At 45.6% G+C, this 56,338-nt stretch overlaps 2 protein-coding genes across 3 annotated transcripts; one reads left to right on the top strand and one right to left on the bottom strand.

The window, feature by feature from the left end:
- Positions 1-2,807: 2,807 nt before the first annotated feature.
- On the bottom strand, positions 2,808-46,115 carry LOC144138741 (dermonecrotic toxin StSicTox-betaIC1-like). 2 transcript variants are annotated; one of them, XM_077671157.1, is made up of 6 exons: positions 45,930-46,115; positions 26,298-26,526; positions 19,881-20,009; positions 7,442-7,552; positions 3,952-4,195; positions 2,808-3,224 (listed from the first exon to the last, which is right to left on the bottom strand). In XM_077671157.1, exons 1-6 carry the CDS (start codon positions 46,008-46,010, stop codon positions 3,095-3,097), a joined length of 924 nt encoding a protein of 307 aa, XP_077527283.1. In that variant the 5' UTR covers positions 46,011-46,115; the 3' UTR covers positions 2,808-3,094. The 2 variants fall into 2 exon arrangements, with proteins under 2 accessions (XP_077527283.1, XP_077527282.1); XM_077671156.1 differs by lacking the exon at positions 45,930-46,115 and adding an exon at positions 37,880-38,069.
- LOC144138957 (uncharacterized) lies at positions 11,300-13,247 on the top strand. Its single transcript, XM_077671464.1, has 2 exons — positions 11,300-12,171; positions 13,190-13,247. The coding sequence occupies exons 1-2, from the start codon at positions 11,387-11,389 to the stop codon at positions 13,245-13,247; spliced, it is 843 nt and encodes a 280-aa protein (XP_077527590.1). The 5' UTR covers positions 11,300-11,386.
- Positions 46,116-56,338: the final 10,223 nt, after the last annotated feature.

The raw sequence follows: 56,338 nt of genomic DNA, 5'->3' as shown, positions 1-56,338 counted from the left end.
CATACAAAGCACCAAAGTGATAGAATAAAATGCTCTTTTAACCCGCCATTTAGGAACAGAATTAGGTGGGCAATAAACCAAAACGTACAAATAAGCAGTTAAAAGATAGTGCCAGGAAATAATTGGCGTCTTCCCATTCGACGTTAAAAACAGAGACGAAAAACTTTTTTTTCACTGTCTGGGTAATATTGCCAGTAAAATAAAAGGACAGCGTCATTTCACAACGTCTGAAATAATTTTGAGTGATATGCATTACAACGCTAAACGTCACTCCTCAGGAAAATATTTCGTAATATGAATACTACGCAATAACTTTCCCAAAGAGGGGGTTGGTTAGTTTAGTTAGGAGGTTAGTTCAGTTAAAAGGAGACAGCTTAATGGGGTTCGCTGTATGCTGGAGGGCGAAAATGACGCCGTTTTACCCCTCGAAATACACGACCAGCTCTTCCGCAGCAACACCCACCCTATCAGAATCTACGCTGAGCTCGCAGAACTCATACGATGAATGCAGAGCTAAAAGCTGTAGTTCTGCACATCGACCTGGTCATTCGGATGGTAGCCGCACTTCATTCTATGATGGACTTGCTGGAATCCCCTGTCAAACACTTCCTGCAAGGGCCAGTCGTAAGAATCCACCAATTAAATAAAAACAAGGCTAACGACCCGTGCGCCCAGCCCCCTTCAATCGCCGCCAAAAACGCTACCCATTTGCACTGGACTTCTGGAGGGACACGTTGAAGCCGACTCGCCAGCCAACGCCCCGTATTCGTCCACTTTTCTACGGGAAGCGCTGTGCAAAGACTAACGGATGACCGAAAATGGAAATATCACGAGCCAACTCCATAGGATTCGTCACTTTTGAGGGAACTGTTGAAAGTTTACGCAGCCCTCATACTTCAGAAAGATACTGTTCCATCATTAATCGAAGCGTCGTCACTGCTTGAGCGCCGATGGCGAGCACTGCTACAAGTGCACACTTCCAGCATGGACCCGTACACCAGGTCGCCGACGGACAAGACGCCTAATTTACCACTTCTTATGATCGTCGCTGAAGCGCTACCGTTTGCCAAGTCTTGGTAGGACTCAACTTTAATGCAAGAAATGATGCCCGTCAAGCCTAATGTGAACGAGCCACTTAAGACTACGCAGTCAGCAGCCGAAACGTACCGGCTCAGAAGGTCAAAACGTTCAAACAACCGACCAACGGCCCCGACGGAACAGCGCTGCAGCAAAGGAATGTCCAAGTTATCCTAATAAAGAACCGCCCTCCGCTCGTGAGCCCAACGTCCAAGCGGGTGCCCAATATGTGCCAGAAACAATGTCCTCTGCAAAACCTGAACTATAAAACATTTTTGGAAGCTGCAGGATCACGAGAAAATTATGTGAACTGACGCAACTACTAGCGTAAGACAGAGGAGGTGTCTTTGATAGGAGTAGAAGCAACTTGGACGTACCGCCGCGGTTTTCCCCCCTACTGAATGAGGCAGCTAACCTAACATCCTTCTCCTCCGAAGAAAAAATCTATCTAACAGTTGCGCCACAGCAAGGCCTTGGCAAAGAAAACGCGGGCTGCCAGTCCTCTACTACTAAGCCAAAATCACCCTGAAGGTTTTCTGTCCAGCCCGCGACCAGTTTAGGTGCCTGGAAGGAGCGGCACAAAATGCCTACTTGTTTGAAGGGCGAAACCTCTTTGAATCGCTCACAGCAGAATCAGCTTGCGAGTCATCGGAGGGACAAACAAAAGATATTGAAGACAACAAGACCAGATGCGCTTTCCAGACGCAACCATAAACAAAGGCGAGCACTTCAGTGGATTCGATGGACTTCATAATTAGTCCCACCACAAGCTCACGTATTCGGTACCTACTGGCAAGTCCAAAGCTCACAAGAAACAAAAAACGGAAAGAAGGCACGCAAACAAGAAGTTATTGGCTTTCCTTGTTTCCGTCTGCCTACCCTTATCGAGTTTGACTTTCAAGTTTATAGTTTGTACTAGACACTTTGTACTAAAAATAAACAATAAAATTACAGGGGATGTTTGTATAGTTCGGTATATTCATGAGCGGTAGTATATTGCACACACACACGCACACACACACACACACACACACACACACACACACACGCATACACACACACACACACACGCACACACACACACACGCACACACACACACACACACGCACACACACACACACACACACACACACACACACACACACACACACGCACGCACACGCATACAATTTCTGGTTGAATGTATGACCCATCGAGTGCCAAGAAGTGTTCGGAAACTCCAATTGCCGATTTTCAATACAACAGGATCCGTCCGCATTATCACGAAAGCAAGGGAGAAACTGAAAGGACTAGTCATGGTTTGTGAACACAATCCACCAGAATGGTTTTATATGCCGGAATGCAATTTTAACAGATGAACCTTTCAATCTAGACCTGACAAGCCTGCGATGTAATAGAAATGCTTTATATTTAAAGTTTCTTAAAATGCAGTACTACAAACAGTACCAAACAGAACAAAGAAAACATGCTTACACTAATCTCTGCATTAAATATTTCTCGCAGGAACCGAAAATCTGCTAAAAGAGAAGTATTACATTTGGCGCTGCTCTTTGAGACATCAATTACAAAATTTACAAAGATTTTATGCGTTTGTAGGTACATGCAAGTTTCGATTTAAATGAAGCTGGAGGTAAAGCAGAGCCTAACTCCTGAGGAGACCAGAGCTTTACCTGAATCAAGTTGGTGGTAGAGCAGTTACCTATGCAAAAAACACGGCAACAGGCATACGCACATATATGAATGCTGTTTATTTTTATTGGTGGCAACAGCAAGAAGGGCACATTTCCGGTCTGCGGTCGAATACTTCGGCTCAAATTGGCTGGCGATAAATCTTTCGTTCAGCCTCCATTGGTACTCGTCGAATTTAAATGGTGCTTTGCGCAGCCGAAATAAGCGTGAATGAGTAATTTTAAAGCTATTTGTTTGCAGCCTTTTGTATAAAAAACGGTATTTTGAAAATTACACTACTGGGAGTTGTAGAAAACTTCACACCCGCCAGTACTCGTGCTCTGGATTTCAATCTACAATCCGCTTCCAAGGACTGTCGTCTAGATCAGCCAGCCGCACTAGTCGGCTGATGTCCCCCTCTTTCAAGACCTCGAGGGCAGTGCTGGGGTAGTTCGTGATCACAGCATCCAGTCCAAGCCTGTAAAGTCGACAAAAAAAAAGATCGCACTGAGCATTGTGCACTGCCTTGCATTCTTCGTTCCACAGGGCTATCGGACGCAGAAAACATTGCTATTCATATCCTGTTTGAAGTGCCATTAAAATGCGATCCCTACGAGGGAATAATGTGTCTAGCTTGTGCTCGGAGCAAAAACACTTTGCGGTATGAAAGAACTTTCACTATCGTGCTTGAATCACTGGTGCTACGACACTGACGCTACGGCCACTTTCACAGGGGAGCGGAGGTTGCCTCAATTAAGGCACGTTCCCCGTACAGGAAGGCGCCTGCATCGAGGCGCCAACTGTTGGCGCTCATCAGCGTCATGGTATGATACTTCGCTTCGCCTCTTCTTGACGGCGCGCACCATCTTAATGAGTCATATGGGAGTTAATAAGGCGCGTTTTTAGCGTATGCTCACGTCGCGGTTCGTAGCGCAGTGGGAATATCGCCACGTACTTCCCGTTGCGGCCAGAGAGTCGTGGGATCGAAACCAGGCGCCGCCGCATTAATGGCACTTTTTCTGGCGACGTAACTTTTGTAGCGGATATCACGTCGCCAAAATATTTGTGTATGCGCGAATAAAACACTTTTGTGTTAGAATGTGCCGACATGACCATGGGAAAACAGTTATTTACTTCATCCTATTAGTCACTGTACCACCTGAAACTGTGGACTAGGGCAGCGGCATAAAAACGCATCCACTCACCTGATCTCTCTCCTGATAGAGCGCTGCGTGTCCAGGTTATACGCGTAGCCCTTGTCGACAAACTCGCATTCACCACTCTTCCCTTCGCGGCAGTGTACAATAGACTCCAGGCGCTCGTATCGGCCGGACTGGTACGGCAGGCAGTTGGTGTTTCCACTCCCCAGCCATCGACCCGAGGTTATGTTGAGCTCGGCGAAAGCCTCACCGATTTTGAAGAAAGGTTCCATTCCGCCGAAATCAAATCCTGCGGAAAATATTGCACAAATGAAACTTTTTCCAAGACACAAGGTAGATGTTGGTAATTCGATAAATTTAACCTCCGCTGCATTCAATCTGAACACTTAAACATGCAACACGCCAACAGATATCTATGGTTTTTACCCAAAATGCCCGTTATGCCACGAGAAATTGAGTCCCCGACTAACACGTCCAGCAAAACGTTTCATTGGTGGGCTCGAAGGTATATACCGCATTTTCGCGCGCAAAACCCGCCCATAAAATGCGAAAATTTGAAGGGTAAAGTTGAGGTACAGATTATAACCGACATACTATCCTGAAGTGCAGCTTCAGGGTAATACGTGTTGTGCCTTGATTCCCCTACAGCAGCAATCGCGACTATGCCACTCTTATCTCATTGGAAGTGCTCAGTTTGCACACACAGCTTAACACATAGCAACCTAAGAAAAAATATTTGGCAAGTCAGTTAGTTACCAATAGTCGTCGGCTAAGTTAGATTTTCGCATCAACAGATGCGCGATTTTGCTTGATTAGTAGCTTTGGTTAAGCATTTCGTGCATAAAATGTGCTGGCGATATGCCGGGATACATATTTCTTTATTTGTTTGCTGTGTAGTGGTTTAGCAGTTATTTGTAGTGCTTGTGCGGGTAATGTGCGGGGGCTGGTTATAGGCGCGAAAATGCGGTAATTCAAAAACGTTTGAAGACTTCCTTTGGAGACCCTATCTCCAAGATTTCGTCATTTGCAAGAAAAATTAATTCCTCATAGAAGGAAGCCATTATTCTGACCGGAATTACGTCAGTGTATGCTTAGAATCAAGTACAAACGGCACTAATGCGGCTTCATTGCCTCACAAATGAAAGCGCGTTCCTCACTGTTCATACAAAGTTGTCTTAAGCTTCGATGGGTTTTAGTGCTGCAAGTCTTCAGCTTTGCAGTTATCAAGGCGTTCTCGACATCACTACTGTGACCCTAGAATACACGAGGTGCCACGTGCGGGTACTTGAAAAGTTTATGTAAACAAGTACATTGTACGTCAGCGCAAGCTGTCACACAAAAAATAGGGAAGAAAAACGGGACTAGATGAGGTTACACTAAAAGGAAGCGAGGGAAACGCCGTAGTTATGTGATTCCAAAATGGTTTACAGTCAAAATATATTAGGTATCTTCAATCGCATGTCGTTACAGCCCGTACGATGATAACGACTGCACAATATTGTCTCCTAAGGAATAATATGGAACACTTCACTAACAGTTGATAGAGTACGCGGAGCCAGAACGTTCTTCAGATATTTTACGTTCAACCTGCCCTCATAAAAATTTTTACCAACATTGAATTCAATGTTTGTTGACAAAAGTCGACAAAAGCTACCAACATTGAGTAGACTGTCTACTTACTGTCTATAGACCTCCTAGCAACAGCCTACCAACTTTTTGTCAACCATTGGCCAACGTGTTTGAACTGAAACGTTTCTGTACACTTTCTACAGAAAGTTTTGTGTAGACTTTATACTCAATCGCTGTTGCTAACCTAAGCCTTTTTTGACAGAATATTCAAAATGTGATGCAGTAGGAAATTCCGACCATTCGTAGACCCTGCTGTCAATACCGCTTAATTGAAGGTCGTCATCATTTCTCTCTAAAAGATCCTGTAGTTGCAGCAAAAACAAAAGAAAAAAAAAACCAGCAACAGGTTAGGCTGATCGGGTTCTTCAAGGCCGTTCACATTTTTCGGAGGCATACATTCACACGCTCACTTTCTGAAATGTCATATAACAACACAACCCTAACTCAGAAACGTACTATAGCCGAAAAAGCACAAACGCAAAGAAGCACGACACTGCCACCGCACACTTTCTAGCAGTGCACTTCGTGTATATATCACCATCCGCGGGATGCCGATGCCGCAGTGAGGCGTGCCTCTCATTGCATGTTTACAAAACTGCGCGTTATTATTTCCAAAATACAATACCGGGAAACACTGGGACGTAAACGATTGCACATATCTTCTTGTTTACTTTATAGTTGTAAGCTGTAACCAAACAAAACGGAAAGCTGGAATGGGTTGCAAGAAAGCGCGCCCCGTGTTGGCTGCCTCCAGTGATTGACGCGTTTCTCCCGGAGGTACGCAAAGAGGGACGGGCGCCGGTAGCGGTTGGTCGAGAGCGGCCAAAGCATCTGCGCCAGCCGGATTAGGTTAGCATAGCGGGCGATTTTCGATTATCGGCGTTGTTAGAGAGGCGTCCAGCAGTCTGTCGCGAAATATGTACGCAAATAATTCGTTCCTTTCAACCATGTAGCACTTAGCTTGCGTAAATCAAAACACAGTGACGAGTGGTTGCGAGTGGTTGATGCCGCTGGCTGGCGCTTGTTCGGAACCGCTGATTAGCCCTGTTTATCACCGTGAAGAGTGAAAGCAAGCAAGTCGTGAAGGACCAACCCGTACGAACAGTGAAAGTTGCTCCCTTTTGCCACTTGTTTTTCTAGGAGTGCACAAGTGTGAAGATATATGCAGAGAGAGAGGGAGGGAGAAGGATACGTGCGTGTGCGTGTGCGTGCGTGTGTGCGTGCGCGCGTGTGTGTGTGTGTGTGTGTGTGTGTGTGCGTGTTTAAAACCTGATTCAAACAAAGCAACGTAATTTGGTTAAAGTCAAGTAAATAGTTTGTTCCCAAATATTGTAAACCTTTCCAGCTATTTAGAAAAAAAACAATATGAATTAATTCAAATCGGACTCCAGGACGAAGGAATCAGGTGTTTGCGTTCAATTCAACTTGCGACAAAGGGTCTCAAAAAATTTTCAGGTGTCTTCCTACAGAAGCCCGTCAACATAAATTTGACAGAGTTTCTATATACCACCGTCAACAGACAAATGTCAACATAAATTTGACAGACTTTCTATATACCACCGTCAACAGACAAATGTCAACGTAAATTAAGTAGACTTTCTATATACAACAGTCAATAGACAATTGTCAACATATATTCAATAGACTTTTTACAGACAACTGTCAATAGAATGTAAGAGTATGTAGGATAGCAATAAAGTTGGTAGGATGTCAACAAAACGTCTACAGAATGTAAAGAAGCATTTTTGTAAGGGTGGTAATAATAATTGTATAACCCCTCATTATTTTTACATCCTCCTGGCCATCGCAGTTACTTCATTTGCAGGGTTCGGCATTGGAGCGAAAACCACGACGTCCTCAGCTCAGGTAATTCGGACCGAAGGAAAGCTATGCGCCAGGTACTAACCTACGTGATCCCTCCAGGAATCGGAGATGGTGTCTAAGACGCCTTTGAAAACTTTCTTCTGATTGGTGCTGCTGACGTACAGCAGCACGGGAACTGCTTTCGATGGGGAAACTGCAACAGATGTACGAGAAATGTTTTCGTGTGACCACATGAGCACCAACAACAATAATACATTTCTAGGTTCAAAGGGTACTTCATTCTCGGGTACTTCATTCTGAAATGTCACGTATAGAATAAGATGAAATCTGCAACAACGGAACATACCCAACCGGAATACCCGTAGTTCAACCGGTTGCGTTAAGGTGATGCGGCCAGAACCTTATAAATTTAGCTTAATCTCCATAGTGACGCACCGGTTTATGCCACAAGTCAGTGAAGAGTGCTGGCACGAACACAGGGCGGCCGCATGTATTCAAATCCACAAAAATTGGAAGCGCGACGTCTACGATCCCCTTTCTCCTTAGAAAAGGTCGTTTTGTAATCGACTCGCAACAAAAGTAGCGAAACACTTTGGCGGTTTGTTAGCCTGTGCGCGCTGGTGTCGAAAAAGGAAATTTTAAATGTTTACAGTTCAAGTATTGTCATGTGGCTGCGAATTAACATACGCGTTGAGTGGATTTCAGGAACCGAAGGAATATTCGCGATTCATTTTATTTGAAATACATGTTGGTGAAGTTGTAATATTGTCAGCGACAATAACAAGGGGTGCGAGTGTACTCACATAAATCTTTGTTATTCAGTCACAAAAAACGCTTTACAGCAGCATGAAACCTGTTTCAGGGGCGATGCTCCTTAGGGGCTCGGGCTGTCTGCGTCTGATGTCGTCGTGGCCGTCGCAATCGGCGTCTTATGTAGTATTGTACCAAAACACCGAGACACTCGTTTACGCTTCGCACTATAACGCTTTGTAATGCGCACTAAAAAAACACCGGCACACTCGTTTACGCCCTGCGCTAGAACTCTTCTGGCTTCAGTCACGAGACATGTACAGCAAAGCTGTATACCTGTACCCCCCCCCCCCCCCCCATAGGTTCTCCTACGTTTCCAAAAACGCCAAAGCGCCAAGAAAACGTACACTTATACACTGCATACTTCGCCCCTCCCCAGGATTCACGTTTGTGGAGATGGCCTTGGATATGTTTTGTTTCTACCCAGACCCTCGCTTTTTATACCTGTGTCACTGGCGCACTTTTTTTTTCTTTTTCCTAATGCTCCCGCTTTGTGGTACACCAGGTACTTAAAGCGTCTCTCGAACAAGAAGAAACGCCTGCACCGTGTTGAAAACGTTCTTCTTGTGCTGCTAAATGTGATGCTTACAAGGCGGCTAACCTTGACAAATTATCAAAGGTCAAAGAAGTGAAATAACATTTCTTCCAAAAACCTTTACCTAACGTGTTTTGAACGGTTCGAAAAAGCTCTGGTGAGTCATTAACCCCAACACTATTGATTCAATCAACCTACTCGATGAGCATGGCTTGGTCATTCCCGATAGAGTATGCCTAGTGATTTTAAACAATGTTTTTGTAGTAGTGTTTTTACTTTTGGTCGCAGCATTGTGATTCCAATCATACCCACTAATGAATTCCTACAAATGAAATCAATACTTATCGAACCCAAAGGAATAGAAGAAATAATTCAAAAACTAAAGGTTTCCTTGAGTGCGGGTGTTGATTCAATTAACCCGATATTTTAAAAGGTACTAAATTATATTGTTCTCTTATTTTGTCAAAGATTTTCCAGGAATCTATTGACACCTGCACTCTTCCTGAAGACCGGAATGTCGAGAAGGTGGTGGCCATTCATAAGTAAGGTCGTAAAAATTCACCTTTCAACTTCCGTCCAATCTCTTGCAAACTCTACCATTCCTTGCAAAATACTCGAGCACATTCCTTACTCAAGCAGAGTAAAAGTTCTCGAATCTAACTCTTTTCTTACCAGCGCCCAGCATGGTTTCCGCAGAACCTTCTCTTGGGAAACCCAACTTATTTTCTTTGTATAAATTTAACAGCGTCCTTGATCGTTGTTCACTGGCACACTGCATTTTCTCATATTTTTCAAAGCCATTGAAAAGGTATGAGACAAGCTTTTCTTAAATTAAGCAAATTGAATATTGGTCGCGATCTTTTAACATGGCTGGAGCACTTTCTTTGCATCCGAACGCAGTTTGTCACTGCTAACAATTTCTACTCTACTCTCCCTTTAGTACGGTTCAATCCAGCGTCCCTAAGGGTTCAGTTTTAGGTCCGCTTTTGTTGTTAATATGTATTAACGACCTTCCTTCTTGCGTTTCTTCTAAGATACTTATTCGGGACGACTGGATAATGTTTCGCGAGATTAATGATATAAACTGCGTTCACATTCTGCACACTGATATGAACGCAATTTTAAACTGGTTTGACGCGTGGCTAGTGGTCCTTAGCAATACCGAATATAAAGAAATGCGAATTTCTCGTTCTATATCTAGTCCCATCAATACTTAATACATGTCCTCTCCAGTCAGTCCCTTCTTAGCGCTATCTTTGTGTTCACATTACTTGCTGTCTCACCTGGTCACTTCATATTAAATCGTTTATCAACTGTGCTAACAGAAGGTTAGGAAATTTTCGTCGAGATTTCTTTTCACAACCAATATCCTTAAAACTATCTGTATATGAAACATTATTCCGTAGTAACTTAGATTACGCCCCTTCCATATGGGATCCCAGTACTAATAACTTAATTAGCTCCTTTGAATTTGTACCGAATAACTCCTCTCGTTTCATACTGCATCACTACAACCATGCTGCTACATAACGTCCATGAAAAACACATTACAATATTCCTTTCCTTGCATCCAGTCTGCAGTTTTCTAGCATATGTCAATTTATTAAAATATTCAACCACAGTTCTCATTTGCGCATCGAACTCATTCTTCCACCAATCTACATTTCCCCACGAGTCGATGACGTTCACAAAGTTGGAATCCAGCCCTGCCGAAAAAGAGCTTGCCTTCAGTCTTACATACCACGCGCTTCAAAAGGATGGAACCCCCCTCCCGGACCAACAGCCACCATTGTCGACCACCAAATTTTCGTACCCCACTAGCTAATATTGTATACCCAGAAACCCAACAAGCCTGTGCCCATCTAAACAATTTTATATTTAACCTGTATCTTTGTATCTAATCCTTCTTTTAATTCCTGTGACCTTGAGGGTAAATGGGAATTAATACACAAAATAAAATAAAAGTGTGCTTCACATGAAAGACTCGGTCTCCTACTGCAGTAAGATACACCCCAATTCTGTTGCACCACAGTAAAGCAGTAAAGTACAATTGCAAAACTCAATCGACTTAAGGCAAGCTGTGAGAAACGTGCATTTTCTAGGGTCACTTTGTTGCGTCATTTTATCTGGTTCGTCTTATGGTTTCTTGCTGCGCACCATCACTTGACTGTTTAGGCACGCCTCACTCCGTCAAGCTGCCACTTCACTCACACTATGAGACGTATATAGCTGGGTGAATTCAGTCTGAAATGTTTCATGAAAGCAAGCTACCTTGGCGTAATATTATCAGCCAGGTCTGTCCTGGTTTACCGTATATATATAAATATATATATATATATATATTGTAACGAGGGTAATGAACATATGCAATAGACGCAACATGCCATCAAGACATCGGGGTATGTGCCTCACCAGCATAGCCCATATAGGATTACGACCAATTCACACACGGGGATATGCGCCAAAGAGGTGTCAAAGAAGACGATGAACCACAGGACGTGCATGCGCCAGACACGAGCTTGGTGAACGCAACGCTCAGACCTGCGTTATCCATCGGCTTCGCTCCTGCGATTAAACAACGTCAACCGGCTACCGGCGTGTCGGCTGTCTTCTTAACAAGTGGTGGAGGTCAGGAGTTTCGATCCCGCCCTGGAGCTTCGTTCCCGGACGCTACCACCCCCAATGTCCAGAGAAACCACTCAGCCTGTGATCTGCCGCGGCTCCATGCGCGAGCGGGAACCGGCCAAGTTCAGCGGTGCAGACGACAGCGACGCAGAGGACTGGCTTGCTTCCTTCGAACGCGTGAGTGCGTATAATAAGTGGGACGACAATGCCAAGCTTAGCAACGTCGCCTTCTCTCTAACGAAAGTCGCGGAAACATGGTACAACAATAACGAGTCCGATCTCCGGCCTTGGTCTCATTTCTGCAGTGAATTTATTAGAATTTTCGGCCGCCCTGCTGTACGAAAACTTCGCGCCGAACAGTGCTTACGTGCACGCGGACAGAAGGCTGGCGAGACGTTCACCAGCTATATCGAAGACGTCATTGATTTATGCAAACGCGTCGACCCCTCCATGACGGAAGCTGACAAGGTCCGGAACATTTTAAAAGGCGTTGACGACGACGCTTTCCAGATGCTCTTGGCTAGAGATCCCAAAACTGTTGCGGATGTCGTCCGCTTGTGTCAGAGTTTTGACGATCTACGCAAGCAGCGAGCTCTGACTCGACAAGCCTGTGCTCGCGGAGAGTCCGTGGCGAGCGTGGCGGCTACGTACGACGAGGATTCCGCTCTGTTTTCCCGCATCAAAGACTTTATACGAGAAGAGGTGGCCCGCCAAGTTTCCCTGCTCCCCTGCACCGTAGAGCCGCCTTCTCCACTAGCGCCTACACTCCGGAATATGATACGGGACCAGGTAGCTAACGCATTGCCACCAGCCGAACACACCGCACCAGTCGCTGCCCCTACGCCCCTCTCCCCTCTCACCTACGCCCCTCTCACCTACGCTGGAGCGACAGCCAGGCCGCCACCACCGCCTGCTCCATTCTTCCAGTCCCCAGCGCCGCAACCAGCCGTGTCGTTCCAGCCGGCGGTGCGCATTGCGCCGACTCACGTACCATCACGTCCACATCCAACCCCCATCACCAGTCCTTACGATGCGAATGCGTGGCGCACACCGGACAATCGGCCCATCTGTTTCCCGTGTCGGACACCCGGACATGTCGCCCGCTACTGTCGTCGTCGTGTGCTGCAGCCCGCCAACATTTTTCAAGCACCTTTTTACGCAAGCCCCCACACCCCGTCTTGTGTTCCGCCGCAAACTCCGCAGAATTTGCCCACCGAGTCTTCTGAACAGCCGCCGTTCGCCAGCCGCCGCTCGTCCTCCCCACGTCGCCGCTCAGTTTCCCCCATGCGTCGCCGCCCGACCAGTGACGGGGAGGAAAACTAACAGCCGCAGTTCCTGAGGCAAGAGCTGCGTCACCGTCGAACTGCACAAGTCCTCAATTTTCACCGAAAAATGTTATTGACGTGATTGTAGAAGGTGCCCCTACTGTTGCGCTAATCGATACAGGAGCCGCTGTTTCTGTTATCCATGCCCGTCTCTGCCGCTCTCTACGAAAAGTGATGACGCCACTTTCTGGACTTTCATTACGAGCCGCCAATTCGCAACCCATTAAGCCGCTTGCTGCCTGCACTGCACGGGTCGTCATCAAGAACATCTCTTACATCGTTGAGTTCATCGTCCTGCCATCCTGCTCCCATGACGTAATCCTGGGTTGGGACTTTCTTTCCCGCCACGACGCTATTATTGACTGTGCTCGGGCTGAAGTTGAATTTTCCACTGACGTCTTAGAGGATTCCGGTGATGCCCCTACTACCAAGGTACTAATTGCTGAAGACACTGACGTTCCGCCAGGCTCCTCTGTCCTCGTTCCATTATGTTGCACCACTGTCCCAGACGCAACTGTTCTCTTTACGCCCTCAGCCATTTTCCTACGTCGGAAATGTCTTCCTTTGCCCTGTGCCATTTTAACAACTCGTGATGGCGCAAGCACTATGTTAGTCACGAATCCGTCGGCGACTCCGTGTTCCCTTTTTAGTGGAGAAACACTTGGGTTTATCGAGATTGTGGATGCCCGGCTAGTCGTCGATGTACCTGACCATTTGAACCATGTTCAGATTGACGGACTGAGTGTTAGTTCCGGCGTACCAGACCAACTGCCATCTGCTGCTTTCCACCAGTGCATGGACGAAGACCTTGACGCAACCCAACGATCACGACTTGCTGCATTGCTTCGGAAGTTCTGTTCGTCGTTTGATCACGCGCAAAGCTCGCTGGGTCGCACGTCCGTTGTCACGCACTCCATTGATACTGGTTCGCACGCCCCGCTTCGACAGCGCCCCTATCGAGTGTCACCGACTGAGCGCCAAACTATTGAAGACAACGTGACGGATATGCTCAAGCGAGGTGTTATTCGCCCTTCCAAGAGTCCCTGGGCTTCGCCTGTGGTACTTGTTCGGAAGAAAGATGGCTCCATTAGGTTTTGCGTAGATTATCGCCGCTTGAACACCATTACACGCAAAGACGTATACCCGCTCCCTCGCATCGATGATGCGCTTGATTGTTTGCAAGGAGCCGAATTTTTCTCATCCCTCGACTTACGATCCGGGTACTGGCAGGTCCCAATGGCGGAGGCTGATCGCGCGAAGACGGCATTCGTCACCCCTGATGGCCTCTACGAATTTAACGTTATGCCGTTCGGGCTATGCAATGCCCCAGCCACGTTTGAAAGAATGATGGACAGTCTTTTGCGCGGCCTCAAATGGAAGACGTGCCTTTGCTACTTGGATGATGTAGTCGTTTTCGCTCCAGATTTTGAGACGCACCTGGTTCGCCTAGAGCAAGTTTTGACGTGTCTCGCCGCGGCGGGACTGCAGCTCAATCTGAAGAAGTGTCACTTTGCCGCGCGCAAACTGACCATCCTGGGTCATGTCGTTTGCAAGGAGGGCGTTCGTCCGGACGAGACCAAGCTTCGTGCCGTCGCGGAGTTCCCGAAACCGACCACCCTAAAGGCACTTAGGAGCTTTATCGGGCTGTGTTCATATTTTCGGCGGTTTATTCGCAACTTTGCGTCCATCATTTCACCACTAACAAAGCTTCTCAGCAGCGACAACGGCATTTCGGCTTGGTCAGCATCCTGTGACGAGGCGTTTGCGACACTCCGTCGTCTGCTCACATCGCCGCCTATACTTCGACATTTTGACCCGTCTTCTCCAACAGAAGTCCACACAGATGCTAGTGGTATTGGCCTTGGTGCCGTGCTGGCGCAGCGGAAATCTGGCTTTGCGGAGCACGTCGTTGCATACGCGAGCCGGACGCTGACAAAGGCTGAGTCCAACTACTCAGTCACTGAAAAAGAGTGTTTGGCCATAATATGGGCATTGGGGAAGTTTCGCCCATACTTGTATGGCCGCCGATTTGACGTCGTCACCGACCACCACGCACTGTGCTGGCTGGCCTCCCTCAGAGATCCTTGTGGTCGCCTTGGTCGATGGGCTCTTCGGCTCCAAGAGTACGATATCAACGTCGTCTACCGTTCAGGCCGGAAGCACTCAGACGCGGATGCCCTCTCGCGCTCTCCGCTGCCGGCTGACGTGTCTCACCTCGCCACTACCGACTGCAGCTTGTCGTCTCTCAGTGCTACTAACATGTGCGCTGAGCAGCAAAAGGACCCATGGATAGCTTCCATGATCAGCTTCCTTTCCGGTGCGTCACCTGCCCGTGTATCAAGGGCCCTGCGACGGCAAGCTTCTCACTTTCAACTGCGCGACGAGCTGCTTTACCGCCGAAATTATTTCTCGGACGGTCGCAAGTGGCTGCTGGTTATTCCACGCCATTTGCGCGCAGATATATGCGCTTCATTTCATGACGACCCGACCTGCGCCCATGCTGGCGTCATCAAGACATACGAGCGACTCCGGCTCCGTTATTATTGGCGTGGAATGTACAACTTCGTACAGAAGTACGTTCGCTCGTGCCCGGAATGCCAACGCCGCAAGTCGCCACCTGCTCGCTCGCCCGCTCCACTGCAACCACTACCCTGCCCGGAAAAACCCTTTGACCGCGTTGGGATCGACCTATACGGACCACTGCCTTCTACAGCTTCCGGTAACCGGTGGATAATTGTTGCCGTTGACCACCTGACGAGGTATGCTGAAACTGCTGCACTGCCCGCATCCACGGCTCGTGACGTCGCCACTTTCCTTCTACGTCATTTTATACTTCGCCACGGGGCGCCTCGGGAGCTCCTGAGTGATCAAGGACGGGTCTTCTTGTCGGAAGTCGTGAAAGCGCTACTCGCCGAATGTCACATAGTTCATCGGACAAGCTCATCATACCACCCACAGACGAATGGGCTCACAGAGCGATTCAACCGCACCCTGGGCGACATGCTTTCAATGTATTTGTCATCGGACCACTCCAATTGGGACCTCGTGCTCCCATTTATAACGTACGCCTACAACACGGCCACACAGGCGACGACGGGATTTTCCCCGTTTTTCTTGCTTTACGGACGTGAGCCGACATGCGCCCTGGATACCATACTCCCTTACAACCGCGATGCCACAGAATACACACCGGTATCACAAATGGCGCAGCACGCCGAAGAATGTCGACAACTAGCCCGTTCTTTTACAACTGCTGACCAACAGCGCCAGAAGCATCGTCGTGACGACTCCACCGGTCCTACGACGTTTGATCCTGGTTCGCATGTGTGGCTTTGGGTGCCCTGCCCAACACCCGGTCTCTCCCAAAAATTGGTGGCCAAATATCACGGTCCATACAAGGTCATTGCCCGCACTTCGCCAGTGAACTACCTTGTTGAGCCCGTTACTCCGTCCTCGGATCTTCGCCGCCGTGGCCGTGAAACAGTCCACGTTGATAGGCTCAAGCCTTACTACGACCCGCTCGTGTCGACATCACCCTAAGTCGCCAGGTTGGCTCCTTCTGCACCGGGGGGTGATTGTAACGAGGGTAATGAACATATGCAATAGACGCAACATGCCATCAAGACATCGGGGTATGTGCCTCACCAGCATAGCCCATATAGGATTACGACCAATTCACACACGGGGATATGCGCCAAAGAGGTGTCAAAGAAGACGATGAACCACAGGACGTGCATGCGCCAGACACGAGCTTGGTGAACGCAACGCTCAGACCTGCGTTATCCATCGGCTTCGCTCCTGCGATTAAACAACGTCAACCGGCTACCGGCGTGTCGGCTGTCTTCTTAACAATATATATATTATATATATATATATATATATATATATATATATATATATATATATATATATATATATATATATATATATATATATATATATATATATATATATATATATATATATATATATATATATCTATAGGCAGTAAAAGAAAACTTCTCGATGAGCCAGAAAAAATACTTGAGCAAATGGTAGATGCACGATTAAAAACAAAACCAGTGGTTTACTGACGTTTCGACTGCGGGACCAGTCTTCATCTTGAGTAAGTTGAGTTACAAGTCCCGCAGTCGAAACGTCAGTAAACCACTGTTTTTGTTTTTAATCGTGCGTCTACCATTTTCTCAAGTATATATATATATATATATATATATATATATATATATATATATATATATATATATATATATATATATATATATACGTACATGCATACATACATACATACAGTAGCCGACTGTATTTTTTTTTCAGCTTTCCAAATTTGTTACTTGCTGACTGGCTGGATATTCTACACTTTCCCGACGAACCGCAGGTTGTCCCACATTAGTAATGTATGTGCACAAAGAATATTTCAAATAAACTAAATCCAAAAGGTCGATTTTTCGGACAAAATATTCCGCGGCAGAGCCTCGGTGGACTCCAGGACGACCCAATTTCGAATCCTAAGAACCTGGTCAGCTGCGGATGGTATGGCGATTGGCTCGACTCGCGCCAGGGTAACCTTCTTGGATCTTACGCCATATTTCGAAAGTTTTCTGTAGTGGGCAGCGACATATTGTTGTGCTGGGAGCTAACGGACGACGAGATCATGCGCAAAAAGACCGCGGTGCCGCAAAGCGACTCTCACTCAGAGGAAGACACTCGCGACCGCCCGTAACCGTCAACGTAGACATAGCCAACGCTTTGTTCTCCAAAGTTTAGGAAGGAAACGTGCCGCTTGCAGAGGTGCAAGCATGTTTTCTGCACGCGGAAACGCTCCACGTGCACGCGGCACCTTCTCGCACGAATGGCCAACGAATCGGCCTGAAGCGGCGCGGATCGAGGCAGCAACAGCTTGTCGCCGCTATGTAAAATAGCACTGATCGCCAAAAATGAGTTCCACATTTGACAAAAGTAGGTGTTATTGTGGAGTAAAATTGTGCTAGAGATTGTCGTTAGGTGGTATTTTGAAAGCGACCATAAAATATCTGCTTCGATGCTAAGCCTACATTCCTTTGCTCCGACTGACCCCGGTGGATGGTGAACTACTGGGCACTGCGGCAACAAGCACCTGCCTATTTGTGCGCGGTGCGGCGAACGGACGAAGAATAACGCTACCTGCAAGCAAGAATCGACACATGATGCGGAAGATATCTTAATCGCTAATCGCTACAGGCAATTCCCGCGGAAATAGTTTCACTTGCGAAAAAGGTGATGATGCTGTGGTAAAAAATTGCGTTAGTGATGGCCATTCCGCACTGTAATACTAGGTGCGGTCTAATATTTTCTGTGACGCTAAGCCTAAAAAACTCAACATCCGAGATAACCAGGCCGGCGGCGACATTTTGTGGTAGACCCCCTTTTAAAACTAGTCGTGCGCTAGAATGTTGCGTTTGGGCTCCCCTAACTTTTTTGGGTCTACGTTTATGTTTGTGCTTCTAGAACAGCTGAATAAAGCAAGAAGAAACATTGGTGTGTGAAATTTGTGCGTAAGGATTTACTACGTACGACTTTATGGATTTACGGCTTTGTCTTTCTGTTCTTCCGCCGAAATACACGGATAAAAATATTGCCGCGTTTGATGTTCAGAAGGTACGCAGGAGGTATAAAGCGAACCATGCATTGCAGGATTGGAAAAAAATTAGGCCACCTGGAGATAACACTTGTCAAGAATTTACACTTCCATGTGTGCAGCTTTTATAAACCAGTTTCACAAAGCAAGACGAAAACATGTTGAGGCCTTCGCATTTCGCGGTGCAGCATTGGTGCAGCCTGAACACAGAGAGGGCAAAACAAAGTCCACGTTTCATATCGCGTGCAGAATGCAAAATGGGCGTCATTAATTTCTCTCCGCTTTGAAATTTGCGTGCGCCGCCAGCTGATCTATACCATTCCAACATTGGTGCACATCCATTTGTTCACAGCACGTAACGTGTGCAGATAGAGATGTGATTTGTCAGAAGGGGAAAATTGTGTGAGAGGTTATGAACTTCATCTTGCCTAAAAAAAGCCCCTAATGCCATTCAATGGCAATATAAACAAGGTGGCGTCGAGCCATTTCTGCGTGAACTGGTAACCGATATTTTTTTGGTTCAGTTCTTGCAAGATGAAGAAATAGGGGTTGAGGTCGGGGTTCGCCTTTTGGCCAATTGCAGGGGTTTGGGATTGACATCTTGATAATATTATATATATATATATATATATATATATATATATATATATATATATATATATATATATATATATATATATATATATATATATATATATGTAGCGTTGTGGTTATCGCACCAGACCGGTATTCTGGTGGTCGTGGGTTCGGATCTCAACTGGCGGGCATTTTTCCTCCACTTTCTTTTTTTCTTTCCAAATTCTTTATCTGTTTCAATGACCTACCACATCCTCCCCTTTTCTCTCCGAGGTTTCCTTGACTGCCAGTATTCTCTGGTTAACTCGACTTTGTACACTCGAAATAACGATTCAGTCGAAACTTTTTTTTTGCCAGGAATTTACCTCACATAGGCGCCTTGTATTTGCCCCCTTCCCCTTTACCTCGAAACGTTTTTGGTGAAGTCCGGGGATATTTCAAAATATGGGCAGACACAGCACAATGTAAGGTCCACTACAAGCAGCCGCTAAGGTCTTCGTTCTCATGCTTTGCTCCCAGAACGCGCCGAATGTGGTCGTGAACGGCAAATATACGATGTTCGAGGTGTATGTTCCTGTTACCGGGACACTGTTTTACATTGTTGAGAGAGCTGTGCACAATTTAGCTGATCATGATGACGAAGAGAAGCCTCTAGAAGTGCCACAACATCAGAAACAACAAAGATGCGACGCGTGCAGCTCGAGAACGCTTTTCTGGGAGCAGATTCGGACGCGAAACAGGCAATCATAGCAAAGTTTTTCCTTCCGGAATAATACAAATTCGTTTTTCCCGCGAACTTTTTGCCTTTATACAAAAGTTTTCTTGTGAAGTGGAGCTTTTCATACCAGCATTAGCTCTTATTTCGTTGTCCTGGCCGCAAATGTTCGGAATTTCGTTTAATTTAAAGCGCCACTGATCTGGAATTTTTCAGCGGATTTTATGACTTGAGTTAATGAGGGAATACTGTATATATACATTGAACACTTTGAGTGATTGGTAAACATTTTGTTTCGCTAGGAACAGTCCATATTCTTACCACCTCTCCAGAGAAATCTTTCCAGTATTTTGGCGATATCTGCGCCAGCCTGGTGATGGTATTCTTCAGGAACACTTGAGGGATACAGCGCCAGATACAGGAGTGCAACTTGGCCCTGAAACTTGCCTACTGTAGAAGTGGAGACAGGTAACACAACAATTCAGTTGGTAAAAACGAAATACGCTACGCTCTCAAAATACAATACTCTTACAGAAATACATGAGGAGAAGCCCTTGCTTACTACCTTTTTATCCAAAATCGTTTTGCATATAGCTGCGCAAAATATTCACGTGTCTCTTACGTTCTGCAGACCGCCCCAAGTGACCAACAAAAAGTATTTTGAAAAAGGTATTTCCGAAGAAGCCACTTGGTATTTTAATTAAGCTTCATCATCACCAGCCTATCTACGCCCACTGCAGGGCAAAGGCTTCTCCCATTATTCTCCAATTACCTCGGTCCTGAGCCAACTGTGACCAATTTATCCCCGCAAACTTCTTGATCTCATCTGCCCATCTAACTTTCTGCCGCCCCCTGCAACGCTTGCCTTCTCTAGGGATCCACTCTGTTGTCCTGGCCGCAAATGTTCGGAATTTCGTTTAATTTAAAGCGCCACTGATCTGGAATTTTTCAGAGGATTTTATGACTTGAGGTAATGAGCGACCCCTTAACGACCAGCGGTTATCTTGCCTTCGCAATACATGCTCTGCCCACGTCCATTTCTTCTTCCTAATTTCTACTAATATGTCTTTAACACCAGTTTGTTCCCTGACCCACTCCGCTCCCTTCTTGTCCCTTAATGTTACACCTATCATTTTCCACTCCATTGCCCGCTGAGTCGTTCTCAATTTAAGTTGAACCCTCTTAGTGAGCCTCCAAGTTTCTGCCCCGTAGGTGAATACCGGTAAGATGCAGCTGTCATACACTTTCTTCTTCAGCGACAATGGTAGGCTGCTATTCATCATCTGAGAATGTCTGCTATATGCACCCCACCCCATTCTCATCCTTCTAATTATCTCTGCCTCATGGTTGGGATCTGGGGTCACAACTTGGCCTAAGTAGATATATTCGCTTACCACTTCCACTGCCTCGCCACCTATCTCAAACCGCTGTGCTGTCCCGAGGTTATTGATTATTACTTTAGTTTTCTGCATATTAATTTTCTGGCCCACGGTTCTACTCTGTTCGCCCAGTGCGGAAAGCATGCTTTGCAATTCGTCCCCCGAGTTAATTAGCAGGGCAACGTCATCAGCGAATCTGAGGTTACTGAGGTCCATTAACCCTCACTCCCACCTGTTCGCAATCCAACCTTCAGAATACTTCTTGTAAACATGCTGTGAATAACATTGGAGAGATTGTGTCTCCTTGTCTGACACCCTTCCTTATAGGTATTTTACTGCTCTCCCTATGGAGGATGGTGGTAGCTGTGGACCCATTGTAGATATCCTCTAGTATTCTTACATAATGCTCATCTACCCCCTGGTTCCGTAATGCCTGAATGACTGCTAGGTTTTCGACCGAGTCAAATGCTTTCTCATAATCTATGAAGGCTATATATAGGGGTTCAGTATACTCAGCGCACTTCTCTATCACCTGATTGATCGTGTGGATATGGTCCATTGTTGAATAACCTTTACGGAACCCTGCTTGTTCTTTAGGTTGACTGAAATCTAAGGTTGCAGAAATTCTGTTAGCGATTACCTTGGTAAATACCTTGTAGACGACTGACAGTAAGCTGATCGGCCTGTAATTTTTCAAGTCCTTCATGTCGCCTTTCTTATGGATTAGGATGATGTTCGCGTTCTTCCAAGACTCCGGTACCATTGCGGTCATTAGGCATTGCGTATACAGGTTTGCCAGTTTTTCAAGTACAATTTCTCCGCCATCCTTCAGGAGGTCTGCTGTTATCTGATTCTAACCAGGTGCTTTGCCCCCTTTCATTTCTTTCAAAGCCTTCCTTACTTCTTCGGTCGTTACTGGTGGGATGTCTATCTGCTCTGAACTACTGTCTCGTTCGGCATTATTCTGTATGTCCCGGCTACTGTACCCTGTAGAACTCCTCGGCCACTGTGACTATTTTATCCCTATTTGTGATGACATTGCCTTGCTTATCCTTAAGTGCATACATCTGATTTTTCCCCACGCCAAGACGTCTCTTCACTGCTTTCAGGATACCTCCGTTCCTTGCAGCGTATTCGATCCTCTCCCTATTATACTTCCGTATGTCAGCTGTCTTACGCTTATTGATTAACTTCGAGAGTTCCAATAGTTCTATTCTGTCAGCTGCGGTAGAGATTCTCATGGTTTGCCGTTTCCTGATTACATCTTTCGTCGCCTGTGAAAGTTTACCAGTATCCTGTCTAGCCATAGTGCCCCCGACTTCTACTGCCCACTCCGTCATAATGCGTGTAAGGTTGCCGCTGGCTTCCTGTGTCGTAAGCTCGGCTTCCTCGTTAAGAGCAGAATATCGGTTCTGCAGCGTGATCCTGAATTCTTCTACTTTACGTCTTACTGTTATCTCTTGATGATGATGATGGTTGGATGTTTATGGCGCAAGGCCAACTGGGGCAACGAGCGCCAAAACAATTACTGGTTGCTCATTTATCGACTTATTTCGTACTTGCTTGCTGCGGTGCCTCCTCAATTGTAGCCTAATTTGAGATCTCACCATACGGTGGTCATTATACCGTACCCTTCCGAGCACTTCCGCATCCTGCACGACGCCAGTGTTATCGCATATTACCAAGTCTATTTCATTTTTGTGCTCCCCATTCGGGCTCCTACAGGTCCACTTCCGACTCTTCCTTTTACAGAAGAAGGTATTCATTATGCGTAGGTTATTCCGTTCTGCAAACTCAACTAGTAGGTCCCCCCTGCTATTTCTACAGCCCAGACCATAGTTCCCAACCGCCTTGTCTCCAGCCTGATTCTTGCCTACTTTATCATTGAAGTCCCCCATAACTACGGTATACTGTGTTTTTACTTTAGCCATTGCCGATTCCACATCTTCATAGAAGCGTTCCACTACTTGGTCATCGTGGCTGGATGTGGGCGCGTAGCCCTGCACCACCTTGAGCTTGTACTTCTTATTGAGCCTAATTACAAAACCAGCTGCCCTTTCGTGAATGCTATAGTATTCGTCTATGTTGCCAGCTATGCTTTTATTGACTAGAAATCCCACTCCCAGTTCTTTTCTGTCCTCTAGGCCACGGTAACATAGGACGTGTCCATTTTTCAGCACCATAAAGGCTTCGCCTGGCCTCCTTACCTCGCTAAGCCCTATTACATCCCATTTAATGCCCTCTAATTCCTCGAACAACACCTCGAGACTTGCTTCGCTAGATAAGGTTCGCGCGTTAAACGTTGCCATGTTCAGATTCCATTGGCGGCCTGTCCCAATCCAGGGATTCTTAGCACCCTCTGCTGCGTCACAGGTCTGACCGCCGCCGTGGTCAGTTGCTTCGCAGCCGCTGGGGACTGAGGGCCGTTAGTTAATTGGCGTATTCATGGGAGGTTGTGGCCGTTACTACACCAGGGTGGCCAATCGTGCTCTGGTGAGGGGGTGCATTGCCGGCAATGGTCGCCGGGGTCAGGCCGCACCCCAAGCCCCTTTGTGCAATTCCATCAATCCGCGGATTTTTTTTTAATCTGGTTGGAATTGTCCGGCACCGGGATTCGAACCACAGTCCTTCTGCACGCGAGGCTGGTGTTCTACGTCTACGCCATCGCTGCATCCCGCTTAATCGCTGCATCGCTGCATCGCTGCAATTAAGCTTATTTGCGGCTATAGAATGAAAATGCACAGAGTCAGTTCCATTTATAATCTTCTGCTTAACTGTTGTCTCTTCCCTTCTTCCAACAAAAACTAAATACCTTAAATTATCATACCAATGAAAACACATGGACCCATTCTGTAAAACTGAGAGTTATAGCCGAGTCGTTCAATGCTTATCTGAGGCCCTATTCTCGACTGCACAAATTGCCGGCAATTCAGGCAATTTTCCGGAAGTCTTTTCTGATTGGCTTTCAATTTTGGTCACGTGCTTCCGGTTGACAAAGCGGTTCTGTGTGCTGTCGTCATTTTGACGTTTCATGTCGTCTACGAACACCAGTTCTAAAGTTTGCCTTATTTCTCGTTACTAAAGGCGCATAATTCTTGGCCGGCAATGAAAAACTAGACTAAATGCAGCGGACATGACAACGTAAGCCTGTCTTTGCTATTCAACAACAATACTGCTTGTAATACACACCCCCTCTGTGATTGGCTAAAAAGGCGTGACGTAATTTAAACAGTTGGCGGGAACGATTACGTCATGCATTGGCAACTTCAGCCTGCGTAAAAGTGACGTAATGCTACGTAACAGCTTGAAAATGGCGGCTGTTTTTGTCGCAAAATACAAGCAAAATAGGGCACAATATTGCCCCGGCTTACGGCGCCGCGAAATGTGCGGCAATTTGCAGCAGGCGCAGTTTCGCATGCGCGCTGTTTAAAACATGTTTCCTACCGAAACAAATTATAGTTTCAACTGCTTCCAAGTCAGCGATCATGGAACATACAAATACCATGCAGTATTTTGCTTTTATGTTTGGCAATGAAATAAAAATGACTTGTTTGGCGTAACCGCAACATAAGAGGGAAGTACAAGCCTCTCCATGACAAAGAGAACCCAATGCATGGCATTTGTCCATACTTGTCCTAGTAAGCTGTTGGGTCACATGATCGAACTCAAGAGAAAAATAACAATGAAAAGTGACTATTTAGTTCATTACAGCGCTGATTGCAGTCGAGCTTGACGAATGAGTGAATCGGCGACATCGGTGCGCTCCGCGGTTATCAGGCGTAGCCCTTCGCGGCTCTTATGTGTCATACAAGCGATGGTCGCGGCCGTCTTTTTCTGTGATCACGCCATAAGCTTGTAACATAGCAGCAGACGATGGCGTGGCGGCGGTGGCGGCAGGGAAGGTGATAACGCAACAAAGCTTGCATTGAAGCAGAGAGCCCAGCTATGATAATAAAAGCGATTGAAAGAAATAAATAGATACGGTAAAAAAAATTGTGTGATGTTCTTTAGCTCGACAACCGCCTTTCGCTCGCTTTTGGAGGATCAACGTTACTCGATCGCTTTGTGGTGTTGGCGTCAAATTTGACCTCCAGAAATGTGTTTTTCTTGTCAGCCTCAGCTACCGTCTTAATTTTTATAGTACATGCCAAGTGTTTTTATATCTTTCTTGCACAATATTTGATACCTTGGTAGCGATCTTTATGAGTGACTCGTCAAATTACACTGCATGTCGTCATAGCTATAGGTGCAGCACGTCACTGATTCCTTACGTCGTGTTTACGCAAAAAACATGGGCGAAATGCCGGCAATTTGTGCAGTCGAGAATAGGGCCCCTGGTCTATAAACTCCCGGCCAAGTTTCGTACGGGGACAAAGGCTACCGCGAGTGGCGCCACCACAGATCGGAGGGCATCGGGCGGCCGCTGCTGCTCTGTAGCCAGACCGGCAGGGACGAACGCAGTAGCAGCATGCCCGTTCGCAGCAACTTTTGTCGCCACTCACAAACTGATAAGTTCATTTGAGCTGCCCACGACACGTAAAGCGAACGCGCACTGCTGATAAGGCGGCGAACGTCTGTTTTATCTTACTCCGTGATCCGTTCCCTGCCAAACGCGCTCTGACCAAGCCCCCGCTGCCGTCCGATCGACACCAGCGATACGGCGCGGCAGCGTACGAAGCTCTCCCATAGCGTGATGAGGAAGTTCCGTGACCAGAAAGGCATTGAAAGACTCTGGTTATAGTAACACTGTTCAGTAACACCATATATTATCGCGCAATAAAGTTCCAGACAAAAACAGCGCCATTTCTACACACCCAATTGTAGAGGTACCACTGGTTTCCTACAGTGGCATAAATAGCGCTGTGTCATGCATAAATCCTACATGCGAAGATGGAAGAAACATATAAACTGGAAAATGCGGGTTTCGTCATTAAGGAGACTCAACACAAACACTTTATCAATGATGCATTAGGAATTTCCTACCCCCCAGCATGCGAAGTAGTGCTGCTCGCCCTACAAAGTTGTTCTACTTTCAACACAATGATATTAAATACGAGATATCGCACAGTGACCTCCCTTATGTCAGCGGTAGCACACGTCGAAGCCGCTACTTCGGACGGCACCTGCTTACAAGGTACACTGCTGACATTTGTTCTTGTGCCATAAAATGCGCCACAGCACCTTTTTATCATGAAGTTGCAATGCATGCTCGGTTCAGGTACTGCGACGGGTAGTTACCACTTCTCTGGACCCTTTGGTAAAAGCCGTAGACGTGATATCTTGACCGTTGATACAGGAAATATTTCTCTAAAAACCGGGCCGCGAAATCAAGATGGCTATCAAACGACTGTGGGCTTACGGCCAGACGAGATCTTGGTGAGGTAATCCTCGATTGTCGAGACTCTCGTGCAAGTCCGGAAGCAGTCGCAAGGCGGGCCGTGGTACATGTATTGCGGTCTTCCTTCTGGGCTAAATGTCACATCCGCCTGTAGCGCGTTGGCGCCATCTTCCAAGAAGACGTTCACATCGTACAGGGAGTTTACCATGTTTCCAATGATGTAAAATGGCCTCTGCGCTGCAAGTGCAGTCTGCAAAAGAACGCCAATGAAATCTGCATTAGAAAGCTCCATATCAATGCACAAAGAGCGGAAGGTCAAGATAAATTTGGCAAAAAATCTTTGCTGGGTAGAGTCGCCTTTGGTGTTCGGCAGTAGCGTAAAGGAAGGTGGTAATTAGGTATCAGCATATCATGGCAAATCCAAACAATAAGAAAACCACATATACTATTCGCATATAAACTGCACCCAGAGACATTTCTACTGCCGTGTTCGCTGCCATCTTAGGCGGAAACTGCAACCTAATGTTTCCGCTGGAGTTCATCTAGGAAACTTATAACTTTTAAAATTTCCCTGCTTTCGCACGAAAATATGATCGAATGTGAAAGCGCGGAATCCCTTGCGGAAATGACTAACGCCACGAGCGCCGAGCACCTCATTGGAATAGCAATCGAGGGGGAACAAAATGAATGATTTGAGGTAGAAAAGATTTGGTAACGACGTAAGACGCGCGAAATGGCCTGATAATCTTGATTCTTGGTTTGTATGAGATGAGGCCTACCAAGGGCAAAGAACACCGAAGAATGCTGTAACTATACCAAAATGGCCAGGCGGGAAATTTTTGTCAAACGGTTTAAAAGTGTTTAAAGTACCAATAACATAGCTGCTGTATGGTGCCATTTTGTAGACTAATATTAAAATTGCTGGAAACGCACGTACAATTACCACTTTATTGTGCGAAGGTTGTGAATATGCGTGTTATGAATACTAAAGCAAAAACTATGTCTCTCTCAATTCACGCCTAATAGAATACATGGTATCGTTAATCAGAGATATGATGAGCGCTTTGAAATGAGTTACAATTTTTGGAAATGTTTCTGGCGTCTTGTGTTCAGTGCGTTACATTAGATTTGAATGTGAATGACTAATAGGTTTTCCATGCAGTTGTGACAGTGAGGTATTGAAGATCCTGTGAGCAGTGGCGATTGTGTTGCATGTGTGTGGCCTAGCCGTAACCTAAGTAAACGAACTTCGATAAATTAATTTCGTGGGTCAGCCGCGTATGTGGAAAGTGTGAATTTATTTATTTCAATTTGCTGCCTATCTGTGCGCTCCATTCTGTTTGCCATGACTTGAGAGGTTGTTTTTCGTGCGTGGCTTGAGGACACAGAACGAAATTGTTCTTTCCACACTGTTCTTAGAAGAACAGTTTAGACAGATCCACTTCGCTCGCGAGGATGACAGAGTAGCCCGAAACCAGCATATTCCTAACTCCACATTTCAGCAATATGCGGACATAATGGTCGTGAAAACAAAATTGTTAGCATGTTTTTTTGGCAGGCTTTTTGTGCGACAGTTCACGTAACCCATTAATAGAATCCGTACAAATGATAGGTGTGTGGAATTGATGTTAAAAATGTTAGTTACAACGAGAAACACTGCATGCCTCCGCCGTAAAAATGCTGCTATATGCATAAAAATGAGTAATTACACTAAATTTTGGGTAATGTGCAGTACGGGGCACAGTTGCGCCAGTGTTAAGAGCGGTACTGTAAAATGTTGCACCCTGATATTCATCCTGCAGAGACGTGAGATGCAGCACAGTCACACTTGTGTGGTCTCAGTTTATGTCGATATGGAAAGACTACGACAAGGCGCGCCTGCGGACTACGACAAGGCACGCCAACGCCGCGTGACATTGTGAGTTACTAAAATGATATGCATTTAAAAGGACAAGTCAAACATATACGTTCGCACCTTAAACGAGAGGCTGGCATCATCTGTGCCCATTATCGACATGCTATCTAACAACGCTGCTGGATACGGCCTCAGCGCTCTGATAAGGCTACCTGACACCGTTTAGGAAGGGGGCGCTTCGGCTAGAGTTTCCCAGTGTTGACTCCTCCATCCAAACAAAATTGTAAGGAGCGAAAGGGACCACATAGACAAAATACTACGAATCTGTGTTGGTGTTCCGAATACCACTTCTACTGCGGGGAGCACGAGAGGAAGTAGACGATTACCGCTCCCACTTTCGGTCACACTAACTATAGAGTTTTAGTAGTCCGTCTGTTTCGTCGTGTACGTAGTTACCGTGTTGACCGGGACCCGTCTGGGCACTTGTACATTCAGTGAAAGTCACAGTTGGGCTAGTTGGTGTTGATGTATCGCAAGTAGCGCTTGAAACTGGCCGACAGAAGAGAAGACATAAACGAATTGGGACAGCCTTGTAGAATTTCTGAGTACGAACAACCCCGGTACGCGCCAAATGTTCAGCATCAATGTTGAGGATCGGTATTACTCTATTCCTCACGATGAACTCATGTATTGTGCGAAGACGTGCATTACCGAAGAAAATGCTGAAATGAAGTTTGCTAATAATTGAGGTGTCCCTATAAGTGGTTTTCTCGAAATCCTGTCTTTTTACTTACAGTCCAACTTTGTAGAGTGGAATGGGGGGTTACATTTGCAGAAAACCGGGAAATGCATTGGTTCTAAGGTGGCTCCAGTCCTTAGCAATATTTTTGCAAAACCTGTGCGGATTGGCTTTCTAATTAGTGAGATTCGTGGATAACTTTCTTGTGTTTGTGGAGAACTGCAATGTATCGCGCCAAGCCGTTGATGTGCTAAAATTGTTTAAAAAGTAGTCTTGCACTGACTTTCACGTTTGAGCTGCCGACAAAAGGATGCCTACAATTCCCTGATTTGCGCTTTTACTTGGAACCCGCGCATGTCTGCTGGGAGTATTGCCCTATATCTTCGAAACCACTTATAAATTTCAGGTCGGGGCACTCTAAATTGGTGAAAAGTAGAATAGCCTTTTCTCTGCTAAGGTCTGCGGTGTTTAAGTCCTGTTTGCATAAAACTGGAAATAGTTTCCAGGCGCAGATAACCAGGCTTAACGCCTCCGAGTTCCCTGAGCACATAACACACAAGACTGCCCATAAGTTAATTAAAGTGGAGGGTGCCTCAGCGCAATCTAGGAAAGATGGTCTTGTTGCAGAAAAAATGAAAACCGCTGTGATTCCCTATATTCACCGTTTGTCACAAGGTTTGTAGAATGTTGCCGGCAGTTATGGGGTTAGAGACTGCTCCGAATAAACTTGGTAAGTTGTGTAAAATTGTGGAAATAAAGTTGTCCGGCCAGAAGCCTGAGAGATAATGCAATGTTAGGCATGCTTCGCCATTTGTCTCGTGCAACACGGCAACTGTGTACTCATTGCCATTATCATGTGATAAAGTATCTATTGGCCAGTCAGGCAGGTGCATCAATGTTCGACTGATGGAACACCAGAGGTCGCTCAAGAACAACACTCGTGCACATATCACTCGACATTGCGCGACCCACAATGATAAGGACCAGGCACAATGCTGTCCATTTTTTTAAATACCAGCCTGCTGTGGCGAAACAATCACCAATTGGCACGTGAGTTAATTGAAGCTTTTTATATAAGAAAGCACGATGATAAATGTGTCAGCCACGCGTCGGTGGCACTACATGAAAAGGAATTTCTGTTCTTATCAAATGCTTTAACTTAGGTGTTTTGCGGGTTGTTTGTTGAATATGCACAGTGTAATCTTGTGTTTTTTGAATCGTAATCCTTTAACGCTTGTGTTTATCAAACTGCACTTTCGGGGTTGACCTGGACACGTGTCCATTCTGATCATATATTTGTGTTTATGCGTAATAAAATCACTTGAGAGTTAGCGCCACCGTGTGTATCTTCTCTTCAGTCGTCCCTTTTCAAGCGCTACTTACGATACTTGTACATTCGTCGCTACAGGGGGATTAGTTCCGCGGGTGGGCCTTTGCCATGTCCGCGCATTCGTCACGGTGGGGTGCGCCTCCTCGCTCTTCCTGCTCGCCCTTCCGCGCGCGCAGGCGCAGTCGGGTCCCGGTCAACACGGTAACAACGTACACGATGGAACAGACGGACTGCTAAAACTCTCTAACGTCCCAAGCAACTGCGTCCTCTAACGAGGTACAGCAGAATTCCACTAGCTGTCGCCTACCTGTCCAAAGCGAACACGTCCAATTTCCAAATACCCAAGCCCCGCTCCTTTCAGCACCATCCTGGATGCTCTCTATAAAACAAAAGCTACCTCTGTGCTTGGCTTTAAGCAAAAGACACATAATAACAGCAGCCCCAAAATTTCTTTGCTTGTTGTTTACTAAATAAACGACACAGAGCCCACACGCACGTGGTCTCTGATATTTCAGGTACGACGGCGGCTACATCACTGGCGGTCAGAATCTGGATCCCATCGACGAGAACTACCATTTGCTTCCTACTTAGTCACCAGACATTAATGATGGCAAAAGAGCTGGTTGGGCTGCAGGCACCTTATCATTATATCATAAACCGTCGAGACAATAAATGGACTTCATTAACTGATTCGTAGTCACCACTTGTGGGTTTAGCGTAACGAGGGTCTCGAGAAATGTAGCTAGTGTGCAGTTCAAAGACATCAGTAGAATCATTTTTGTAATAAAAGCGTCGGCAGAAAGCGCACCGGTCTGGTTCAGATCATTGCGAGTTTTGTGGCTTTTGTTCTACTGAGACATTTTTATAAACAATAAATGGTCTTGATGGCTTTTTCTGCGCTTGTTTTTTTCTTTGCATGGTTTCTCGCGCCACATGATATATTTTTATGTATAATGAAACTCTACACAGTGCTGCGCACACCTGTCAACGTCTGCTCACCCCAGACTGCACACAATCACATGTAAAAGCGGCATGGAAGCCCTTTCAGTCCAGGGTGTTTCATTTTGAAAAACGTTTTCCCGGATGTTTTTACCCTTTCGACCCTATAAGGTTATAAGGCAGGAACTTTGCTTGTAGTGCAAGTAATTAGCGGTCTACATGAACCGAAAAAAGTTTCGCTAGTTTTCATAACTTTTGAAAAGTACTGTGCCCAAAAACGTTTTTTGGGGATTTTTTTACCCTTTCGACCCTATAAGGTTACATGATAAGAATTTAGCTTGTAGAGCAAGTAATTAGCGGTTTATATGAACAAAAAAAGTTCTGCCAGTTTTCCTAACTTTTGCAAAGCGCTCTCCCACATACAAAAAAATATATGTGGTAGGGCAAGTATATTTAACTTGACGGCTGTATCATCAAAGTCGAACTTCAATCGTTCAGGCCTCCCCGGACGTGTGACTGGTCTCCACTGCAACACTGCCTTTTTCTATCGTTAATCTGTAAAAAAAAGCAAAGAACGGTGATTCGTATCGATATCCCAAGAGGCACGCTTGGAGAAGTGTGTCCCAGAAGAATAGGTGTCTCAGTTTCGTTCTCGATGTTGTAGGGCTATTTTGAGTAATGTCCTAACTTCAGGAGACAGGGTCACATGAAAAATTTCTATAAACACTCATTCAGGAGACAAAAGGTAAGCAAATGAATAATTTGATAAACAAAAGTTTATAGAGAACTTATTCAATTTTTAAAAATTTCTTGATCGCAAAGGAGGTGAAAGTGCTGAAATGGTGCTTCAGTCGACCGGCGTGTTGTTTATCGACTGTTCTTATTATTGCGACGACACGTAGTTGTAATGGAGAACTGGCCTGCACACTAACCAAATTTCTACGTAATGTGGCATCACTACCGAAAGAACAGGTAGAAAAAATACATTTTCTGCATACGGAAGCAACACAAAAGTCGTTAGAAAAGTTGTCGTTATGTCGAAAACCACGGGCACATGCCCTTATCGAGGCGTAGTACAAAACGCTTTTGCAACCTTCAGCGCGCGTTTTCGGTCCCTGTAGAAACAACTGTTAGGACCCGTGCACTCACAAAATTTCTGATAATTGTCGGCTGAGATAAATGTATGCGAACTATGTTTAAAGAAGCGTTGATGCCTGATTGCCGCACTTTTGTTGGAACATTGGTCGGTCACAGTTTTACAGCTTCTAATTTATTCAATTAATCAAAGGTCATCCAATGAGCACGAAAATAAAGCTTTATCTGGAAGTGAGACTACAAAGTCATGCACTACGAAGTGAGACGACTACGAAGTCGTCTCGAAAAAAGGAGCACTGCATGTGTGCATGTGACAGTCCGGTTTATGGAAGCGATCAACCTTGTGCATCACTCGCTGATTTATGTGGCACTGTCACTGTTGGCACTGGTTTAGTATAAAACGGCGTAGTTGATGCTCGCAGAGAAAGGGCATATTGGCAAAGCACTTGTCGTAGAGATTCCTGAGGATGCTAACATACTTAGAATGCGAATCCGAAAACCCGGTTGTTAATCCTAATAATCTGCCATTGAACTCTCCGCTGCACTTGGTGGTCACTTTCTTCAGCCCGCCAGCAGCCCCATGGAGCACTTTTTAAATATCGTTCCGCTCACCCACCATCACCAAAAGCATCAGGTTCGCCCTCGTCGGTATCTTCATTCCTCAAGGCGGCCCGTATTGCGCATGTGGCAGTGGCATATCATCGTGAGATGCTGTGTTTTCCTTACCCAGAGCGCAGCGTTGCCTTTTCTAAGCCTCCTCCCGCACTGCGGGTTCCCTTTCTCTGCGCAAGATCCCCGCTCGCACTTTGATTTTATTTGCCGTTTTGTGTACATTTCAGCTGAACCCTGCAACACATGTTCATGGTCGTTCCAACCCTCAGAAAGCGTCTTCTGAGTGGTGAATAAACGGCCAAATAAATAACTTGCGTTAGTAAACCGATAAATGAATCAATTTTTATTATTAGATGATTGCGATACCTAACATCTTCGGTGGTTTCAACTCGTCTTTGTGACCGTCCGAGAACTTTTGTTGTCGAGTCACCAATGCATATTTACAGACGGTGCAAGTGTAAGATATGTTCAGAGCCAACTATCCGACATACAAGTGGTGCGTTGTTAGAAGAAGCATCTAAATGCAGTTCCTAATTCACTCCGGGCCCGACGTAATCGGTTTGAGAATTAGCTAACCCCTTTCTAACGTTTGCGCACCAAAAAAGTGACAGGGAGACTGTATTCCCCCGCAAATAACTTACCCGTCCGGAGCGCAGGACTTGTGATACTGGCATCGCGAAACCAAAACGCGGGATTTATTATTGAGTCTTAAGGGTTAAACAGCTTGCTCACTCGTCAAAATTCATAGTAGGTGGCATCTAGTAATCTAATTACGGGTCAATAGGTACTTATAGCTCCAAACACAATCATCGTTTCGATTGAGCTCACGTGACACTGCAGTCAGAGACTACTGCAACATAGGAATCTGAAATGTCCCACCTCGAAGACCCAAACTTCCGCACAATTGTTATCCGCTTTTCGTATTTCTTTGCATTTATGACATGCTGACACACACTAAACCTAACACGTGTCGGTAACAATGGCTGTTGCCATGGTTCTGAGTAAGAAGTGGTAAAGTCGGAAGACCTTCATAGAAGCATGATGCAGAATATCAGTTACTCGGTTTCGGTCACTTTTTGAGTCACCTGCGATTCATCGTAGCGCTGTGCGGGCTCCACATTCGGAAGGTTGGCCGGGGGGGGGGGGGGGGGGGGGGGGTTGTGAACTCGTAAATGATTTTAATTTGTTTTGATGATGAAGATGATAGCTGGTGGTTAATGGCGCTAACCCAACGAGGGCAAAGAGCGTCAAAACCAGTGGTTTAATTAAGAGGGTTATCAACATTAAAAGCATTCAGAAACCGAACACGTAAAATCACAGTGAAGATGGCTGGTGCAGAGGGCCTGGTTGTTAGTGTGCGGGATAAAATATCAGGGGCAAAATTTAAATCTACAAGGAAATGAAAAGTGCGCTGATGAGAAATTATGTGATACCCAGCTTAAGGTAGGATGGGTATAGTGAAATATGTTTCTGTCCATTTGTAGGAAGCGTTTAATTCGTGCTGTGTGGAGCGTGTTGCACTGAATGGGGATTTGAATTACGAATAGGCCCTTTCCACACCTGCTACACAGGGGTCGGTAGGAGTCTCTAAGCAGGAACGAGTGAGGTGCATGTGTACGGCCTATCTGTATTCTGGGTAAGGCGACCTCCGTTTGTCGGTTGCATGTGTCTGTGGGGTATCGCCCCAATCATCGCATGATTACTTGTAGCTTGTCCTGTTTGTTGACTCTATACTGCTACCACGTTTTTTGAAGGTTTTTGGACACGCTATCTGTGCCGAAATTCGGTGTTAGCGTTAGTGATTTTCATCCTTACAATTAACGCATTTGGCTCAACTACTTGTGAATATTTCCATCTGACCTTTTTTTCCTTGTAGGTTTTCCTTGTAAGACACTCCCCGGCCTGGCACTCGGCCCTTGTGTTGGACTACAACGCTTGGGTGGTTCACCGGCTTGCACGGAAAATTACTCCTATGGAAAGGGGCGCCTGCAAAAACGCAGGAATTTTTACCGCAGCGATGGCTCATAGGTACAGCACTCGCCTCGTATGCCGGAGGTACTGAATTGAAAGCTTGGTACCTCCGGGCACCCACTGCTTTCTTTAATGGGTACAGGCTCCCTGGTCGAGTGCGGACCTTTGAAAGGGGTGAAAGAGTCTGGCGGCATGTCCTGCCACACATAGTTGCGAGTTGAGCGTCAACCGTGGCTGTGGAAGGCACCATGTGCATTCGTGTGCCTTGGTGGCGCCGGGCACCAACCGGTAATATAGGCACAAGCGAATCTCCGGCTTGGCTCCCGGCTCTCGCGTGGGACTACAACGCTTCGGAAGTTCACCTGGCTTGCACGGGAAATCGCCAATATGAAAGGGTCGGCTGCAAAAAACGCAGGAACCTTTTTTTGCTTCACATGTTATTGTTCTCCCCTGCTACTAGTCCCGCATTCCTCGGGCTTGTGGGGTGGTTCCGTGGACAGTGTTCCGGTTTCGTGGCGTGAAAGTCGAGGGTTCTATTACCGTGACCTACCCAACCACATCTTCTTCTTGAGACGCGCACTCCCGTAACCAGCTGGCGGGAGCCTTTCATCCTCCCCACTTTCTCTCACACTTCAACATTTTTTGGTGCAACGGAGAGATAACACTCGGCCTCAACAGCCCTGCTGTTAAAAAAATCCTTTACAGCCACGCCTCACACTTCATCTGGAGACGCAGAGCAATTTGTTTTCAACTGCGAAGTTTCTGAGGAAGCCTGTATAGCTTTCCTTTGTAGCCGTTTGGCTGCATTCAGGTGGATGTCAAACTTTCCTTGGCAGAAACTTACTCCACCTTGGGGATTTCCCCTAAATCTGGTCGAAGAGAACATTCCTGTACCTGTATAGCTCCACGTTGTGCTATCCTTCGCGTAGAGTGGAAGCCAAATTAAACGCTTGCCCTCGACGTGATCCTAGCGTTTTAACAATGTAAATTTAGGCTTGCTTGACGAGCTCGCCCTCTCTAATAACGCACCTAAACAAAACCGCATGCCATGAAATCACACGGCTTTTTTTTTCTGCTGATATTTTTCCAACGGCTACCCTAGGGAAGCCAACCATTTCTTTAACTTGTGGCTACATTTCATGAGCATTTCAGTTTTCCCATGTTTGGGCCGAGATTCTGAAGTGTAGATTTGTTCAGTTTCAATGAACTATCGTTTGGTAACTCTATACTACATTGAAAACAACAATACCACTTCACGGTGGGCATCCGAACAAGGAAATTGGGAAAAGCTCCTTGGGCTTAGGGCAGCACATGAGCGTTTGCCACAAGAATCATGAAAGTGCACACATAAGCAACTTGTCTGTATGTGTTTGCAAAGAAATCTGAAGCTTGAAATATGACGTAAGCAGGACACAAGGAATACGTTTTAGGCAGCTTGGCCAAGACCGTGTTACCGAGTTCCAGGGGGAAAAGCAAGATATGCGTCGTGTCTTTCAATAGCGGCTTCAGAAGGGTCATGTTCGCAAATAGGATTTTATCTTTTCTGCATACGAATATCATATCATCGACAACAGCACTCGAGTCCCTCAACAAAAAAATTACTATGCATCATTTTACAAAACGCTCAAGAGAGCTCCTTTTCTTTGATGATATCAATTCTCGGCGCATACAAGCAAGCGGTCAGTGAAATTCCTGCACATAGTAGTCTCAAACATTTGGAAACGCCAGCGCCACAGAAAGGTAAGATAAGTGTGAAAAGCTCTGTGCTGTTGGTACTCGAAGCGCACTTAACAAAATAAAAAAATCAAAACGATTGCTAGACTCGGTAGCCATTGTGGCGCTAATACGTTCCTGTTGTGTTACTCCGCATCATTTACCTTTTATTGAGAAAAATGAAAACAATTGAAGTGACCAGTGCTCTGCCGGATGAAAAAGCCGTGTTGAAGACAAGGCGCGACCCATACCACTTCGGCGGCGCTGCGATGTCCCACCGTTTAGGGGTTTGGGTGGCTGTGGGGCCTTGGCCGTTTTGCTTACTTATATTCGCACATGCATTTTCATTCGCTTCGGTCAACGATGCTTCGCTCGTTCATAAACCTAGCTGAAAGAGTTCTCATGGAATGTTGTTTTACTGGCCTGATACTTTCTTCGGATGCACTCAAAAACACTCGTCAGATCACTTCTATGATGATGATTGGTTTTAATGGTTCTAAGGCGAGAATAGCGAGATTGCCAAAACTTTTTTTTGTTAGAACATCTGTAAATACAAAAAGCAATGAGCCAGAATAAAGGTGAATAAATAAAAGCAATGAAAATGTTCAGAGTAGAGGAGAAAACAGCGTTTGTGCCTGGTGAGGAATCGGCTGTAAAATAGCTTCTACTAAATACTTAAGAACACAAGGGATGATCAGCTAAGAGCACGAGAGGGGAGAATATGCTGTCTGTATTGTTCCGATAAGTGTTTGTGCAGTGTTGTGTTGAATGCCTTACAATTTATCAGAATGCTAATTGCAGATAGATGTTCTTTACCCCTGCGGAACAGTGATCTTGGTGGTTCTGTGAGCTGGTGTAAGTGTGTTGCAAGTCAGTATTGTTATGTCAGCTGTTTTTAAAAGCAGCGGCCCCGGTCATTGCCTCCACCAATCATGTGCGGCAATCAAAGGGTGGAATGGAACCCAGCGGAGGACCAATTGAAGTTTTTGAGCTTACGCAGACCTTATAGTATAAAAGTGAGGTTAACTATGCGGTTTTTGTGGGGCTTTTACGATGAGAATTAACGAGCAATGCTCAATGAATATTTGTGATATAGTAGACCTGGGAACTTCATTTTGATGAATGAGCCGTTCAATGAGTAAAATATCGTGTGCTTCAGAACATGGGGGAGTACACGCTCACAGTTTGCGTGCTCGCATCTCTTATAGAGTTTATAGAGGCGCGATGCGCCTCGGACCCACCTATGTTTGCTAGGACAACGTCCCGTTTATCAGATCAATCCACCGCACCTATCAAGCTCAAAGTCGCGAGTATGAAAAAGTTTTGCCACACAAAAGCACTAAACGTACCGGAAGCAGGGTCATGTGCAGAAGAGCCATAAACACCACAACATGATTAAAGCATGGTGCAGTTGCTTTTGCAAAGGCCATTGCCTGGTAGGACCGATTGCAACCGTGTCGTTTACTACTGTAGGAAGACCCCAGCTGCCAGTGCACAGACTCTGGAACTCAGCATCTGAAATGCCTTGAACAAAGCAGTGACCTGGTGTATTTATATTCGATGTTGGAGTCTTTTTTGCTCTTCGCATTTTCCTCTGTCTAGGTCGATAAAAACCAGTCTGGAGCCTCATCAAGATAAACTATTGCATTTCAACAAAATCAGACAGGACTCGCGAACTGAAAACAGATATGACTACAGTAGCGCACACAATGGAAATTACCTGGCATTGTCTTTTCCCACGCTGATTTCGTATGCTTCAGAATTCTGAATATGTATGCGTTTCGCTTGCGTTTCGCTTTCGGATCTCGCGGCACTTAAGAGCACAAATGTACTCGTTTGTTTTCTGACAAATACCAGACATTGGTTGACACAGCATCTTCTTATCGTCCTAAGGGTTTTTAGTGGGCATTATTACTTGTTATTTGAAACACCTGTCATTGAAATGCCCTAAAACAGACTACAGAGATCAGGCTCATTGCCAAATTATATTTAGAGTCCGGAAAGTAGGTTTATGTTTTCGGGATCTTGAAGCACTCATGGTTGCTGAATAAAAATGAATACCCTCTGTCACAATCGTTTTAATGGTCAAAGAACATGCTCATTGCGTTTGCTATGTGTAAGTAAATCACATGGGCTGGAAAGATGTATCCTCAATTTTCATGCCTAGGCAAAGAGTTCATTAAAATGCAAATTTCTTAATCTATTCTTACACCCTTTAAAGACTTATGCCTCACATTCCTTTGCTGAGTGCAGAAGCGATTGTCGGCTAGATTTGCAGAATTTACTAATCACAATTTCTACCGCGCTGAAATACCAAAACGAGCGGCACTGAGCGCAGACATCACACTGTTTAATTGTGGTTCGCTCAGTTTCGGTGTTAGCAGCTGGATATTTTTAAAACGAAGTTTCCTTAAAAATTCACAATGGTTTTCGGTGGTCGCAACTTATATAATTACTAGGTTAAAGACCTGCTACAATTTAGACCAGCATAGCACGACCATATTTCTGCGTGGTGTTGCTTTCGATATGCATGACGTAAATCTGAGTCCTAGACTTGCTTGAATTTCCCATTAAACCTTTGAGTATTGCGAAGGAAGAATTGACAGGATTACGAAAATTTACGCGATTGAGCTGGGAATGAGAATTGAGCTTTAAATGCCTTCGTAGGTGCTTGAAAACACTACAGGCAGAATAATTATAATTCGCAATGTGTATTAGCAGCCTTCAACAGTACAAAGTCATCTACAAGTGAATTTTTAAGAGAAAGTGTAATATCGTAGCCCATTGTTACTGAGAATTCTATTTAAAAAATTATTTCTTACGTTTTTTGGAATACATAAGTAAAGACAAAACCTGTGGTTCGGCGACCGAGGAAACCCAGTTTATTGCCTTTAATTAGTGACAAGGAATTTAGGTATATCGGATAATATAGAACAAAGGGATGTTGGTCGACCTCTCAAATTTATTTGAAATTTCATTATATTACTTCTTGACTATTATAATGTCCGAATGCACTAACATTGTATCCTAATAAATTTTTGCCTTACTGAAAAAACTGCTAAACAAGGCGGACCCCCCCGTCGGCTGCCAGTGCGCCTCGGCCAACCTTAGCGACATCAATCTATGAACATATTTATGTGGCAATCTGCAAATTTTGTTCTTCGTTTAGGCTGCTGTTCATTTTTTTTGAAAAAGCATTGCTGCTGCATAAAAAATTAACGCCAATACACTCTGTGAATGTGTTTGGAAAGCAAAGCGGTAAACGGCACCCACAGCGTTTACCAATGCGACGTCACATAATTCACTCACTTCGCTCCACAAATGTTAACACCAGAGAGAAGAGAAATTCACTTTGCATACCCTCTACCCTCTACTCCTTCAAACAGATATTCTTGGTCAGGTTAAATTAATGCATGAAGCATGAACGGTGGTTCGTTGAGTTGTATTGGTATAGCACATGAGTGGAAACTTCTTTCACGAAATTAAAGCTCAAACCTGGTGTTAGACGATCTCACTTTTCCGTCTCTGCCGTCGTGAACAGAGGCGACGAGATCAGCGGCAGAGACGGAGCAGGAGCCGGATGAGAAGTAGGAGATGCAGAAAGAGGAAATACAGATTCCTGAAAGACCCAGAGTGTGGTCCAGGGGAGTGGTTCCTCCTTCACTGTAGCCCATATTCAGTCCGTGCCACCTGTGCTCTCTCTACCAGCTGAAGCTGGGTAGGCAGAGAGGGACTGGACTGCAGCATCTCCCATGGATCTTGTTCGGTAGTTGACGGAAAGAGAGGAGGGTGCTCAGGGCTGAAGATGCACACCCCTATTATGTGGAAGAGTGTTCCTACTTCTGAGCAAAGTTTACATTCAGCATCGTAGCGATTCGGGTGCATTAAGTGAAGACGCGTCGGGTGTGGGAAGGAGCCGGATTGTATGAGCCGTAGGGTAGGTTGTTGTTCTATGGGAAGGTCAGGGTAAGGCCAAGGTAGGGTCTGCCTCAGAAGGTGATAATGCTGGGTTACGTCCCTGAACGGGACAGGCGGGTGACTGTCATCATGCAGCTTCATAGCAGGAGGGCTCAAAGTACGGCATGGTGGACGTATTCGTTGCCTTCCATGGAAGCATGAGCGGGCGTCCAGATGATCTGAATGGAACCATTTGGGGAGTGGTTTTTTTAGCACACGCAGTGCGGGTCGGGACACGAAACTCGACAGGTAATTCTGGTAGGCTTGTTGGGGAATTGGTGACTACCTTACGAACCCGTGGTTGAGTGAGAGCCAAGGGGATGGCTGCCTCTTCTGCTGCCGTCATGTCTTCGGTCTTGAGTGAGGCACAAGCAAGGAGGTTGGTTCTGAATGTAGCCACGATCTGCTGCCGTCGATGTTGGGAGGCGTCTTTGTAGCTAACTGCATGATCCCCACCGAGGGTGGTGTTAGCGCTTGATCCCGTGCTTGTCGGTGACCCGCGTAGTCTGAGGGGTTCATATTTCGAAGGAAAGGGAGCAGCTTTGTTTCTCGTCGCCAAAAGTCTAAGAGTACATCAAGCGGAGTGACATTCTGTGCTGCCCAGCGAACCTCATGAAAGATAAGGCGACCCGCCGCCGTTCTGCTCATTCGGAGCTCCTGGATAGAAAGATGGCCCTCTATCAGCTCTTTCACCGTGTTGTAGAGCCCTGTGCTAAGCCGGGTCTCTGTGGACGCACTCATTGGAAGACCAATGGCTTGCTCAACCGCCTTTCTAATCATTATATAAGGCATGTCTACGTCCTCCTTGCCGAGAACAAGACAGAGGGTTGACGTAAGTGATTCGCGAGAGGAATAATCGAACTAATCGAACGGTATGGGATTCCTTGAGGCCTCGCTTCTTGGTGGCAACTCGCCTGATCATCTGTATGGTTTATTGATGGTGTGTTTGAGCTGTTGCAAGGATACGCCACTCGTGGTGTTTGCCTGAAGAAGGAGGCCCAAGATCTTGATGCTGGGGCTTGGAGTGATGGCCTGGCCATCAAGGAGTATTTGAATGTGTTCCTTGAGGTATCGATTGGCGTGAGGGGGCACGACAAGGAGCTAAAATTTTAACGTGAACACTGGAAGCCACAGGCGCATTGGCGTAGTAGAAATGAGATGGCATGGGTTGGTGTGAGCTTCCTTTATTCGCTTTCGTCCGGCTTATAAAAGTCCGGCTTATAAAATAAATCAACCTTGCGTATCAGTCGCTGATTTATGCGGCACGGTCACTGTGGGACTGGTTTTGAATAAAACGGTATAGCTGATGCCGGCAAAGAAAGGTCATATTGCCAAGCGGTTGTCGTAGAAATTACTGGGGATTATAACACACTTAGAATGGAAGTTCGATAACCTAGTTGGTCGTCCTGTTAACCTCCTTTTAAACTCTCCGCTGCACTTGGTGGACACTTTCTTCACCCATGAGCCATCCCCATGGAGAGCACTTTCTGAAGATCTTTCCGCTCATCCGCCATGACCAAAAGCCTCATGTTCACCCCTGACGCGACGATGTATTCACTGTCAAGGTGGCTCGCATTGCACATACGCCTGCGGCATATCGTGCTGAGGCGCTGCGTTTTTCTTACCCGTAGCGCAGCGTTTCCTTTGCTAAGCCTCCTACCGCACTTCTGGTTTCCTTTCCCTGCGGAAGATCCCCGCTCGCGCTTTTATTTTATTTGCGGTTTTGTACACCTATCAGCTGAACGCCACAACATTTGTTCATGGTCCTTCAAAAAGTATACCCGTAGAGAAGGTGTGCTGAGTGGTGATGAAGCGGCAAATTTGATTACTTGGGTAAGTAAACCGATAAATGAACCAGTTGTTATCAGTATATGATTCCAATAACAAAAATCAATTGTTTCAACTCTTCTTTGGGACCGTCCGCGAACTTTGTTAGTGGAGTCAGCAAACATATTTACAGATGGTGCAAGCGTAAGTTATGTTTAAAGCCAACTATCCACATACAACTGGTGCGTTAGCGGGAGAAGCATCTTAAATGCAGTTTCTTAATTCACTTCGGGCTCGCAGTGATCGGTTTGTGAACCAACTAACCGTTGCTTACTTTACACGAGAATGCATGGACAGGGGAAGTGTCCTCTTCCCCAAATGATAACACCTCACCCGTCCGCAGCGCAGGTCTTGTGATACCGGCATCAGGAAACCAAAACGCGGCGTTTAATATTGATTCTTATGCGGTTAACAGCTGCTCACTCATTAAAAGTAGTCGTTGGTGGCATCTAGTAATCTAATTATGGCTGAATCAGTCCTTAGAGCTCGAAACACGGTCATTGTTTCAACCTAGCTCACATGTCATTGCAGTCAGAGAACAATGCAACGTCAGAATCTGAAACTCCCACCTCCAAGACCCAATCTTTCACGTAATTGTTCTCCGCTTTTCATATTTGTTCGGATTTATCACATACTGACAGACATTAAACCTGCCACTTATCAGTAACAATGGCTGTTGCCATTGTTCTTAGTGAGAAGTGGTAAAAATGGATACCTTGCAAAGCAGCATGATGAAAAATATCAGTTACTCGGTTTCGGCCACATTTTATGCCGTGCGCGATTAATCTTAGTGCCGTGCGGATTACACATTCGGAAGTTTTGACGTGGGGGTTCTGAACTCGTATATGTTCAGAATTTCTTTGGGTGTTGATGGCAGTGCTTAAGGGTGCGAGGCCAACGAGGGAAAAGAGCGCCAAAACAAGTGGTTTAATTGGGAGGGTTATCGACATTCAAAGCAATAAGAAACAGAACACGGAAAATCAGACCATGAAGATGGCTCTTGCAGAGGACCAGGTTGTTCCCGTGCGTGATACAATATCCGGGGTAAAAAAGTTGAATACGTACGGAAGTGAGAAGTGCGCTTATGAGAAATCATAGGATCGCCACCTTAAAACTGGAATGGGTTTCGTGAAATATGTTTCTGTATAGTTGTGGGTAGCGTTTGACTCGTGCAGTGTGGAGTACCTTGCACTGAGTGGGGATTTCGATTACAGATGAGCCATCTCCGTACCTGCTACACATGGTTCTTTAGGGGTCTCTGAGCAGGTGCGAGTGAGTTGCACGTGTGTGGCATATCCGCATTCTGGCTGCCACTTCACGGTGCCACTTTACACTGCCACTCTACGGTGGGCATCCGAACGAAGAAATTGTGAAAAGCTCCTCAGGGTAAAGGCAGCACATGAGGCTTTACCACAAGAATAATAAAACGAGACACAGAAGCAACTAGTCAGTATGTGCTTGCAGAGATGTGCTAACCTTGAATTAGGACGTAAGCAGGACACAAGAAATAAATTTTACGGAGCTTCGCCAAGACAGCTCTACAGAAGTTTGGGGGGAAAAGCAAGATATGCATCGCGTCGTTCAATTGCAGCTTCAGAAGGCTCATGTTTTGGAACAGTATTCGAGCTCTTCTGCGTACGAAAATCCTGGCATTGACAATAGCATTTGAGTTGCTCAAAACAAAATTTCCTTACCATGAAACAGTTTAAAAAACCCTGAGTGGAGCTTAAATTTTTTTTATTATATCAATTGAATGGGCCTGCAAGCATTTCGTCAGTGAACTGCTTCAACGTAGTTCTCTTAAACATTTCGAAACGTCTGCGCTGCTAAAAGGAGATATAAGTGTAAAAAAGATCTGTGCTTCAGGTACGCTATGCAGATTTAACAATATAAAAATATCAAAACAAATATCAATTGCCCGACCTGTTAGCCATACTGGCGGGCATACGTTCGCGTTGTTTTACTTCGCATCACATACGTTTAAGGGCGAAAATGACAATAATTGATGTTACGGGTGCTCTGCCGGATGAAAAAGCCGCGTTGGAGACAAAGCGCCATCCATACCACTTCGGCTGCGTTGCGATGCCTCACCGTTGAGCGGTTTGGGTGGAGGCGGGGCCTCGGACGTTTTTCTTACTTTTATTTTCACATTCATTTTCATTCGCTTTGGTCAAAGATGCTTCACTCGTTTTATAAATCGGCCTGAAGGATTTCTCACGAAATGTAGCTTTACTCGAGTAATACTTGATTCAGATGCACTAAAGAACACTCGTCACATCTCTTGTATGACGATTATTGCTTTTAATTTAGCAAAGGCGATAATAGCGAGAAATTGCCGAAACCTTCATTTATTAGGACACGTGTAAATAACTGAAAGCAGTCAGCCCGAATAAAACTAAAATAAATAAAAGCAATGAAGATATACTGAATAGCGGGGCCAAATTTTATTTATGCGTTGTAAGAAATCACCTGCAAAAATCACTTCTAGTAAGTACTTAAGAATACGTGGGATCATCAGCTAAGAGCATGATGAGTGTGGGGAATATGTTGTCTATAGAGTTCGGGGAAGTGTTTTTGCAGTGTTGTGTTGAATGCCTTACAATTTATTCGAATGTGAATTACAGACAGATGTTCTCCACCCCGTGCGGCATGGTGACCTTGGTGATCCTGTGACCTGCTATCAGTGTTGTTATGTCAGCTGTTTTCAAAAGCAGCGGCAGCAGCCATTGCCTCATCCAATTATGTGCGGAAATCCAATCGTGGACTGGACGCCAGCTCGGGGCCAGCTCATGTTTCTGAGCTTACGGAGACATTTTACCAGCTAACCGATACCAACATGCCTATAACAATCGTTTTTTTTTTCTATGGACATTTTTTGCAATGACACGGTCATTTCTCAATGCTCCTTAAAAATGTTGGCAGTTTGAATGCACGTGTTCTAGAGATGTCACACACGCACTTCTCTCTGTGTTCTTGTGTTTCTGCGGCAAAAGCACCACTTTGCTTATGGTTGTTTGTGTTGATTGGGGCATCCCGTTCACAGGACGTCCAAGCTCTTGTTCAGAAAAAAGGTTTAGCTAATTAAATTACGCTTCTGCTTTATATGTATCTATACATTTTTTACGCATTTTTGGTGTATTTTCCTACTTATATATCGTGTTTTGTATGCCCTATATTGATGTACCCAGTTCTCCGCCCTGGAAGCCTCTTGTGCCGATAGTTAGCACTTCACGTAAGTAAACAAATAAATAAATAATTATTGTAAAAACTATGTTAAATATGCGGTTACTGCGAGGCTTTTGAGATGAAAATTAGCGACCAACACTCAAGGAATCTTCCTTGATGGTAGACCTGGGAACTTCATTTTGGTGAATGAGTTGTCAAAAAGTAAAATACCGTACGCTTCAAAACATTGGGATGTGCACACTCATAGTTTGTAGCGTTTATAGGCGCGATACGATCACTTTTATTGTTTATAGAAGCGCGATCCTCCTCGGAAACGCCAGGCGATCTTTGCTAGGACAGCACCACCTTTATCAGGTCAGTCCACCGCCCCAATCGAGCTCGAAGTCACCAGCGTGAGAAAGGTTTCCGGAAAGAAAAGAGTAAACTCACCGGAAGCAGCGTCATGTGCAGGAGAGCCAGAAGCGCCACAACATTATTACAACATGGTGATATTGCTTTGGGAAAGGCCATTGTGTTGTACGAAAGCTGCTAACCGTATGTTAAACTACTGTAGGAAGATCCCAGCTGCTACTGCAGAGACTCTGCCACTAACTGCCTCCGAATGGCTTGAACAGAGCAGTGAACCGGTGTATTTATATCCGATATTGTACTCTTTTTTCCTCCTACGACTGTTCTCTGTCTAGGTTGATAAGAAACCAGCCTGGGGTCTCACCAAGATAAACTATTCCAATTCAACAAAATCAGAAGGGACTCCCGAAGTGTAAACAGATATAAGCACAGTAGCACGCACAATAGAAATTACCTGGTATTGTCTTTCATCAGGCTTTATCGTATGCTTCAACATTCTGATAATATATATGGAGCACACTCCGTTGTTGAGCTTGGGTTAACGTCTCACGCATGGCGCGGCACTTAAGAGCAGATCATGCACTTTTGTATTCCGATAAACACCAGACACTGGCTGACACAGCACCTTCTTATCTTTCTGATGGTTTGCAGAGAGCATTGCTACCCTTTATTTCAAACAGGTGTTTTTTAAAATGCCCGAAGGAGACGACAGAGAGCAGATTCACTGCAAAAGTACACCTAAAGAGTCCCGAAAGCGTACATACATTTTCGCGATCCTAAAACACGCATGGTTGCTGAATAAAGATTGGATACTATCCGCCCTTTACATGTGTGTGACTGTCGCAAGCATTTTAACGGTGATAGAACCTGGTCATTGCGTATGTTTGGTTGAAATATATTGCACTGGCTGTAAGAGATTTATCCTCAAATTGCATGCCTTGAGAAAAACGTTCACTCAAATGCAAAATTCGCAATGTATTGTTAAAGCCTCTAAAAATATGCCTGACTGTCTTTACACACGAATGATACTCTTTACAGAAGCGATCGTCTGCTAGATTTTCCAGATTTACTATTCAAGGTTTAGAGCGCGCTAAAATGCCAAAACGAGCGGTACTGAACGTCGACAACAAATTGTTTAGTTGTAGTTCGCGCAGTTTCGGTGTTACCAACTGCATATTCTTAAAACGAAGTTTTCTTTGAAACTCACAATGGTTTTCTGTCGTCACAACTCAGATAATTACTCATTTAAAGACGTGATACAATGTGCACCCGCATAGCAAGACCATATTTCTGACTGGTGTTGCTTTCGATATGCATGAGGTAAGGCGGAAGCCTCGACTTTCTTGAATTTTCATGGAACTTTTGAGCAGGTCTGGACAAAAGAATTGACAGGATTACGAAAATTTTAGCGTATGAACGGGAACAATATCTAGGGTTATTGGCCTCTCGTTGACGTGCGTAGGTGCTGGAAGACGACAGAGGCAGAATAGTTACATTCCGTAATGGGTAGTTAGGAGCTTTAAACAGTAAAAAATCGATCCTAGTGAATTTTAATAGAAAGTGTAATATCTAATGACCTTGTTACACAACCTATAATTCCTCAAATTATTTCTTACCTTTCTTGGAATAAATCATGAAAGACGAAACGAGGATGTGGCGACCGAATAAACCCAGTATATTACCTTTAATCAGTGACAATGAATTAAGGAATTTCAAATAAGATCGAACAAAACAAAGCTGGCCAGCCTGTTCAATATAATTTAAATATTGTTATATTATTCGTTCATTATTCTAACAAATCAATGCACTAATAGTCTCTCTGGGTAAAGTTTTTATCTAACTGAAAGAAATTTTGAATACAAGTTGGACCCGTGCCGTTACCTGGAAGTGCGCCTCGGCCAACTTAGTTACATCAATCTCTGAAAATATTTTGAGTACATTTCGTAAATTTTGCGCTTGGTTTAAGCTGGCTGTTAGTTTCTCTCAAAAAGCTTTGCTGATGACAAAAAAATGCACCTTCCGCGATAAGACGTCGAATTCGTTTGGGAATGTAATGGATTCTTGTGACCTTTTCCTGTTAAGATTTTCAAGTGCCAAATATTTAGACAGAGAAGGAAAAGAACAGAGACATGCGGTAATGGATTACCAACTACAGCGAACCCACACCCTGTTTATCGATCTGCTGTAATTAAAATAACATATTCGTCAGCCATAAATATACTTGTGCTTCTATTTAGTACGCCTGTGCTGTAAACGTGGGAAGCATAGAGCTCATGCACAGCAGTAGCAGACTTGGAGGCGTCCCAATAAAAAAGTAGTATGACCGCATTTGCGCTGTAAGTGTAGAAATGGTTTTAGGGGGAGTTTTTAGGGGGTATGTCTTTCGTCCTTTTCCTAAAAAGACAACTGTTAGGTGATAGAAATCAGAAGTTGGGCGTAGCGAACTCTGTGAAATCAGTTTTGTTGATTTCGCCTAAGATCACAGCAAGTTACTCAGCCTCAGCTCTCACTCGAAAGAAAAATCCAGAGGAAGCGACAGAGAACTCGAAGACAGCCTTTGAGAGGATGTTTCGAAAGATACTACAAAATGAATAAGTCCTTAACCTTGCCTTCACGCAATACAAAGACGCCCTGAACGTACGCTGGTGCTCCAAGGGCCACTTATATAACCGTTTCAACATACCGGCTTCCAATAGGGCTCGTCCGGAACAACCAGACGAAATGCGGAGCCCTAGATGCCACACTGGGTCGGGCATTTTCAAAGCCGTTTTTGAGGCAGACATATAACCAACACTTGACCAGTCTATACGGGGCCTCACTAAACCGTTAGGGACACCTAAAAAGAATTTTTTAAGTGCGCCATAGGACTGGCTTGAGAGGACGTTTAAAATGCGCAAAGACTCTAATATTTCATTTTAGGTTTATTAGGTGAGACTATTGTAAGCTAATCATCCAAATCTACGCCAAAAAGCTTGTCTTCTCTTCAAAAATAAATCTTAAGTTGCCTAGAAAAGGAAACACAAATCCTTTTCCACGGATTGAGGTTAAAACCCTTGTTGTCCGCCCACTTGGCTAGCCTGTGCACAAAAACTTGGAGTTGCCGCTCACAGATAGGGGAGTTGCACGACCTGAAGCGGATGCGAAGGTCGTCTACGGAAATAAATTGGTGGTAGCTATTTTCCTAACGTATTCATTTTTCCAATTAACAGTCTGCATCTATACACTCCACCTTGGGCAGCCCCATTTTTACGTGTAGGCCTATATTTCCTAGGTCAAGCTCCATTAACCAGTACCCAAAATATACTCTACCTGACAGCTTTTCAGCATTCTAACATGTTTCCACAACTGCCGGAGGATTGCAGGTAGCGCAACACTATATCAACAACCTGCGTCATAGGCTTTTTAAAGCAAAGCTTTCTACCTCTATACACCAAAGGGCTGTTTCACGGCGTGCGGGACAACAAACTCCCAACTCGGCGGAGGCGGCGGCACCAGCGAGCGGGGGTGGGGGACGGTAGGAGGGTTTCACTCACGGAGCACACTGGAGAGGGCGCGCCGAATTCACCCAGAGTTCCCCGCGCGGACGACCCAGAGTTCCCCGCGCGGACGACCCAGAGTTCCCCGCGCAGAGGTGCCTGCTCCCGGGCGGGCGCGTCAGCGGTACAGCGTTGTCGTTTGTTTTGGCGACAGTTGTTTTGGGCCTGTTTTTGTGCTGCTTCGCGTCAATTGCGCGCTTTTTGCGCACGGCTTGATTAACTTGTTCGACAGCACCTCCCGGGTAAACCGGAGCAGAAGGAATTAAGTGGTCGTACGGCCAATATACGTTAAGGATTTGTATGAGGTGCGGGAAAACAAAATGTAGAGACCACATACAGACATCTGGCCGCTAGAGAAACGCAACCTTTCACGCACTGCTTGCACGAATGGGACTCAGTTTTCTGAATGGATAAATACCAGTTCGGTTGTGTTTTAAATGGTACCAAAAAGGCGGAAGGTGATGCTGGTCCTGATAAATAGCGGTTATAAAAGTTCCCTCAGCTTTCTCGCAATTTGAAAACTGACTAAACTAATTAGTTTAAATCGGTAGAAATAGGAATCACTAAACTCACATGCCGAATTGTTTCGATGTCTACGCTTGTGCCGCGCGGTGGTGTAGCCCCGAGCTAGCACATCAGCATGGCTACGTTGCGCTGTCTCACCCTTCGAAAGGCGCTCTTCTCCGTTTTCTTTCTGCTGACTCACGGGTAAGCTACGGCGGCGGCGTCCACCGTTGTACCCCGGCCGTGGCCGACGCTGCTGCGTTCACGACCCCGCCCCCGCGAATTCCAAGTAATGGCTGGCATAATCTCAGGTTTCTCTCTTTGTAGAGCCCCGCATGGAAATTCAAGTTACGTCGCATGGGCGATTTTTGTGGGTGTCGTTTTAAGATTTGCTTTCCAACCACCTTCTTAGCGTAGATTGCAGCCAATTTTTTTATGTAATAGGATACGAGCATCGCTGCGAGTGGTAGCGTCCGCAATATGCTGGTAGTGTGGGGAGGTCGCCCTTGATCCATGCGAGCCAGGACTATGGGAGATCATAGTGCGGAACTTCAACGGGTTTATTTACATTTGTACAGTGATGAAGACAGGGAATAGTCCGTCGAGGCACTCCGCCCCCTTTTGGTCGATACTAGCTCTCTCAATCCCTAGGTTGGGGATCACTATCCAAAGAAATGCTGCCCAATGGTCATGCGCAGTTTCTGGTCCGGCGGCACCGGCCTCAGAAGAGTGCGCGCAGACATGCACACACAGACCCAACCCTTGCCCCTTTCTGGAGACCGGAGTAGAGAGAATGTTCATCCATGCCAACAACACAGGTCGCTAAAGCGTGCGAGACCCCCGAGTTCCTTGCCCTGTACGGGGAGCTATCCTCTGGTCTGTATTCAAGTAGTTGTCATTCCGGCGGTGCCACCTGCGTGGTTCCACCGTCCCCTGATCGTTGGTCTGCCGTGGGAAACGCCCGGGAGTGCCGCAGAATGGCTGGGATCAATGGCTCTTTAGTTGCAGTCCGGCGAAGCACTCCGCGCCAATCCGTGGAAGGCTTTTGGTCTGTCTGCTGTTCCGTTGCCGGTGATTCAACAGAACGAATCCTCAACGGGTCGCCACCGTGTCGTCGCTGAGTGTGCATCGCTGAGTCCTAACAGTTCACAGTGTTGTTTGTTAGCAAATGCATCTGTAACATACCAGTCGATGGGTACAAGATTTTTAGTTATTTATATACCGGAGAGAAAGCCTGCTGCCAGCTATCGAAAACACCATGTTATTCCAAAAATTACATAAGGCGTCCATTGATCATCGTTTCAAATAGCTCTTTAAATACCTCGTCAAAACAATCAAGGACGGCAATGAGGACGGTTGCATTTTTAATTGGGCTAGCCCAATCTGGCCAATGAGCGCAGAACTGGTCAGCAAAAGTAAATGAAACGTAGGTGTTAAAAGTGGGAATCAAGAATAACAGCACGATGAAAAAAAAAACAATGAAGATGGCTTTTTCGTAGTGCATGATACAAAAGCAGCTGTAAAAAATTTTCCCCGAGAAGTACTTCAAAGTACTTTTAGGAGCAATGATGGGGTCGCCGTGCGAAAGAAAATGAGGGCTGTAGTGTTGTTTGTAGAGTTCCAAGTGTTGCTTTAGTGTTGTGTCGAGCGCGTTGCATTTTACTAATATGTGAGTTATGGATAGGGCCTCACCACACCAACTACACCAGGATCTTTGAGAGACAATGAGCAGGAGCGCATGTGTCGCACGTGCGTGGCCGCAAGCTAGCTCCTAAACGTCGATTTATGGCGTGTAACTTGTCTGTCTGTGTACTCCAGTCTGCTTGCCATGTTTTTCGAAGGCGTTTTCTTATATGTGGCTTGAAGTCGCTGTAAACTATTGTAGTGATCTCTGATGTGTTTGTAAGTGCAGCAACAGCGGCCGTTTGATCCTCAGTCTCGTTCGCGGTGAACGGAATGTAAGCTAGCACCCATCATACGGGCAATTAAAGATTTCAGGTATATGCGGAGATAATACTATAAAGAACATAATTGATGACGCAATTTTTGTATGACATTGCTGACGACAATTCAAGCACCACACTCAAATAGTGTATAATTACAGGCTTAAGGCTATATTGTTAAAAAATGACTTGCAACAAAAAATGGCTCTAATCCACGCTTTGAAGGTGGTTGGAAAGCAACGATTTAATCTGCACCCACAACAGTTGCCCAGGCGACATCTTTCGAATTCGCACACGTGGCTCTACAAAGAGTGAAACGAGATATTCTACCAGCCGTTACTTGGAATTCGCGGGTGCGACGTCCCGAACAGAGCAGTGTCGCCCCCGGCCGGGCTAGAGTCGTGGACGCTGCCGCCGTAGCCCGGCCGTTTGTCGGCAGAAGGAAAACGGAGAGGAGCGTCTTTCGAAGGGTGAGACAGCAGAAGCTAGCCATTCTGATGTGCTAGGGCGGGGCTACACCACCGGGCGACACCAGCGTAGACATCGAAACAATTCGGCATGTCAGCTTAGTTCTTCCCATTTCTACCGATTTAAACTTATTAGTTTAGTAAGTTTTAAAATTGCGAGAAAGCTGAGGGAACTTTTATAACCACTATTTATCAGGACCAGTATCTTCTTCCACCTTTTTAGTACCTCTTAAAACACAACCGAATTGGTAATTATCAATTTAGATAACTGAGTACCTATCGTGGCAAGAAGTGCGCAAAAGGCAGCGTTCCGCTAGGGGCCAAATATCTGTATGTGGTATTTATATTTTGTTTTCCCGCCCTTCAAAGCAATCCTTAACGTATCTTTGCCGTATGAGCACGTAATTCCGTCGGGTCGGGTTACCCAGGAGGTGCTGTCGAACAGGTTAATAAAGCCGTGCGAAGGAAGCGCCACCGCAATGAACGTGAAGCTGCGCCAAAACAGGTCCAAAACAACCGTCGCTAAAGCAGACGACAAAACTACTGCCGATGCGCCCGCCGGCGAGCAGGCGTCTCCATGCGGGGAGCACTGGGTAATTTCGCCCCTTCATACACAGTTTGCTCCGTGAGTGAAACCCCCCGCACCACCTCCTCGCCCCCGTTGCCGCCGCTCCCGCCGCGTTGGGAGTTTATTGTCCCGCACGCCGCGAAATAACCATTGGTTTGTAAGGGTAGAGAGCTTTGCTTTAAAAATGCCATACGCCTCCGCGGCACACATTCTGGCTTGTTCATTCCTGGTTTAATTTGGGAACAAAGGACATGGTGGAGGCAATTTTGGACGTGTCGCTAAAATTCTGCAAACCAATAGTTTCACTATAAAACGAAGGGTACTGCAGAACTGCACTTCTTGCCATTAACATTTTGTGGACTTTTATAAACTACACATCGCATAACACCGGCCCTGGCGGTAGTAGACAAATACACAATTTTTCACAGACGTTAAAAAGGATACAACCATTTCAGATGCTTGGTACCAGTTTGTGTGTCAAAGGCGAGACATGAGTGGGCGCTTTTCTGATGATGGTGTGTGTGTAATGGCGCAAGGCCAACTAAGGCAAACAGCATCAAACAAAAACTATTTGATGAGAGTGGTGTATACCTAGAGACTATAATCTATGCTTAAAAATTAACGTGAAGTGGAGCGTAAGCCAATCAAGATGGCTGGTATGGAAAGCTAGATTGCATCGATGCATGATAAGCAATGAGGTGTAAAACTGTTATTTCTAATAGATACTCAAAGACGCCCTCAATTGAAACCTTCGCATCGTCACCCAAGCAGAATGCCGGGTGCATTGGAAAATGTCTGGAAAGCTATGGGAAGTGTTTGTGTCTTGTTCTGCCGAGTGCTCTGCATTGAATTAGTATGTTGATTACGGAAAGATGCTCTGTAAACCTGCTACACAGAGATCTTGAAGAGGCTGTGGGCAGATACAAGCGTATATTATTGGTTACCATTTGTAGTCTGGCTAAGGCGATATTAGTTTATTTTTTGCATGTGTCAGTATAGTATCATTCCAAGTGCGGTTTTATTACAATTAGCTTGGTGTCTATATGTTGACTGAAGTCTGATTGCCATATTTTTGGAATATTTTGTCTGATGAATGACTTCAGGTTGATGTAGGGTACTGAGGTACGGTCTAGCGTGTTCTTAAAGGAGCCATGAAGAGAAAACAAAAGTTTGTTTTATTCGAAAGATTAGGTTTTTCATAGTACCCCAAGCGCTTTCCCGGAAGCAAATGATGCTTTATTCACTGCTAAATAAGGCAATTTAAGCCAAAATTTTAAATCTCCCGCTAAAATTGAACATTCCGTGACGTGTACAATGGCGTCATAGAGCCGGTCCATGAAACAGATACTTAGTATGTCGACTCCATATAGCACCCACACGCGGGAGTCGATCGAGACGGCGGCCATTTTAAAAATACTAGTAAAACCTAGTGCACCCGCAGCCCTAGTCATGGAATCGCCTGATCCGGAGAACAAAACTCTCGCCGAGGAGCTCGGGCTTGCATTTAACAACCTCACACCACAATAACGCTCAATGCTTCTAAGTGCACGAGCGGCAAGAGTTGTGGGATACGCGGTGGACGGGAAAGCGACCATTCCGCGATAGCCACAACAGACGAACGCCCAGCCGTCGGCACCGCTGCCTCGTCAGCCCCGTCGCGACGGACGAATATAGACTGGTACGTATGTGCCGTATTTTGATTACGGTTAATAATAGTTCAATTTCAGTAGCAGTATCACTTATGCCAGTTGGCCGGTGTCGTGTATGGAAAGCCGTTCGCGCGAGCTCTCTGCTTCGACCAGAAAGATACGAGCGTCAATGCGCGGTGTTTACGGCATTTTTTTCCCCAAGGTCAGAGCGATTTGACGAAGTCGGCAACGAGCGCCAGCATGTTCCAGGAGTGAGCTAACGTAAGGGTCCCTGCCGTAACTGAACAAACTGAAGTTTTCAGTGGTTGTAAACTGGAAACGAGCTCGTAACGACAGCAGCAAACCAACACCATTCGAAACTTACGCGACGACTGGCACTATCTCGTCGCTTCTTGCTGTTCCTTACTCCCCTCGTTTCTATTTTTACCTTTGCTGGTTGGCGATATGACGGCCAACCTCCTGTGAAGGGATTACGATACGAAGCAAGGTCGCGGCTGTGCGTGCTGGAACGGTTCGTTGGCCCCGAAGAGCCTCGAACCCGAAAATTCGTCTGCGCGACGGCGAGATGTCGAGCTCGGCCGGCGCGCTAGTTTCGTACGCATTGGCGCACACGCTTGCGAGTTCGTTCGGACCTTCAACCGTTTACTCCACCGTTCTTTGTCATAAAAAGAATGTGCAGTATGTTTCACGGGCATTTAGCTCGCTATGCAAGCTGTAAGCCCTGCCTAACATGCGTTTGCTTTTCCGGCCTCCGCCAATCGCAGAGCTTAGCCCATGTGACGGCATAGGTTCTGTTGCGGGAAATGAGCTGGTGGGTCGCATGACCATTCCCGTTTTTCCTAATTATGTAGCTTATTTGAGCGAAGTTTGCGTTATAAGTGGTGTCGTTATGGTTCTAACGAGGCAATCTTTCGAATGAACCAAACTTGTGTTTTCTCTTCATGGCTCCTTTAAGGGCAGGGACGGCAGCCCCTGCTTAAGGGCAGGGGCGGCAGGGGCGGCAGCCACCACTTTTCCGCCGACCCCAAAGCGAGGGGAACCCAACATGTTGTTAGTTCAAGGTTTTTCCGCTATGCGGGTTTTAGGACATTGTAAGGAAAATCGAGAATGTAGGTTTTACATCACTCTTTAGACGCTCATGAGCGTACGACACTTAGTGAGGCTGTATGTACGGCTCACCTATAAATTTGAGGTCATAAAATGTGATTGAAAACAAGCAAAATGCCATGCGGCTCTGCTTTGAAAATGATGTTATTCGAGTTCATAGTTCTTCAGGTATAAAACTAGATACTCGAGCAGCACAAGAAAGAGTATTTGCTGTTTCTGTAGCGTCTCTGTAAAATTCTGAAAATCTGTCTTTTCCTGCAGCGGTAAGAAATGCTGGAGAATCGCACTATTTGGTACCCGGTTCTACATGAGCATAAAGGATAAGTCGCAATACAAAGGGAAAATATGCCACGGTGGTATGACAATACTGAAGGATGATTTATAGAATTCTAAAAAGGAGCCACCCAGATCACACGCACCTCCTGTTTCACTCTATACGAGAAGCACATAAAGGTGAACATACCCAGCTTTCTCGCTCAAAATGACAACCTCTCGGGAACCTAGCAAAACCACTGTACGGAAATGATATTTGGCATAAATCTAGAAGCCAACGTGAAGATTAAAACGCTAAAAAGACATTTCAGGTTTCCGACTATTTTTTTGTGTTTCGCTGTGAAATATAACTCCCCATGCATTTCTATGGGATAGTTCTTATAGCTCAGAAACCCAGTCGCACAACGTGCGCGACTTGAAACTGTGCACAAAGCAAGTATTCA

This window comes from Haemaphysalis longicornis, unplaced genomic scaffold (assembly GCF_048455015.1).
Source record: "Haemaphysalis longicornis isolate Haplotype H1 unplaced genomic scaffold, Haemaphysalis longicornis Haplotype H1 scaffold_5, whole genome shotgun sequence".
NCBI lineage: Eukaryota > Metazoa > Arthropoda > Arachnida > Ixodida > Ixodidae > Haemaphysalis > Haemaphysalis longicornis.
This window is presented reverse-complemented; position numbering and strand designations above follow the sequence as displayed.

Bases quoted from the DNA above. Each gene is read 5' to 3' on its own strand.
- LOC144138957 (XM_077671464.1), top strand. From the start codon at position 11,387: ATGTCCAGAGAAACCACTCAGCCTGTGATCTGCCGCGGCTCCATGCGC. The intron at 12,172-13,189 runs GCCCCTCTCCCC...TTACGCCCTCAG, and splicing joins GCACCAGTCGCTGCCCCTAC to CCATTTTCCTACGTCGGAAA.
- LOC144138741 (XM_077671157.1), bottom strand. From the start codon at position 46,010: ATGGCCTTTCCCAAAGCAATATCACCATGTTGTAATAATGTTGTGGCG. The intron at 20,010-26,297 runs GTAAGCCCACAG...CCACTTCTACAG, and splicing joins CACCAAGATCTCGTCTGGCC to TAGGCAAGTTTCAGGGCCAA. The intron at 4,196-7,441 runs GTTAGTACCTGG...TATTTTCCGCAG, and splicing joins TTCCTGGAGGGATCACGTAG to GATTTGATTTCGGCGGAATG.